The 61,138-nt window shown below is 35.1% G+C and overlaps 5 protein-coding genes across 7 annotated transcripts; 2 read left to right on the top strand and 3 right to left on the bottom strand.

Moving 5' to 3' along the window:
• The first annotated feature begins 9,755 nt into the window (after positions 1–9,755).
• On the top strand, positions 9,756–15,653 carry LOC141690044 (uncharacterized). 3 transcript variants are annotated; one of them, XM_074494626.1, is made up of 11 exons: positions 9,756–9,912; positions 10,706–10,752; positions 11,685–11,794; positions 11,898–11,992; positions 12,101–12,306; positions 13,205–13,387; positions 13,463–13,660; positions 14,580–14,730; positions 14,813–14,876; positions 15,147–15,212; positions 15,308–15,653. In XM_074494626.1, the coding sequence occupies exons 1-11, from the start codon at positions 9,841–9,843 to the stop codon at positions 15,382–15,384; spliced, it is 1,269 nt and encodes a 422-aa protein (XP_074350727.1). In that variant the 5' UTR covers positions 9,756–9,840; the 3' UTR covers positions 15,385–15,653. The 3 variants fall into 3 exon arrangements, with proteins under 3 accessions (XP_074350727.1, XP_074350726.1, XP_074350725.1); XM_074494625.1 differs by having other exon boundaries at positions 9,757–9,912; positions 11,685–11,803; XM_074494624.1 differs by having other exon boundaries at positions 9,757–9,912; positions 11,685–11,809.
• Positions 15,654–16,080: 427 nt separating this feature from the next.
• Positions 16,081–20,163, bottom strand: LOC141690045 (uncharacterized). The gene is made up of 7 exons (XM_074494627.1): positions 19,951–20,163; positions 19,642–19,743; positions 19,425–19,539; positions 19,226–19,341; positions 17,521–17,706; positions 17,217–17,356; positions 16,081–16,477 (listed from the first exon to the last, which is right to left on the bottom strand). Exons 1-7 carry the CDS (start codon positions 20,073–20,075, stop codon positions 16,296–16,298), a joined length of 966 nt encoding a protein of 321 aa, XP_074350728.1. The 5' UTR covers positions 20,076–20,163; the 3' UTR covers positions 16,081–16,295.
• Positions 20,164–22,835: 2,672 nt separating this feature from the next.
• Positions 22,836–23,842, top strand: LOC141691923 (uncharacterized). Its single transcript, XM_074496673.1, has 2 exons — positions 22,836–23,480; positions 23,603–23,842. Exons 1-2 carry the CDS (start codon positions 22,836–22,838, stop codon positions 23,840–23,842), a joined length of 885 nt encoding a protein of 294 aa, XP_074352774.1.
• Positions 23,843–27,073: 3,231 nt separating this feature from the next.
• LOC141689787 (WEB family protein At3g02930, chloroplastic-like) lies at positions 27,074–31,221 on the bottom strand. The gene is made up of 3 exons (XM_074494176.1): positions 30,951–31,221; positions 30,156–30,453; positions 27,074–29,923 (listed from the first exon to the last, which is right to left on the bottom strand). The coding sequence occupies exons 1-3, from the start codon at positions 30,965–30,967 to the stop codon at positions 27,317–27,319; spliced, it is 2,922 nt and encodes a 973-aa protein (XP_074350277.1). The 5' UTR covers positions 30,968–31,221; the 3' UTR covers positions 27,074–27,316.
• Positions 31,222–33,499: 2,278 nt separating this feature from the next.
• LOC141689788 (WEB family protein At3g02930, chloroplastic-like) lies at positions 33,500–37,541 on the bottom strand. Its single transcript, XM_074494177.1, has 3 exons — positions 37,386–37,541; positions 36,470–36,749; positions 33,500–36,236 (listed from the first exon to the last, which is right to left on the bottom strand). Exons 1-3 carry the CDS (start codon positions 37,400–37,402, stop codon positions 33,660–33,662), a joined length of 2,874 nt encoding a protein of 957 aa, XP_074350278.1. The 5' UTR covers positions 37,403–37,541; the 3' UTR covers positions 33,500–33,659.
• Between the last annotated feature and the right edge of the window lie 23,597 nt (positions 37,542–61,138).

Here is a 61,138-nt window from a genome sequence, read left to right as displayed (position 1 = left end):
GGAGTAGTCTTATCACTAGAAAAATGCTTACCATTAAAATAAGCATACATCAAATTAAAAGCACAAGACATATAATTAGCAACACCACATGCTTTATGAGAGGGATTAACAGCAGACAATTTATGCATGGTAGACATGGCATTTTTGTTATCCAACTCATGTGTGTCTGAGTTAGTCTCAGTTGCTTTCATAACTTTGACTGGAACTTTCGACACACTTGACTTGGAAACAACCTTCTCATTAGCATGATCTTCAGCACGTATTTCTTCTTGAATAATAGAGGAGGTCGCATCAAATGGTTCAGCAATTGATGCTTTATAGAGGGTTTATCAACACCCTTAAGCACATGTGGTACTTCCCTACCTTTAGCACAGACGTGAGGAGGGGAGTTTATGCCTAATTCTCCAATAGCAGCATTGTAATCATAACCTATACCAGATGTTTGATTAACATCTTGCTTACTGTAGAACTCTTTAGCCTTCGAACAAGAATTGAAGTAGGCTTTAACCTTAGTCTCAAGACCGGTGATCTTGTCTTTGAGAATAGTTTTGAGTTGTCTATAACAGTTAACTCTATTCTCTAGAAAAGATACTTGTTCTTTTAACTTGTCTTGATTAATGTGCACAAGTCTTAATTCATTGACCTCTTTCTCAAGGTCTTTGATCTGTTGACTTAACAATTCATTATCACGACGAGCACAATCTAAGGAACCTCCTAGATGATAAACTAATTCAGCATCAGTAAATTTTTCCTCTTTTCTTGACGATGAAGCTTTTCCATCAATAGCCATAAGAGCAAGATTCTCATCTTCTTCATCTTCACTATCAGTATCATCCTAACTTCTTCCCTTTGCCAGATAAGCCCTTTCAGAATTACTCTTCTGATTTGAATCATAAGAGTTCTTCCTTACTTGCTTTGGCTTCCTGCATTCTATGGCAAAGTGTCCTAACTCATTGCAGTTATAGCATCTAATGGTGCTCCGATCAATCATCCATGTTTTGTATCCACCACTACTGGTGTTAGAGGATGAAGATCCACCTGTCTGGTATATGTTGTAGTTGGACTTGTACTTGAACTTGGGATTTCTCTTAAATCTGACATTGGAGAATCTCTTGACAATTTGGGTCATTGACTCATCTTCCAATTGCTCCAGCTCTTCCAATGAGTAAAAATCATCACTGGATTGATTTGTAGTAGGAGGATCATATTCTGCTACTAATACATTTTCCTCAGCCTTGGAATACTGTACCATTCTCTCTGACTGTTGAGATTGTTGTTGTTGTTGTTGACCTTCAGCTACTAGAGCAGTAGATGTGTTGACCACTCTATCTTTCCCGTAGACTTCCTTCTGCCGAATCTGCTCCAACTCATAGGTTTTTAACACACCATAGAGTATATCCAAAGAAATCTCACTCAGATCTCTAGCTTCTCTTATGGCAGTGATTTTATGTTCAAGATGAGTTGACAGTGTTAAAAGGAACTTTTTGTTGACCTCCCTGATTGAATAATATTTTCCATTTATGTTCAGGTTGTTGATCAATGCATTGTACTTCAGTAATTCCTTCTCCTGGATTGGATTTAAAATGTTCATACTCAGAGGTTAAGATCTCTAACTTGTTCTCCCTAATTTCCTCTGTGCCTTCATTGATCACCTCAATAGTTTCCCACATGTGTTTGGAATTTTTACAGTTCATCACATGTCTGTTCATCAAGGGATCAAGGGAATCAATTAAAATTAATTGAAGGCTGGCATCCAAGGAGGTTTCTTCTTTTTCAGCAGGAGAAAAATCCTCAGGCTCTTTAGCATAGGTTCTAGCTTTGGTAATCACAACATCATCTACTATCACCTCTGGTTCAATAACCATCGGAGTTTTTGGACCCTTCTTTAACAAGTTCAGATATTTGGGATTTGCAACTTGTAAAAACAAGAGCATCTTCTTCTTCCACATAATATAATTTTCTTTATCAAATAGTGGAATTTTAACGGTTCCAACTTTTTGTGAAGTCATTATGAAATCGGTATGACAATCCAGATTGTCATGCCAGTTCAAGTTTTAATTGTCTTATTGAATTAAACTGATTTTAATTCAATTGCACTTCTGAAAATCAATAATATTAATTCGAAATTAATTAATCAATTAATTCAATTAATCAATAAATTAATCTTTGCAGATATAATTTATTTTCTTAATTAAATTATATGACTTAATTAATAGAGAATTAATACTACTCTTGAACTGCAACCATTCTTCTGAAGATCTTCTGAAAATCACTGAAAATAATGAATCAATTCCACCACTTCAATGTTGACACTCGATGTACTGTCTGGTTCATGAGTGACTAACTTTCGTGACGTTTCTTCATGTCTTGACTTTGATACTTGATTTTCTTCAGATTAAATCCTTGTAATTCTCTGATACCCTAACAAGATCTCTGTCACTTGATTAAATCCACAATCTTGATTTGTATCACTGAGGCTTGATCAATTTCTTGAACTTCTTCCAGTGAATTAATTCCTCAAGTCTGTAGATGAACGTTGTTTCTGAATCCTTTGACAGATGTTATTTGAGAGATCTCTTTGACGGTAGATCCACTATTTACTTGTTACATTCTTATTTGAGTTGAGTTAAATCCTCGAATAAACAAATATGCTATGATATATGCCTTACAGGTTACTTATTCTTATTCATCGTTTTGTTAAACCCCTGATAATCATTACATACACTCATAATTTCATCATTCTTTTCAGCAACATTTCTGGTGTAAACCAAAGGACTATATCTGGTATGCTCACTTTCCTTACTAATATCTTTTACAATTATCGAACTAATTATTTCGTCCCACTGGCCTTCAAAGAAACTCCAGGGCAATTATATATTACTCAACTTCCTTCAGCTTAAGTACTTTATTCTTTGTATCTTTACACAAAGTGGATCTACTTTATCTCCTTAGCTTAATAACTTCTTTCTCCGCACGATTGGAAGGGCTTCTTATCTTGCTCCTTCCTTTAGCAACTCACCCTACTACTGGCTTTCATACACTTTACTATTCGCTTCTCCTGAATTAATCTTTGCCTTATGAAAGGACAACCAATTTGTTACTAAAATCATCTAAAACTCCTCTAGCGCAAAGGGTGTCAAATCAGCTGCACTACGTACGAATTCTAAACACTCGATCTTTTGGTCACTCTGGTAGTTCTGCCTCTAACTATGCTGGATGTTGACCTTTGGGATGTAGTACCTTGAGTAACCGTTCCACAACTCCTTACAATACGCCCAACCTTCCCATATTTGTAACAAGTAACTCTTGGATTTTCTGGATTGCACTCTGACGCATAATGACCTTTATGATCACATGTGACACATCGAACGTTCTTTGTTTCCAGGTCTGAAAATCACGTTAGAAATTAACTTACTATAATTGGAACCGACTTCTATCTAACTAACCATTAGTTGGTACAATTAACCAACTCTCTCTTTTAATTGATCAATTGGAGTATCAACAGAAACATCAGTAACACACAAAAGTATAAGTTGTATCCATAAAGGTAGGGTATTTTCCAAAAAATTGGGCAACATTCCCTCTATGTTATTAACTACCAGTCGGACTTAAGCCGACACCAACAATCAACCAACAACCATATCAACCCATCAACATCAACCAAACCACCAACAAGTATCCTAACCATCTTTCACCACTCAACTCCACGGTTCACAATATTGTGACACATAACATGTTAGTAACCATATGTATCACTAACCAACATAATAAAATGGGGTTGGCTATTTCAGCCATAACTACCAACAAGCAACCTCACAGACTAGGTCAATTTCAGGAACTCCAAACTTTAATGTATTACTATTCCAATTTTCAACCCACCACTCTTCTAAAGGTGGTTTCCTATCATTTGCCATAAACTCGCGTACCACTGAATTAACTTTTTTAAGACAAAAACCTTCTCCAATGGATCGCCAATCCCTTCTGCTTTCGTTATTCCAAAATAACAACTGGATATAGAACTTTTACTTCTCCTGACGGTCAATTCTTTGTTTACTTTCCATAACTAGGACGATCTGACCACAGTGGTTACCGAAGGAAATTCATTGCCATAAAATACCAAGTAAAATTTCAAAGTCAAGATAATTCATTCTAAAAGAAACGTGAAGGAAATGTGGATATGACTGGGAGCAACCATACAAGTATGTAAGATGGCCAGTCTTAGTACTATACAGTTTACAACACATAATTCGGTGGCGTCCCACCAGACCCTTTGTCACATAGACAAATAGTCACATCATATTTATTATTTGCCCCAATCAACCGATAGAGCCTCCGAGGAAAGAATTATAAGGGTTCAAGGTATAAACCTCAGTACTGATCCACATTCACTATGAGACTCGGCTGTCATGGCAGCCGCTGACTATTACCCTTCCACCTGAACTTTCACGGTCAGATTCGCTTGCTCGAGAAAGAAAACTAGAAACCTCTACCAGACATTGCCAGTAATACCTATATACAAGGGAGACTTACTACAAGCTAGGGCAGTTCCATTCAATCATCAATATACATCAGGGTTACGCCTCCGAAACCCTGATTGAACTCATAGACTCGCTCCTCTGACTGAGTTGCTGACTCACATCTATATATAAACCTTCCTGCACTCTTTTGACTCTATTCTTAACCTAAATCAGGGACCCAAACCTGTAGCTCTGATAACAACTGTGACGGCCTCAACCCTGGGGTCAGGAGTTGACGTCATCACTAATAACAATAACAACTTAATATAATCCAACTCAACATTATTATATAAACACAACCCCTTTTTCCAAGATCTTTTCCAGGTTTAAGTATGACTTAGGTTACAACCATCACAAAACCAACTTACTAAAGACAATCCAAACAATACTATCTTTGTTCAGCAACTCAACAGACCCGCTTGGGTCCAACACAACTACCTCAGAGGAGCCTGACACGGAAGGAACTGGAACTCAACCCTGACTATCACGGAAGAATCCCCTAGGCATTTGCAATACATATATAAAACATTTTGCAAGGGTGAACAATCAGTTGCTCAACAATACCACTATATGAATAATAATAAAAAACAGTTTATGATAAATAGTTATAGGAGCATAAATCATAACTTGCTAGAAAACAAGTAAAACATGTATGAACTGGATATTAAAACTAGCATGCTCTGTAAAACCAAATCATTAGTTGTGTGATGTGCATAAATATCAATTTCAATTTTTTTAGCATGCTTCTTTCATTTTCAAATCTTCTGTCCCATCGCAGGACCCATAAAACCATTTGTCCCATTACGAGGACCCAAAATCATTTGTTCCATTACGGGAACCATAAAACTTATCTCATCGCAGGATCTATAAAACTTGTCCCATCACAGGACCTATAAAACTTGTTCCTCTCCGGGAACCTCAAAAACACTTGCTCATATATAAAAGTATTGGATGATCCCTGGTGAGACAGCTGATCAGGCTATCTCCATAGGATAACTCTAGCCTGGCTATCCTATGGAAACTTGTTCCGGAACTCAGAGACTAGCTAGGTCCCTGTCACGCTGGGCTGGTGGTTATAATAGGGTGCGCAACCACTTTGCCTCTAACGCTAACTTTCAGGCCGTTACGGGCCTCCTGCGCACACTCATCCAATTATCTGATTATTTTTATCCAGTTTTCCAAATCACTTACCTATCTCTTGTTAAAACAATTATATCACAACACACTTTCCAAAATATTTTCATTTTATTTAAAATTTAGAGATAGGCATTTTCCGAAGTTACTTTTCCCCTAAAACACAAGTTAACAAAACAATTTGAAACCCAGGGGATACGTAACTTAAATCGTTATGTTCCAGTATGTAATTTAAATCAACAATTATTCATATATACTGAACCGTAAAAGATTTGTTCAGGGGTACTTGCCTTACAGAGCTTTACAAATATTATCGATTGACCTTGAATCGACACGAATGCTCAGGCTTTAACGTCTAACCACTAGATTACCCTGGATTCGACTTAACACTCAGGTCCTTCGATTGGAACCTTACTGAGCTCGTCGACTGTCTACTAGGCTATCCAACGCCAACTCTTGGGCTTTCCGACTAGCACCTACAAAGTTGAAATACCCTAATTTAGACCTTCGATTATGCTTGACATATCCTCGCTAACAATCTACTCGAACGTTAACAAAACCCGACTCGTAATACTTCATATAATAATACACGTATCAATTAGGGTTCACGTCTTCGAAAGTCGGTTCGGTGTTCATTTTCAGAAAATAGGTATATTTATCCTTTTATGAAATTAGGGTTATCGATTTTCGTAAAGTATTTCATCACAACACATAATCAGACTTCGTACAAAATAGTTACATATTATCGATCGACGTTCTGATAGCCATTGGGTACGGCCTTGTATTTCCGTAATTAAATTTTCCGGAAATCGGGCAGCACCTCCTTTGATTATCGGCTAACCCGTCGAACATCCCGACGTCCAAACAAACACAACGACAATCAATTGCAATCCAAAACCCAACCACCGATTTCAGCCATCAATATCAGTCCCAAAAATTTAATTATCAATTAAATACAATTATTAATTATTAGTCGTGTTTTTATGCTTTATATCGTATTTTGTATTTTTTAAACAGTAGGACTCAGAACAACGTCATCACCGTCCACCGTCCGCTCGTAAAACTTCATCGCGGACGGCGACAAAATTCCGCGGGTACCCGAGTAATTTCCCGTGTTTCCAACGCGAATTTCGCCAATTAATCGAAATTTTTTTCCGCATAAAATCCATTTCTTTTTATATCACAGATATTAATCAATCACAACCTGCCAAAAATAATAAAATAATGAAATGAATTGCAACAGTAATCGAACCAACAACAAGACAGTCACCAACACCACACGCGCTAAACGCGCCACCAACACACACTCCACCCGCACACACGCAGTACACTACACACACAGTCATACACACATAATCACACATATGCACAGACACACATACACAGAAATATACATATACATATATGTATTGGAACGAAACCGAATAGGAAGCCGAGATACCGGAAAAATGGAGGGGGGTGGCCGGAATCGCGGAAATAGAAGGCGGGGAGGGAAATAACAAAGAGAGAGAGGAAAGAGGAATATATAGAGAGTTATAGAGAGGGAGAGTGTAAGAGAAGTGTGAGAGAGACGGAGAGATGCAAGACTGAGAGAGAGAGATTGACCCGAGAGATTTCCGAGAGATGAAGTTGAGAGAAAGAAAAATGGCAGGGCTGAGATTTGGGACAAAAGAATTGATTCTCTTTTTGTGCAGGAGTTAAGAACAATTGCAATTATCTGATTTTATCGCTATATTTCTAATTTCTGACACCGTAATTTAAAGAATTAATCGAGCATTTAGCGGGTAAAAGTATTCGAAAACTCATGAAAATAATTTTAAAAATCCTGAAGTAATTAGGAGTTAATAGAATAAAATTTCTGGAAATTTTCAAATCATTTCCACTGCGCACACCGGACCCGCACTTTACAATTAAACAAAACCACGGGCGAGTTAAATAAATCTCAAAAATCTCCGAACAAATTTTAAAATTCTCGAAATATTCCAAACTAAATAAAATATGAATTTTCATAATTTTTAAAGAATTTTGGAATTTAAATACGGATTTAACAAATAATTACAATCAAAAAATCATATATGGCTAAATAATTGATGAAATATTGATTTCTAAATTTTTAAAACTCCTAAAAATATTTAATAAAATTATGAAGCCATAAAAATGATTTTAGGGATAACCCAAGTATTTATGGAAATAAATTCTGAATAAAATCACCTTTAAATACAAAAGTGACACAACACAGCTTCACAACGAATTACACAATTAATACACGAACACCAAAGATCACACATAATTAATTAAAATACTAACAAAAATAATATCCAGCTGACAGAACCCACAAACCTATATTATTTATGAAATTATTTAATAATTACACCTTTAAACAATATAAAAATATACAAGTCGTTATAAAAACGACCCCTTAAAGGGATCTCGTGCGAGTGGACCCGCTAAAATATGTATGAATTCACAAAATTGAATCCAAATTTATTAAACTAACATGCGATATGAGATTTAAATTACATAATTCTATAATTATACGAAAATCAATTTAAATAAATTTAAAAGTTATCGAAATTTAAAATTTAACCAAAAAATATCTGAAATACTAGATCCAAATATAACTTAAAACCGATCAAAACCAAATAATATATTATTCGAATCGAATATTATCTGCAATAAGCCAAATTCATGCCGAAAACAATTTGGGATTTTTTCATAAACGTAAATCTATGTTTATGATAACATAATTATTCATAATATTTTTGTAAAAGTACATTTTATTATATTCAAAATACTATATTTAATAAAAAGATACTTTTTAAGTCTCGCAAATTGTATAAATGAATAAGTTATGATATGAAAATATTCAAACCGAATTTAATTCGAACTGAATTTCGTATGATCTTAATTCAAATTTCATTCGAATTATACTCACACTGAAACACATGTGATCCGATCTGATCTGAATGGTTTCCAAATATATCATAATCCGAAAATGATGATCCGAAATTAATATGATTTCTGGATATTTGAATTGTCATTTCTACTTGTGAGTGACAAACGATATATGCAATATACGATTATTTTAAAACTTAATACTCATAAATATGTACTCACATATTTAGGTATAATATAAAGTATTTTTAATATGAATGTACGATTGACATTTTTGTAATTCCATAATTTATTTAAAAAATTACAATTATGTCATTAAAGTACACTACGTACTCAGTTTACTTCCCTCGCGGCTAGGGCTATAATTCGAATCGGGCAGCTCACGAGCTCGCCCTACTCGAACTTGTTTAAGTGAACTCGACTCGGTTCCTTTAGTTAAACGAGTCAAATTCGGGTAAAGATTTAGATTTGATTAGTTAAATAAGCCGGCTCGCTCGATCCGCTTAATCTCGACTCGAATTATATACGGCTCAAAATTCTCATCGCTCGGCCCAAATTAAAGTCCTACTCACGGCGTTTGGGAATTTTTCTCGTTATTATGACATATCATATCATAAAAAAAAATTCCTATAATTTGATCTGTATACCTTGATTACGAATTTTTTTCGCATATATCCAAATAATGTAAATATCTAAAGATATAAATATCCTGAAATTTTGGCACACAAATCAGGTAAAAGTCGAACTAAAATAATCTAAAGAAGCATCATATGTGCGATATTTTGAGAGATATTTTTTCCCTTGTAATAAATTGTTCATTTCCAACTTTTAGCACAATTATAATAAATTGTTCATTTCCAATTTTTAAAGCAAATATATGGACATTTTTTTATACTATTCTTTTTAAAAATGAATAAAATTTAATGAGATGTGAGTTGGAGACTCAGAGTATTTATATTTCTATAAAAAAATATGATGAATATAAGTAAAAAAATTTATTAAATTAGAATTTATTATTATGCATAATTTTGTAAAAAAAATTATTGTATTGTACGATTGAGGGAGTCGTGAAGACTCTCGCGGCGTTAAAGAAATACCATTGGGCTGTGCCTGTACGTACGTAAATAATTGTTAAACAATTCCCGTTATTTTCCCAGATGGGCCTGAGCTTTTTCTTTTTTTTTGCAAAAGGATGGGCCTTAGCTGTGCGCGAGGCTGCCACTTTATTTTTTACCAGTGTCTATAGTAGAGTCATCTTGTTCATCTTGTTGAATCATCAATCACGTTCCTAGTTATGAAGAGGTTCGCCCGTACCTGCTTCAACAAATTCAACTCCCCAACTCTTTTACACCGTTACTCTGCACGCGTAATCTCTCTCTCTCTCTCTCTCTCTCTCTCTCTCTCTCTCTCTCTCTCTCTCTCTCTCTCTCCCTCTCTCTCTCGCTCCCTCCCTCCATCCCCCTCTCTCCCCATGTTTTAATATGTACATGTAGTTTTAAATTGAAATGCCTTTGTCGTTGGAAACTAAAATAATTTTAAAATATTTGTTGTATCTAAACAAACGCCTAATCTAAAATCCTCTAATGTAACTCATATTGCAATTTGTTTAAGCTGGATCCTCCAGAACCTAGGGATTAGTAGTAATTAACTGGAAACCTAATACTCCCGCCGTTTCAAATTAGTTGTCCAATTTGACTTGGTGCACGTATTTAAAGCTGCATTGAACAAATAATCTCGGAAATTCAATTTTGAACATTTTTTGTAAATTAAATGTTAAGAGTTATGTTCACATTTAGATCAAATTGCTGTAGTTAACTGAAAAACTTTGACATTAATTCAAACCGGCCGGCTGCCCCAACGGAACAAAAATGGGGCTTGTGACACCTAAACATTATTAGGACACTTGGACAAGCAGTGTTTCTATTAAAAGGAGTTTAATGTACTATGTTAATTTGCAAAATTGTAAAATTTCATTATTACGTGACTGACTTGTGAACTTTGATTTAATGAGAAGTCAATCTTTAATGCTAGAGGAGTGATTTTTTAGTTTTCTCTATGTACCTTGTGGCTTACTCTGTTTAACTAGCAGCCATGTTTTCATATTATCAGCTCATTGCTCGTAATTTCATTCACATTCTTCGGATACTTTGACTTTGCAGAATATAATTTCCTCCTCGGAAAAGGATGCAGTTAGGAATGCTACAAGGTGATTTGTTTTATATAGTAAGATTTACTCCTTTACTACTAGAAATACTTATAAGCTTGATATATGTCTGCTTGCTTCTGAATTTTCAATAGACCAGTTATACAAAAGCTGTGCTGGCTTATTTTAATATGATTGTACAAAAAATATGACACGTGTATATTCAGTTTCAACCTGCATGTGATCATTAAGTTTACATGAAAACTATAGGATTGGCCTATATCAGGTTTGTATCCATGCTATAGCAGGTATGGGATGACAGAGAATCACTGCATATAACTAGGACATTTGGACACGAGACTTATTCCGTGTCTGATCCTTTACTCGAATGTGGACACTTTGACCAATTGAGAAATGACATATTGATTAACATAGAAGAAACGATTGAACTGCAAAAATGTGTGTTCTGTTTCCCATTGAGAAGTGCACCATTATGCAGTAGGAGTCCTAGCTAATTGCAGGCAAGTTAGAGGCTAAATACTAACTAATCACATGCTAATAACAAGTTGTACTTTTATATACACCTAATTAGTTCTGTCAATTGTGTCACCGATATATGCATCAATAAAGACACTATATATGCTTCCAAATCTTCAAATAATTCTTTGACACATAGGAGTTGGATGTATGATGGATAAGGAAAATATGAGAAGATAAAAGAAGCAAATATGAGAGATAAGAAAAGAAGAGGAGAAGAAGACACCTAAGTTTTAAAGACCTTTACAAATTCATGTTATTTGGCTTTTATAATTATTTCTCACATGGTTTCTTATTTTACTTGATGATTAATCAATTATACGGTGTCACTAGGATATGTGTCTGTGTTTGACACCTTGTTCCGGAGTTCGAGTAGCACACACTCTGACACACACACACACACATATAAGCTACATTATACATATCACTTCCTTAATTTTCCATTTTATTAATTGTAGGGAAGGTCCTGAATTATCTAATGGACTTAACTGGGGCCTGTCAGGAAAAGGCGTTATTGTGAAGGAGAAAGTATTTCAAAACTTAACAGCTCTGGAACTTCTGCAGAAGGGTGCGACCGGTATAGGAAAGGCATTTGTCATAACATAATATTATAATTTCAAAAAAAAAAAATCTCTGTTCTTGTACTAAATTTCTACATTTTTGGACTGCAGAGCATTTTGTAACTGTTCCATTTCTTGCTAGAGGGCATGTTGGCTCAGGGAACTTAAAAATTACTAGAGCACAATTCACGAAACTTCTAAAGCAGGCATCCCCCCCCTGGCCCTTTATGAGATATTTAGTTCGTAGTTGCGGTAAATATGTGGAGGACTGAAAATAACCACCTTAAAATTATTGATGAATCTTTTATTTCTAGGTGTCGTCGCATATTTCGTCAATCTCAGAGTTATATGTCCATGACGGGGCTATTAGTTCATTGCTAAAATGTAATGCCAAAGTTCGCGTCATAAGTGACAGTCCATCTTCTGTACTGTCACTTTCCAAGTTGCTCTGGAGAACCTCTAGTCGTGCAGTTTCTCATGATACTTGTCCTTTAACTGTTTATGTCGCCTCATCGATAAGGTATCATAATAAATCACATAGTAAACGGTGTAGTGTCTTTTCTCTGAGCACTTGGGAATATTTGTCATTATGTCTGTAATGCTTGCAGATCTAAGTAATGTAGAGTTCGTAGAGGCATATGCAATAAAATATAGAACATCAATTACAATAAATATTGCAATTGTTTTTTTAACAACTATTGAGGTTTGAATTTTTAAAAAGACTTGATCTTGTCATTCTCCTCATAAACATATGCAAGTCCAGTAAAAATACTAGAAAAATGCACACATATTTTGGTTGATATTTGAAAGAATGATTACCATATTTAAGAAACTAAAAACCCTATTTCTGATATGCTTGACAGGAAGGAATATTTTATACATATCATATTTAAACTCCCCTATTGTATGGGAGCTTCTTTTGCTCTTCATGTTGCATGCTTTCCTCTCCAAGGGTCCTCTAACTTTTGTGGTTGGAATTTTTTTGTTTGTATATGTCGTGTCTTTCTTTTATAGTCGAGGGAAATTCTCTATGTTTGCAATTTAGACTTGAGGGAGCGCCACCCCTGCTCGTTATAGGTTCTGACTTCTGTAATACATATTAAATACTACAGGATATATACACTGAATCACTATCCCTTTTTTTTTATTAGTAGATAATTAATTTTCCGTATGCAATTTGAGTAGTATTTTATTATTTGAATATACAAAACTGTTTTTTTCCAGATAATATAGGTTTCTGTTAATTTAGTGCGTACTTTTAAAAGCAGTTTAACATGCATACACCCACAAATATGAAATTTAAAGGGATTAGTCTAAATAATGTAAGGAAGACCAGTACTGGTATATATATATAGTTTTAGCCCATTGCTGCTATGGCTGAATTCTAATGTTATTTATTTGTCATTCTGATTGTTCAGTTCAAGTATTGGAGAGTCTCTTGGTATTAAAGGTGATATTGGATTTATTGCTACTGATACTGAACGTTCATCTCTAATCTTATGTGGCAAGTCTTTTGCTGATGCAAATGGAATAAGGGAAGCAATAACTGCCTTATCTGAACATATTATCATTTCACGGGGAGGTCTTCCTCTTTCTGCTGGGTAAACAATTGTTCCCTTTTATTGACTTGCAGTTATTGAATGTGTATTTATTCATATTATTCTTGTAAAATGCAGTCTTCTAGTTTCCAGCAACTTGGTGATGCTTTTGTTTGCTCCAGAAGACATTCTTCGAAATTTCTCAGATATATTAGTATCACCTGAAGCTGGTGTTGTTATTTCTTCTGAAGGTGTTTCACCACTTTTTCAGATCGGGAACTCAGGACAGTGTGTTTGGAAACTACCATCAGTTGTCATCTTTGCATCTTCTGATAGGTACTAAACTGAGTTGAAGGAACTCTAACTCTAGATATGTAATTGTTTAGAAACTATATCACTCCACACTAATCCTTGTAGCTAAGATTTGCAATCTGTAATTTTTATTGCATCTGTCATTGATTAATGTATTTGACAGCCAATATAAAAAAAACTTATAGGATATGGCTTACTTATTTTGCAAAAATGCAAATTTGTAAAGATAAGGAGTTAAAATTACTGTATCCCATATTTATTTAGGCAAGGAAAATACTTGCTTGCACGTTGCATATGGAATCATAGAGTTGTAAAATACTGCAGATGTAGATTTACATTCACAAGGACTAGCCTGGTTGTCAGAGTTAAGAAAGTACTTGCATTTACTGTCTAGTGATGCTACAACCTTCTTATTACTTGTCTGAGCATATTTAACCTAAAAGAAAATGATTCTTTAGATATCAAGCATTGAATGTGACTTCTGTTGCAAGTTATAGTGAAACCAATTTTTTTTACTCCTTTTTGTAATGCAATATATACTCGCATTACTTTCAAATCAAAATTTTATTGACTGCTTCTTTACATGTCATCATTCAGTCTTTACTTGCTTATGGCTAAAGCTGCAACATGACACTGTTATATCAACCCATAGCACTAATTTACATATAGTTTACGTCAAATGCAATATTGCCATACTTTAGGTAGATAATCTTGGATCAGCCCACATGGCTGTTGTCGATGTTTAGCTCTCCTTCCTCTAATTTATTTTTTTTTGAATTAAATTTGTTGTGCGTGGTAAATTTTTTATATGTATGTCTACTGAGTTTTTTTTGGTGCTTTTTAATTTGCATTTGATGGAATAATCATTTATTGTGACGACTCCATTATAATTTGAATGGCTGTTAACCAGAAAGTGGTTATTTCTTTTTTCATATTGGAGCAGTTCAGGAACGATTCCATCCATTTCAAAGCTTACACCTGGCCAAGCAGCTTACCACTTTCTTGCAGGATATCAGGATGGTAAGTTCACGCCCGCATATAGCAAGAACTCTTCTGTTGATCCTCTAGAGCTGGCGAAAGGTCTTCTGTCTAAGGTATTTGAAGTGTACTATTTTATTGATTTTGTACTGTACTAAGCTTCATACTTGTGTTTGACTGTCTATATTTATTTTGCAGTTACAGGAGAACCAAATTTCATCATTCTTGATTAATGTGAATGGAGGGCAAACGTTAAAAACAGGTGAGCAAAGTTCAGAAAGTTTTTTTTGGTCCTCGGGGAGGATAATATAGGTGCTCTCCTTATGAGCTAGATATTTTTAACAGCAGGCAAGTAAATGAGCTCCTCGTATACAAGTGTATTATGTATATGGTAATACAGTGAAAAGCAAGTAGATTGAATTGTCTACTGTTTGAAGACAAATAATCCTGATATCAGTAATAAACTTCATCATTGTTTTACTTTGTAATGCTCGGTAGAGCCATATTTATGCTTGCTATTGTTTTTTCTCAGGCACGAATCTTGTAAATTTGGTTCAGTCAGCCCTACAAGAGAACAGCCCGCCCTTTAAAGTTAAAGGTAACCTACCTAGTACCTATCATCTGTACTATTTCAATAGAATGTTTCCATTTTAAATCAAGTAACTCACTGCATCAAATGCAAACATCTTGTAGGTGGAGATCTGAAAAGAAAGTATAAGAGCTTCTTATCGCACAAATATAAAGAGCTGCCAAAGGAATTTTTGTTTTAACTTGAGGCATCAATTTCCTTTTGACAGCCAAGGTACAACATGGTCTATATTGCAATCAAGTGTTCAGCCATATTTCCAGAACCTTGGCCCAATTTAACATCTATCTCTCCTCTGAGCCCCCACTCCAACCACTCCTGTAATCTGACTCTTTTTTGTACCCTGCTGTAATCTACTACATGTACGTCATTTAAACTTTTGACTTGGATCAATGATAATTATCTTTTCTCTCTCTTTTTCTATATATATATATATATACAGATCTTTGTGTATTCTGAATTTATTAAGAACAATAACAAAGAGATTCACAATGATATCTTTGCGTCTTTGGGTGGATTAATGTTATATATCTTCGTGGTATAAATATCAATATTTGCTTAACAGCATGATTATGATATTTTCTCTTGTAATATATACGTTACAGGTTCTAACCCAAACATATCCTATCAACAAATAATCAAATAAGGGGACCTATCCAGAACAATAAGAACCCTACTATTGGATATTGGATAGGACTTCAGTTTCTCATCCAGACCTGAGACCTCACCATCTCTGAGCACCTGAAATGTATGCAAGCCATGTTCAATGGTGATTTCCTGGTGTCCAGGGCCACTTCTTACACAACCTTCCATACATACGGCAGTAACATTTTTCAAGCTTTTTACAAGGAAACAAAAAAAAAATAACACCATTCGGGCATACGAGTAACTGTTGATTCGTTTGAATATTATGTTATCACAGAAAACATAATTCTATTTTACCAGACGGGCGGTATCATTACAAGTTTATCTAAAACCACATAGATATACACACAAGATTACAAGGCCGCATGTGCCAGAAAATTTAATAGGAGATGCAGTAATAGACTACTAATTACATTGCGGATGATGAAACAACATAGTTCAGCTACATTTTCAAGCACTCAAGGACATGGAAATTATTGAAGATAGTTTGATTTTTCTAACTTTTGTAGAATTTTGAGGCTGAAATAATGCCTCGGTACTCGATCTGACCGTTGCTTCTTTCCAATCAGAACCTGATGCCCCCTCAGTTCGATAGTCCCGGGGAGAATAGAGAACTTGGAGCGTTGAATGAGCTGCAGTTAGATGAACACATAAGTTTGATACCATTGTACTAAAAGTGAACAGAGGAAGGAAGTACATGCACATACTCCCACACTATGAAACGACTCCAAATAATTACCAACGAAATCAAATTTGGGTGGAACAAGAAATTGTGGACCAGGGAAACCACAGAATCCCTTCATCCAGTTTAAATAGTTTCTAGATTAATAAAAACACCAAATTTAATAAGAGAAATTGACACTAATCACACTATAACAGCAATCAGACACCTATGAACTGATAACCACAACCCTGTCATGTAGCAATGTTAAATGGTGGCACAAGACTGGTCACACTAGGCTTTCCTTAGTCATAAAAGTTAACTAATAACGGAATCATAAGGATTAAGGCCTCGAACAGAGTTCCACTGATGGCCTGGAAGGTTCTGCTGGTTGTAAAACAGCATGAAGTGTTTGGCCCAAACAACATTTGTATTTAATTAATGCTGTAATAAAATGGAACTGGATACAGATTCCTGATACATCTACCTACAATATACTTAGAAAGGTATTTATTCTTTGCTAATATCTATTTAACATTCAAAATAATAATTAAGTACCAAAGAAAAATAAGGAAATTCCTTCGTTCAACTCTAAAAACCTGATAGTTACCACTGATCTGCAGCAATCTCAGAACCAATCTACACAGCTTTCTTACAAAGGTCAAATGACTTAAATCGGTAATTTTGAACTTTAAAGATATAGTACTTACCTAAACCAAACATGCTGGTCTTTTGGATAATCAGACGATTAACTTTAGATCTCTTGATATTTCTCAAGGCCTGGATATCGTCCTGCTTTCCTTTAAAGTCAAGAAATTCTCCTAAGAGATGTTTCCCTTTAAGCTCCAACCTACAGGAAGACAGGATGCCTTGACAATTAGAACTTCCCATCTTTCCACAGAACCAATCTCAGTAAAATAATTAGAGCAATCTAAGAAACAAAGGCTATGCATGCAGATGTTGGACAAGCTATATATATGTCTAACGCAAATGATTATATAAGAAGGAACGGACCTATCCCACATAGGAGCCGTGCTGAGGATAAAATTGAGCTTCTGCTGCAGTTGTTCCTGTATTTCTTTTTTTCCACCACTGAATGCACCCTTCATCCATCCAGAAAACATGCTCTTAGACTCCTTTTTCATAAGTATCCACTGCTCATACGTGATGACCTCTGGGGGGAAGTTCGATAGAAGGGTACTGCATTAATAAGTACTTCCAGGTGACTAACCCTTCTTTTGACAGATTATAGTATAATTTACTGACTGTTAGACTACAAACAACGGAAAAAAGACAACTACAATAGTGATGACTGATGTGTACTAATTATTTGGCCACAGCTAGTTTAATACATGTATAGGTGATGCTTATATGGGTGAAGCAAAAGGTGAGATTTTGTGAGATATTCCAGCCTAAGGTTAGTGAGGTAGAAAGAATCCATCTCTGTAGAGGGCCAACTTTAACACAGCCTGGGATATTAATAAAATATGAACTTAATAATTAAATGACACTCCTAGCCCATAAAAAATCTGGCTGATTTGTATGCTGACAATGACACTAATACATGAGAGTAAGTACAGACTACAAGCATCAGTATGCCATGTAAATCTGCATACCTTCTTCCTGGGAAAAAATCTAATTCCTACAAATTCTGAAATCCATCAAGTAGAACAGAGTAATCATCTCTATCAACGCAAAACCATCACCTTTATCAAGGACATTACTGCTCTCTGTACTTTGAAACTATGGCATAATCTGCATAATGGCCTCACTTCCATTAACATAATATGTCCTGGAATGGGGTTTACAACTCAAGTTAAGAGTACATGATAGGCTTACCATTTACACCCACTTAATTAAATTGGATGAACATGGATTCACCACGCCTATTCTAATTTCTAAATAGTTGTGATACCCCTCTAATTCTATCAGAACAGCTTATGATGGTCACGTCAAAGTAGCAAAATCATACAAATTAATGAGGCCTTTTATAAGAGCGAATGTTTTTTAGACATCCACAAAATCAAAGTTCTAAAAAATGGAAATAGTCCAACTCAGTAAGGTCAAAGCATAACAACCAATCATGAGAATTAATCAGATTATTACTGGATAGTTTTAACTATTTAACTGCTTAAATTATTTGATTAGCGAACTTATGATCGTTTTATTACTTATCATATATAATATCCATCAATTATATCAATTCCGTACATGATTATGTTTAATTTGAAAGTAAAAAAACTTAAAAAATGATATTGTACAATGTTGTACTTTATTATTATCGTCCTAATCAGTCTATGCAGAAATCGAATCAGCTGAGGTCCTAATAACGAATAGTAGTAAGGAGTAATCCATCTTGTGAGGATCCTCAGAGCAATGCGTCAAAATAAATGAGGAAACTGGATAAACAGTAGCATGTGAATTTTAATTATAAGTTTCTATCAGTAAAATATTAAAATTATGACTTTCCAACCAAATAGGATTCAAAAATCATCTAGAAGAGGCCTTGAGCTTATTTAAAAACAGCTCTCCAAACTTTGATGTATAAGAACAATAAGAATTAAACAAAAATTAAAAGCAAATATTGTAAGTAAAGGAATAAGTCTAGTTCTTTGCCATATGTAAAGCTATAAACTATCAAGTATCGACAAGTTGACAAGTGACAACAGCAATGAAAGCAAAGGATTGCTTTTAGCAAAACGAAAGAGCTGTTATCTACCTGAATTTAGGGTTGGGACACACAACCCTGCAAGAAAAGTAACCTTCTGGAACAGAAACTCCCCTTTGTTCAAGATATGATTCAAGAATTGCAATCTGCTGTTTTGTCTCTGCTATCTAGAACATCATAGCAACATCAATTGTCAATGCACATAACCTGCTGCTTAAAATTAATAATAAAAAGAAAATCAGTAACTTACAGGGTCAGGATGGCGTTCCTCTTTGTGCTTACTCCCACCGACACAAACCCAACTCCCGTCCGCATTAATAGAAACAAACCCTCCAAACCTCTTAACCGAAACCACAACCGCCTCCCTACACATCAGACACATACATAAAACAACAAACCATCTACACTTTCCAATCCAATACAACACATTACAACCAATATCTTAAAACAATCAAAAACCGCATTACCTTTTAGTAACAAGAACTATATCAACATTCTTTTGAGTACCCGTATCGGCATCAGGAATTCTAAGACCCACATAAGTCTTTCCCCCATAAAGCTTCTCAAGCCTACATTCAGTAAACAAGTTCCAAACTTTCATTTACACAATATAAAACACAAACTCTCAGAGAAATTTCATCAAACAGTTGGTGCCCATTAAAAAAATCCAGAAAACAAGCACGAAACAAGGAAATAACAATCAAGAACATGAAATAAGTAGCACAATCAGCCGATAAATGCAAAAAGATTAAATCTTTGATCGGAAAAAATGAAACCTTTCAGCGACGGTGAAGAGGGCAGTGGAATCGGAGGATTCAACGGCAATATCATCATCGTCTTCGGAGAAAAAACGAGTAATAATCTTGTAAATTACAAGACCACATAGCAGCTCAACCCACATACTCTCTTTATTTATTTTTCTTGATTTCTCGATTTGCTCGTGGTTTATTCACAAATTTGTACATGTATGATGTGAATACGTTGTGAAATTGTGTAGTAATTTAATTACTAAAGATTATTCTATGTTTAAAATTGTATAGTAGATTTTATGATTTATGGACTGAAATTAAAATATTAATATTAATTGGTGCAGTAGTAGAATATTTAATAAGAAATTAAGTTAAAAAATATATAATAAGTAAAATTAATTAATTACGTAAAATCAGAAAACTAAAATAAGATAAATAAATTTTATATTCTATATTATTGTATGAGAAGTAAATCCGATTAAATCAATTGTTAACAATTATTTAATATGAGAGTGTGATACTATCACAATTTGTTACAAGAGTAAATCTATTATCTATTATATATGATAAGTAATTTAATTGATATCATGATTATACCCCTACATTAATATATATATATATATATATAATATTTAATTTATCTCATCATTTATTTATTAAAAACTATTAATTTTTTTATAATTAATATATGCATAAATACATTAATATATACATGCATACAATAAATCATTCATTTATTAAAAATTATTAATTATTGTACAATTAATATGTGCATACACACAAATATATATATATTTATATATATATATATTAATACACGCATACACACTCATACACACATAAGTTCAACACAAACATAGTACATTTCACCTCATCGTTCATTTATTAAAAATTATTATTTATTATAAAAATATTATTTATTATAAAATTAATATGTGCATTTATACATTAATACAAATATGCATACATACAATAAATCATTCATTTATTAAAAAATATTAATTATTGTACAATTAATATGTGCTTACATACATACATGGATACATAAATACAATAGATACACACACGCATATATACATATAATACATGCATGCATATATACTCATATTTACACATAGGTTCAACAAATACACACATACTCATATATTCTTATTTGTCTTAAATTTTAACATCGTCCACCAACAAAATAAAATAACCAAATATTGTATTAAAGTATATGAAATAAAAAAATAAAATAAATTTTTTATACACATATGTACGATTTATACTTTACTATTAATAATTATGTGACATATATCATATACTTATACCGTCCCATAGATTGTTAAAATCGTTAAGGGGGTTTGTTGATTAAACTAATTCATATGACAATTATAACACTGCATTAATATTTATATAATATTTAATTCATCTCGTCATTCATTTATTAAAAATTATCAATTATTGTAAAATTAATACGTGCATACATACATACATCCATGCAATAAATATATGCATATATATCTCTATATATATATTAATACAGGTGCGCACACACACATACATACATACTCGTATATTTTTATTTGTCATCAATCTAATCTCGTCCCAACATAATGAAATCGTGAAATATTATAATAAATTTAATGAAATAATAAATAAAATAAAATATTTTTACAGATATATACAATTTATATATTTCACTATTAATCATTTGATAACATGTATCATATACACCCATTATCTCATAGGTTGTTAACATCGTTGTTAGATACAGAGGTAAAAAAATAAATTATGTTGAAGAAAAATTAAGAAATAGGAGGTAAATTTTGGAGTAATTATAAAAATAATATACTATTTTAGGAAATGTTAACAATCTATCCCAAAATAGAAAGTTATTCGAACGGAGTAAACTTACAATCGTGACGTCAATTTCATATATAATATGACTCGTCAATCATATTTCTAACACATAATCACATTAAATAATTGAAAAACAAATTAATAATTATTATATATATATTGGTTGATATACACCAGGCACATATAATCACTTGCACGCATTTTATTTTCTAAATATTAACATATTACAAATATCATTTAATTATGACGTAACAAAAAATGTATATTATCATAATTTATTACTTTCTGCGAATGAATTATTGCAAACATACCTCAATCACTCGTGTTTCTATGCATAAATAAATAAATAAATATTCATTCATTGGGTAATAACATAGATATATCGTCATCAATTGACGCGAAAACAATTTCAATTAGCATAATTTAAAGTATATTCGTGCATTACTCGGGCGATGGAGCTAGTTAATTATAATAAGGAGTATAGATAAATAATATTAATTAATTAATTAATGACATGTTTATTATATTTTTATTTATTCCCGTAATTAATTGATAAAATTTGAAATTTTTCAAGAGCATTAGGATTGTAGTTAGTTAGTGGTGGACTAGTGATTTATCCGTGTTACGTATCGAACCACCGACCCAAAATTGTTGGTAGTCTTTAAAATAAAATAATATTAAAATATAAAATTAGAATACCAAATTATCCATTTATAATTTGTATAAATTGCATTAATATTATTAATAATACCTAAATTTAGGTACATAAATTTTAAAGGGGAAATTAATTCATTTGTCCTTTAACTATATATTTTTTTTGGTTTAGGTGTTTATTTTATAAAAATAAATATCTGATTCTTATACTTTTAAATTTTCTGATTATCGTCCCTCCGTTACAAATTTGACTAACGAACGTTAGTATATTCTAATATGAAAAATGAAAAAATAAAAAATAAAAATAAAGAAAAAATGGTGCAGTATCTCTTGTGGAGGATACATACATCTATATATGTAAAACTGGGAGATCACCCCAGTTTATCTTAAATAGATAAATGAGCATTATTAAAACCATGTATTTCCCAAATACTGATTTCTTAAATGCAAAACTGGGAGATAACGCCAGTTATACGTGGAGAAGTATTCTATCAGCTCAAGAGGTGCTAAAAAAAGGATGTCGTCGAAGTATTGGTACTGGGAAGGACACGTTTGTGTGGAAAATTCATTGGCTTCCATGCACGGAAAATGGATATCTAACAACAATTATGCCTCAAGAGTTGGAAGGTATTAGGGTGTGTGATCTAATGGAGGGGCAACAAAGAAGATGGGATGATGATATTCTGGAGGATCTGTTTAATAGTAGGGATGTCCGTTTATTAAAGAATGTTCCTTTATCAATAAGGGACATAAATGATTCCTGGCTATGGCTGTTTGATGAAAAGGATCAGTTCACAGTAAAGAGTTGTTACCGGAAATTGGTTGGGGAATGTGATACATTTAACGCAGTTTTCTGGAGAAAAATATGGGATTTAACACTGCCTGGGAAGGTGGGTTTTTTCCTGTGGCGAACATGTAGAGCTTGCTTACCAGCTGCTAGGGCGTTGGTAAATAAAGGAGTTAATATAGATGATAAGTGTGGCTGGTGTCAGGTGGAAAAGGAAGATGAAATGCATGTATTATTTGAATGTCAATTTGCAAGGAGGTGTGGGCATCAATTGGTATGCTGCTATGGGTGCATACCATAGCAGGGGAATCGATACTGGCTTTCTTCATCAGACTGTTTAGCACTGGAACGAAGGAGCATTGTGTCTTGCTGGCTGCGATAAGTTGGAGCCTGTAGAACCGACGAAATAAATGGTTGTGGAACAGAGTTGCAGTTTCGGTCTTTGGCACAACAAGTGCTGCAACGAATCTATTGGAAGATTGGAAAAAAGCTCAGCTGGAGAAGCCCAGGAGTAAGTCGAGACTATCTGCAACAATTAGAAGATGGCAGATACCACAGCGAGGATGGGTGAAAATAAATATGGATGCTGCTGTGTTCGAGGACATCAACACCATTGGTGTTGGAGGTGTAATTTGAGATGAAAATGGCAAGTTTTTGAAGGCGATAAGCGGGTGGAGGGTACGTGGTCACCAAGAGAGGCTGGGGCGTTGAGTTTCAAGGAAGTATTATCATGGGCAAAGGTATGTGGATTTACTCGATGTGTGTTTGAGACATATTCAAAGTTGTTGGTAGAAGCATGTAATGGGAGTGCAAGTTGCTCTTATTTCCATATCATTGTTAGGGAATGTGTTGATTTAATTATGCACTTTGAGCTAGTGCAATTTGTGCATAGATCTGCGACGCTCACATGTTAGCTCGAGTGTCTCGTTTTATGTTAGGTCCGCAGGAGTGGGAAAATGTCGCTCCTAACTTTTTATTGGATGTACTTTCATATGATTCAATTTAATGCAAGTATGATTATTGTCAAAAAAAAATATATACATTTTATCGTAACTTTCATCTATTTTTGTTAATCATAAACCTATCAAAAATTTATTTTAATGTTAAATGTAACCACATGATTAAATAACCCATATAATTCTCTACAAATAAAGATTAATTTCTTCAAAATCCAGTAACAGAAAATATTGGGATTTTCGGTCGAATTAGCCTTTAATTAAGGTAATTTGATGATAGAATGAGAATCCCAGTTTGATATTAAACTCTAATTCGATTATAAATCTTAATTGTCAAAGAAAATACCCAATCACCTTTTTTTCTTTATTTTTTCAATTTTCAAATCAGCAAAGACTAACCTCCGTAGTCAAATTTAGACGGAGGGAGGCTAATCATAAAATTTAAAAATACAGGGATCAAAATATTTTATTTTTATAGAACAGGAACCTAAACCACAAATAACATATAGTTAAACGACGAATGAATTGATTTTTTGAGTTATAAAAGATGTCAATGTATTATAAAATTCTATATTTTTTTATTAATTAGGTAAATTATCATTATTATCATTTATTAGATAGATTAGTCAATATTAACGTACTTATTATATAAATAATCATTAAATTAAATTAAAAACTAATTTTAAATCTTACACATGTAAATAATATACATATTTTTCTTTTTATCTTCCCGCTGATCCTCATCTTCCTGCCAATCTCGTTGGAAAATAATTAAAATTGTTTCATAATTTTTTCCCAATTTTTAAACTTCTAATCCGTCTTTTCTGTTTTTTTTTTCATTTTTGCGTGTATGCTTTGTTTTAAGTTTTTCTCGAGTTTTTTTTTTAATTTCGACTTGTATATTATTATTTATATATAGTGTTGTTCCTTAAATACTTGTTAGTGGTCATGATGATGGTGGAGACATGGTGATAGGTGGTCGCAAATAGCAATATAGTTTATGTTCTAGTTAGATTATGGTGATTTCAATATGTATAGTTGGTTACTGGAGTTTGTGATAGTTTAATTTTGATAATTTATGTTTGATTTTATTTTATTTTTACTCTAATGATTTACATATGATATCAAGGGGATATAGGTGATTGGTAAAAATGGTAATAAGGGGATATAGGTGATTGGTAAAAATGGTAATAAAGTTGATCAAAAGAAAGATAATAGAGCACTAGCGGATTTAAAAGATAATAAGGTAGTAGAAGTGGAATTATAAGACAGGAAGACGTAAAAGTAATTGTAAATTTATTGGAAATATTGTAGTTAAGATTAAAAATAGTTAAAAAAATTGTGTGAGCTAGATCGGGTTTCAGTTCTTCTTTCAAGTCGAATATCAATTTATTATAAAACTGTATAATTTTATATCCATCAGGAAAATTGTTATTATTATCATTTTTTAGATAGACTGTGCAATATTTGCCTATTTATTAAAAAGACTATTTATAAATATTTAATTGTATTTTTTAAAGTAATCGCAAATACTCATTTTCAATACTTCTCTTAAGTTGGAACACAAATTTTAGAACTTACATATAAAAAATGCATATTTTTATTTTTATCTTTTCCGTCAATTTTCATTTTTCCGTCGAACTCGTAGAATGAATTTTTATTGATACTTATGCTCAGTTAAAATCAGTGAACGAAGTGATTTATGATTGATTTTGGTCAAAATAACAATTTATTATAGAGAATTTTTTATAAAATGGAGGAAGAATATTTGAGAAACATTATGTTTATCAATATTGAAACATTGAGAGAGTGTATGCCTAAGATATTGATCCATATGAACTGATAAATAAATTTTATGCTCAAAAGAATAGCCGAGTACAACTCAAATAATATGAGTAAATCTTCTTTCACTTTATCTTGTAAATTAGTACTCTCTCCATCCCTCCCAAATGTTTACATTTGGGTTAGACACGGAATTTAAGAAAAATGACAAAATAGTGGAGGAAAATTAAAAAAATGAATAAAGTAGTGAGACCGATAAATATTATATGTATAAAGTGGGTGTAGTGGAGAGAATTAGTGAATTTAGTTATTTTAAAAATTATAAAAACTTTATTATTTTTAAAAAAAATTGAAATTTAAATAATTAAAAGGGACATCACAAAAAAAATTGTAAATAAATGGGAATGACAAAGAAAGTATCATTTTTAATTTAGTTTTTGCATATACTGAAATTTGAGAGTTTGCTTTTGCATCTATACACGGGTTGACTCATTTATTTTTATATTAAATTCACGAAATTTTTTTTACTCTAACCCAAGTAAATTTAAAATCCTGGGATAAATTTAGAATCCTAGTCCGCCCCGTATACGGGATACCTTTACTATCAACAAAAGAGAAACTGTATTTCTGTTGTCGGCGGAGCTTGTTACATTCTGATATAGTAACTGTTTTCCAGGAAAGATTCGCATTAGGACACGGATCGTTGCTTTGACCTCCGAGATCAAGAAGTCCAAAGTTATGTTTATTGTTCTCTTCATCAATATATGCAGAGAACGCATAGCATGAATTAGTACAAGAACTTTGAAAGAGGGTCATGTAATTACACACTCTCTTAAGCGGATCATGAGGAGGAAGATCAAGTATGCGTTTGGTTGAGGGATTCCATACCCAATATGTGGCTCTTGGCATGTCATTGGCGGCCAAGGATGATGATCTTTCAACTAGTATAAACCCCATACAACTAGATTCCAAATATCTGGTCCTTTCTTTAATCCCATGTCTATTAATAGTTCGAGTGTTAAAATCTGCAAAACTAACAGGGTAAAAAGTACGACATCCATCATGAGTCGCATGCATGCCTTCTCCACCCTATGAATTATTAGAAACAGAGAGATGCGGAAAAAAAGTATTGAATGTCAAAGACTGATGATTTGATATTCCCAAATTGGATTTGCATGAACAGAAAAAAAAATATAGTAAAAAGAGTAGCCAAAGAAAAAAAATTCTAAAGATGATACAAGCCTTTCAGTAAACTTCTTACCAGTTCTGCAGAACAAGAAATAGATAGCATGAAACTTAAGAAAGAACACAATCAGTGTAGAATGGAGCAATACATCTCTACTAAGACATAAAACAAGACTTATCTGCTCTTTTACTTTGGGTTGCTGGTACTCTTCTTTTTCAATAAGCTTCCGAATTTGTGAAGCAATGGCTTCTTCTTCTTGTGACTTTGTCCCTTTGTTGGTGGTGAGCTTCCACCATTCTCCGGATGTACTGTCGAAGGATCTTCTTTTAAAGACAATCCGTTAATCTGGCCCAGGCTATCATCCTCTGTCTTTGAGGCAACTTCCTCAACGGATTCCTTTTCTGCTGCCTCCAGGAAATCCTTATCTTCAAAGTTGCTGCTTTCCCACATCTTAGATTCAACTTCCATTGAATTATCATTTTCCTTTTCTTTGTTCTCGTCCTCTTTGGGCTTTCCATTTACGTCTTTAGTTTCAGTAACAGTTTCAACAGTCTTGACATCCATTTTATTGTTCTCTGTTAGAGAAATTTCCTTTACAAGTTCCTGAAGATGTGAGATCTGTGCTTTGGGATTTTCTTCCTTTTGATCGCCATTATGCTCGGTGAAGTCTACTACCTTGGGTAGCATATCACAATCTTTTTCGCTCTCGGTAAGTTCCACATTGTCCTCGGCTTGTTTTCTCATTGTAGCTTCCTCAAGCAACTTCGATAATTCTTTGACCTTTATCATAGACGCTGATTCTTTATTCTGAAGCTCCCCATTCTCTTCAATAACACTCTGCAGTTCATTTTCTTTATCCAATAAACTTTCCTTCAGTTTCATGCTTTCAGCTTTTGCTTCCCCAAGAACTTCCTTCAAATAGTCTATCTCAGACTCGGCTTCTGATAGGGTGTTCTTAAGCCGAGCTTCTTCTTCCTTCCCTGCCGAAGCTTCACACTCAGCTTCTTTGAGTGAATTAACCAGTTTGCTAAGTTCTTTTGCCATTGAAGAGCTTTCTTCTTCAGATTTATTAATGCAATCCATTAAATGAAGCTCTCTTTGTTCCCTCTCAGCCTTGGCAATCATCTGATCATGCTCGGTTTGTTGGATCAAATTAGTAAGAACATCAATCTCATGCTTAGCATCATCAAGCATACCCTCATACCTCTCATTTGATTCTCTCAAAACTAGCTTTAAGTTTTCCACTTGGGTTTCTAGATTTTGATGCTCGTCCTCACTAGATAATAGTTTCTGGTTGGCTTCTCTTGCTTCTGAAGAAGCTTCATGTAATGCTGAAGTAAGACTCTCCATAGCTTTCTTACTTTTCTCTTCTTCTATCCTGAAAGTTTCCAACTCATTTATGAGTTTGTTTTTCTCTTCTAGTAGAGACTGAACACTTTCAGCAGCAAACTTTTCATTGTTTAAAGCCTGAATTTTTTCATCCTTTAAAGTACCGAGCTCACACTTCAGATATTCAACCTCCTGTACCATCTCAGAAGCTTGTTCCTTGGCCATATAAAGACTACGCTCTGAAATCTCAAGATCAGCTCTCTGTGATCCTATTGACATTTCCAGTATCCCCACTTTTTCTTTAAGAGAAGCAATTTCAGATTCTGCATCATGCAATGAATCATTACTTTCCTCTAGTTGTTTCATGATCGAGTTCAAAGACTCTGATGCAGATTTTTCCAGATGGCTTGCTTTCTCGGCATGGATCTCTAATTCTTCAACCCTTTTTTGCCACTCCTCTAGTAGATTATGCGAATAAGATTCAGCCATTCTTGCAGCCTCCAGCTCTACACTAAGTTTCTCTAGTTCGGCTTCATTCTCCATTGACTTTTTCTGATGATCGTTTGCTTCCTCTAGTTGTTGTTTCAATGTTTCTACCTCTGATTTAAGCTCTACAACGATATTTTTGTAATTGATAGCCTCCACTTCATATTCTTTTACTTTCCCAAGTGCACAAGCTTCAGCAATTTTTGCAGTCTCCAGCTCAGCATTTAGTTGAGCTACAGAAACCTCTGTTTTTGCCAGCCTCTCTTCATAATTATCTGCTTTCTGAAGCTCTTGTTTCAATGTCTCTATCTCTAAACTGAGCTGCGTCACCATTTTGCTGTAATTTTTAGCCTCTGATTCAAAATCTTTTGCTCTGTCTAGCTCTTGTTTTAATGTCTCTACATCTGATTTCAGCTCCAAGACTAGACTGTCTTTATTGTTAGCCTCAGACGTATGTCTGCATTCAAGCAAAGATTTCAACCGGGACAACTCAGCAGACATAATCTCTACCTTCTCCACATGTATCTCAGCAATCTGAGTTGCTTCATCAGCATGGGAAAGAGCCTGATTTTTTGCATCAGAAGTCCTGGCTAGTTCTAGCTTCACCTTCTGGAGCTCCTGATTGGCAGCGAGAAGAGCAGAAACATCCAATGCATGTTGGTTTCTCACATCTTCAAGTTCCATCTGCCACTCTTCTTCCTTTTTTTGATTTGCATCAATACCCGCCTGTTCCAGTTCAACAGTACGGAACTTCTCAATTTCAGATTCCTCCTCTGCTCGCTTTTGAGCAACCAAAGCCTCTATAAGTTTCCCATTAGCTTCCTCTGCTAACTTCTGAGCTCCTATTAACTCACCAATTGCCTGCTCTTTCTCTTTCTCTACCTCAGCTAACTTCTCTTTTGCCTTCTTTAAGTCTTCCTGGACAAGATTTAGCTGAACTTGTAGGTCCGATCCCTTTGACAGCCGTGTCAGTTGCTTCTACATATTTGAAAATATAAATTCAAAATCAAGACTCCTACCAATTTCACAAGATCCAATGTAGCTACTACACTTGCAAGAAACATTATTTGACATTACTATAATTCCTCAAATAGACTTACGCCCCATATATACTGCGACCGCACTGATTAATCCGAATGCAATTGTCTATTCCTATTGATAATCACCAAAATACACTTAAAAACTTAATAGGAAATTAGTTAGAACTTACATCAGGAGTAGTGCCGAGTTTTGGAGATCGCCGATCCACTGAGGGCTTTGAAGGAACAGATCTTGGAGACCGATCAATGGAGAGGCGCGAACTTTGCAAGGGAGATGGCGAATCAGTCTCGGATTTCGTGATTCCCCTGCTCAACTTAGGAATCCTAGGAGTTGCTGGAGATATTTTGTTGTTGCTTACATTAAATGCTTTAGTAGTTGGAGTTAAATCAGAGGCTTTGTTATTGGGAGTTTCTGTGGATGCTTTACTGTTGGGAGTTTCGACTAAAGTAGATTTGTTCAAGTTCAATCTGTCATGATCACATCAACAATATACAAAATCCATTTAAAACAAATAATGCAAGATCTATACTCATCCATGTAATTACTAAACAAGCACAGACTGCAAAAAAAAAATCAAACTATCCTAAAGGTGGAAACTTTATTAGGAATTTGGAAATTAAAATATGCAACTGCTACAGATACAATGTAATAATGTATAACACTTGAAATTGGGTCAATATAGCTAGATCCACGCTACAAAATCAAAAAAGCACAATTTAAAACACAATTCACTACAAGGGTCATCAAGATTAAGCACAAGAATGATCAACTCAAACCCCATTGCATAAAATCATACACAATAGTATAAAGATCAACAATTTGACATAACATCAAAGAAAAGATCCTACCCACAAAACACAAAATGCACAAAAACTACTTAACAAAACAAACCAAAATGATAAATTAATAAAAAAACATAAACTTTAAAATGCAGATCAGGAGAGAGAGAGAGAGAGAGAGTTACTTGGATTTAGTAGACATAACTGCAGCAGAGAGAGGAGGAAATGCAGAGGATGAAAATAGTAACAGCAGAGAGATATGTATTTATATAATTATATAAAAATGTTGATAGACATTAACATTAAAATTGAAAGACAATGTAAGCCCAAGAAACTTTGTAGGGGGTGGTTTCACTTTAAAATATAAGTGATCTGAGTATAAATGTATAGACAGGAAGAGTGTAGATACAAATGAAGTTTGGTGTTCTTTCTTGTTTAAAGAGTGTAAACAGTAGACCACCACAACACACTTTAAAGTGTGTGTTTGCTATCTCTGTACTATGTCCCTGTCAACTTTAGTTGCAGAAGTAATTATTGTACCATACTACCCTCCAAGATTTGTTTGTTTAGGTTCTTTATATTTTTGGGTTTTAGAGTTTTTGTAGGGGTAGAAATAAGAATAAATTTAGTGTTTAAACAGTCTGGGACCTCAGAAAAAGGGAAGGTGTCATAAGGCTAGTTTGGTCAGAAGGGTAGTGAATAAACTAAAAATAAAGACAGAACTGGAAAAGACAATTATTCGAGCCTGGTTTAGATCTTCAATTTACATTTTTTGTTAAGAAACCGATGTAACTTGTTCTTGATGATATGTTTCATCATAAAATAAACCGGATTAATATTTGAAAATAAACTTTCCAAATAGTTTTCACATTGTCGATCAAATTTATCGATACCTTTATTCAGTAGTCTAATTTTCAATTTTTGACCTCAAATCATTAATGATAATATTTCAAAAGAGAAAATTGAGTCTCCGGATGTCGTCAGACAAATTACGTAAGTTTTAAATACCGGAGTTTTTAAAGGAGAAAATGGTGGGGAAATGACGAGCCAACCATAAGCTTCCCTTACTTTGATATCTAAGAAACTGGAAATGATAATGATCAGGAAAATATTAGGTGATAATGTTTCAAGAAGTAGACATTTTATCTTCTTCTACAAATTGCCTTGAGTCTTACACTAACATAACATTTAACCAAATTATCTCTTTCTAATAATGAAATATAATATTGTGATTTTATAAGAAGTTAAAATCTAGAAATTGTATACATGGTACAACATAAGTAGATATAAACAGTGAAATGACCCCGGCATGCAATTTATTACAGACCACTCATGACTTCTGTCTCACCTTTCTCTCTTTGTTGTCGTCCACAAACTTGAATACTTACTTGATCCTTCCTTGTACATCCCTATGATGTTTCCCTCCCAAAGCAAATCAAAAAAGAAACAATACTACGTGTTTACACCGCATTAGAACAGATTGGCTTAAATTTCCGGAGTTGACCATGTGTTCGTGATTATTTAAATTTCTAATAATTAACTTCATCAGATAAACAATTCCAGCATTAGAACAAATTGGCTTCAGAATTGAGACACTGCCTATATTTAATCTCAATAATCACTTGAGATAGCAAAAAAATTGTGTACCTGTCTGTCAAGAAAGCATGTAATTTTGGATAACACTAATTTAGACACAACTTTATGGTATTAGCATCTATAAAAACAGAGCACACACATGTGCATGAATACATTTACACAAGCACAGATACCTTCGCCTCACTGGCCAGCTCAGATTCATCATAAAGGGTCAACTTAGGAGAAGAAAAAAGAGGATTATAATATGCAGATGTATATGCACTTCAGCATTATAAACTATAGACATGAAATGCACATGGAGGGTGGCCTGTGGGATCATATTGAATGCATATGCAAAAGGTAGGACAGATCAGGCCAGCCTCAGAATCATTGGGTGAATGATTGGGCTGTGCTGTTAGTTAATACTGTAAGTATGCTTATACCTTTACAGTAATATATATACTCTCTCCGCTTGGAAGTTGATTTCAAAAAACTTCCTTCTTGCCAACTCCTCTCAAGGTCCATATTACTCTGACACTCAAATATTTCATCTCGAGATCTCGTGCTAATTGTGAATGCAAGAAGTTTTCAAGCACTATCTATCAATATCATGCAAGAGACAACAGAAGTGGAGTGCTGAATCAAAGCGCAAAAGTTTTAGATACTATATCACTATAAGCACAAAGAAATTAACTTAGTAAATGTAATCTCTACGGACAATAAAATGTTCAAAAAAATTGAAGCAATCCATAATTGACCAGTTAGTTTAGAAACTGTATGTCTATAACAACAAGAAAATTGACATAGTACATGCAAACTATTTTTTTACATAGTACATGCAAACTGTTTTTTTAACTCATGGGAAAGCTCAGCAAGTTAAAATCTCCATGGACAATAATTTTTCAAACTTTGTTTGAAGCAATCACATCCATACACAACTAGTATAACATCAACGAAACCTAAATAACAAATAACTTAAATAAAAAATACAGGTTAAGTTAACAATTCGTTTCATGCCAAGCAGATAAAATCATGTTATCATATGTTTTTTTTTTTTTGCCAGATGTTATCATATGTTTTTAAATTATGACGACAAAAAAAAAATTCTCACTGCAGACTTGTTACTTGTATATTCCTGGACAAGGATGGCACGGATAACTAATTTGAAAAGATAATTTCTAAAAAATGACACAAGCATCTAGTTATGTTCTTTCCAGTTTATAAAATAGGAAACGGAAAGCATGGAAGTATCAAAACACAATTCGGTTAACAGAACCCAATATACATTCCTATCCTTAAACAAATCAGTACTTATCTTATTATTTCTGGCTGCTAGTACCCTTCTTTTTCAATAAACTTCCGAACTTACGGAGCAGAGGATTTTTCTTCTTCTGACTTAACTCCTTTGTCGGTGAGCTTCCGCCACTCTCTAGATTTTCTGACAAGAATGATCCATTTATCTGGTCAAAGCTCTCATTTTCTGCCTTTGAGTCCAGCTCTTCATCAAATTCTTTCTCTGGCTCCAAAAAATCTCTATCTTCAATCTTGCAGCTTTCCCACATCTTAAACTCACCTTCTCCATTATCATCTTCCTTTTCCTTATTCTCATTCCAGTTTGGTTTTCCATTTAAATCCTTCGATTTACTAACAGCATCAACTCCCTTTACATACACAGCATTACTATCCTCTAGAGGAATTTCCTGCACAAGAACCTGGAAATCCAGATGTGGCAGCTCCGATTTGGAGTTCTCATTCTTCCCATTCCCATTTCGTTCAGAAAATTCTACTACTTTAGGAAGCATATCATAATCTTTTTCACTGTCTGTGAGCTCTGTGTTCTCCTCGGCTTGTTCTCTGGTCATAGCTTCTTCTAGCAACTTTGAAAATTCGTCAACCTTCTTAAGAGAAGCAACATCTTTACTTTGAAGCTCCTCATTCTCTTGAATAATGCTTTGCAACTCATTCTCTTTATCCAGCAAACTCTCCTTCAATCTCATGCTCTCAGCTTTCATTTCCCCAAGAATTTTGTTTAAATAATCTACCTCATGCTCAGCTTCTGCTAGGCTATTCTTTACCTGAGCTTCTTCCTTTTTTGTTGCACAAGCTTCATTCTCAGCATCCTTAAGTAAACTAACCAGCCTGCTAACTTCTTCTGTCAGTGATGTTTTCTCTTCTTCAGATTTATTAATAGAATCCATCAAATGAAGCTCATTTTGCTCCCAGTTAGCTTTAGCAGTCTGTTGATCATGCTTAGATTGTTCCAACAATTCATTGAGGACTTCAATTTCATGTTTTGCATCATCAAGCATTTCCTCGTACTTCTTGTTAGATGCCCTCAGTTCTAGCTCTAAGTTTTCTACCTTAGTTTTTAAATTCTCATGCTCATCTTGACTAGATAATAGTTTTTCTTTCACTTGTTTTGCTTCTGAAGAAACTTCATGTAATGCTGAAGCTAAGCTCTCCATTGCTTTCTTACTTTTCTCTTCTTCGTCCCTGGAAGTATCCAACTCAATTATAAGCTTGTTTTTCTCTTCTAGCAGAGTTTCAACACTGGCAGCAGCACGCTTCTCATTATTTAATGCCTGGGTTTTCTCGTCCTTTACAGTATCAAGCATGAGCTTCAAAGATTCAACCTCCTTTGCCAAGTCAGAAGCTTGTTTATTGGCTATATCTACACTACGCGCTGATTCCTCAAGATCAGTTTTCTGCAATCCTATTGACAATTCCAGTGACACCAACTTTTCTTTGAGAGAGGTGACTTCAGATTCTGCATCATGCAGCAGACCATTGCTTTCCTCTAGTTGTTTTGTTATTTTATTTAGAGATTCTGATGCAGATCTCTCTAACTGATTTGCTTGTTCACAATGAAATTCTAATTCGTCAACCCTCTTTTGACGCTCTTCGACTAGATAATGTGCATGAGATTCAGCGATTTTTGCAGCTTCCAGCTCTGCATTAAGATGCTCGAGAGCAAGTTTATTTGCCACTAACTTCTGCTCATAATCTTTAGCTTTTTCAAGTTTTTGTGTCAAAGTATCCACCTCTGATTTGAGTTCCATCTCAATTTCACTATATTTGGCAGCTTCTGTCCCATAATCTCTTGCCTTTGCACTCGCGCAGACTTCGGATATTTTTGCTGCCTCCAACTCAATACTCAGCTGCTCTACAACCGCTTCATTTTCTGCTAACTTCTGTTCATAACCATTTCCTTTCTGAAGTTCATGTTTTAATATCTCTATCTCTGATTCGAGCTCCATTACCATAACTCTAGATTTTCTGGCCTCATTTTCATAATCTTTTGCTTTCTCCAGCTCTTGTACAAGTGTTTGTACCTCTGATTTGAGCTTTGAGGCCAACTTATCACTATTTACCTCCGACTCATTCATGGATTCAAATGCAGCCCTCAAGCGAACCAATTCAACTGACATAATCTCCACCTTCTCTGCGTGAATCTCAGCAATCTTAGTAGCCTCATCAGCATGACAAAGCGCCTGGTTTTTTGCATCAAAAGTCATGGCTAGTTCTTGCTTCACCTTTTCGAGTTCATGAGTGGCAGAGAGAAGAGCCACAGAATGCTGATTCCTCAAATCTTCAATTTCCGTTTCCCGTTCCTCTTTCTTTTTCTGACTTAAATCAATGTCAACCTGTTCCATCTCCAAAGCATGAAACTTCTCGATCTCAGATTCCTCTTCAGCTCTTTTCTGAGCAACCAGGGCAGTGATAAGTTTTCCATTAGCTTCTTCTGCTATCCTCTGTGCTTCTTTTAATTCATCAAGTGCTTGTGTTTTTGCTTTCTCAACCTCAGCTAATTTCTCTTTTGTCTTCTTTAAGTCTTCCTGAACAATGTTAAGTTGAAACTGCAAATCAGATCCCTTTGACAGCCGGGCTGCCGGTTTCTGTAAATCCAAAGACAAAAACTTGTAAAGATGCAATATCAATTAAACCACATAGCTGGTTTGGAATGGTTATACTCACTACAAAGAGTACTTCACATCAAAGTGATCTTTGTAACTTGTATACATCCCATACCCCACAATGCCATTGTGTAACATAACGGATGCCCATTTACAATAGACTAGAGCTTGTAAGCTACAACAAATTAAACAAAAAAGGGTAACTAAAATCTTACATCAGGTGTTGTACTGAGCTTGGGAGACCTGCGATCCACAATAGGCTTTGAAGTAACAGAACCAGGGGAACGATCAACAGAGACGCGTGAACTTTGTAGGGGAGAAGCCAAACCATTCTCCGATTTCACCACTCCCCTGCTCAGTTTAGCAACCTTAGGAGTTGCCGGTGATACTTTAGTAATGGGAGTAACACTAGATACTTTGTCATTAGGAGCTACTTTAGATACTTTACTATTCGGGGTCGGAGTTTCCGATAATGTAGATTTATTCAAGTTCAATCTGTCATGCCCACATCACATATACAGAAAACCATTATAATCAAACAATGCAAGATTTATAACACAAAATATGAAATAAAAATCATGTTTTAAAACTAATAAATATGAATCCTAACCAAAGATGGAAACTTTCGGTGCAAGATTTATAAGTTATAACAAAATAGATATATACAACAAAAACATGTTTTTAAGCTAATAAGTATGATTCCTAACCAAAGATGGAAACTTTAAAAAAAACACAAAGAAACTAAAATACTCAAATATAAACACATTAAAACATAACAATCTAGTATGAATTGAAACAAGATCCACAATAAAAAACATCAAAAGCCCATTTAAAAATACTATTTTTACATTGACCTAAATCAAGAACAGAATATAGTCAAACCAAGAAACCAAAAATACAACACAAAACAGCATACATAATATCAAAATGACCCAGATAACAGAAGAGATAAATACATACAAACAGTTTAAAGATTTAAAAATCTATGAAATAAATCAGTAAAAGATCTGACCCATAAACAGTAATATACTGAAATGTAACCCAAGAATCAAAATCAAGCATTTAATAAACAAAAAAACAAGAACTATCAAAACTGAAACAAGATCGAGAGAGAGAGAGAGAGAGAGTTACTTGGATTTAGAAGACATGGTGGCGGGGGGAGAAAGATAGGGGATGGTAACTGAATAGTTAAGTTGTGTATGAACTTTGATTTCTATTTACTTGTTTTTTTTAAATAACGTAAGTGGTTTGTATATGTTAAAGAAAATCTCAAGGAGAATGTGAATGAAAATAAGTGGGGTCTGTCGGATTTATATCTTTCTGTTTTTTTATGTCTTCACATAAGTTTTTTGGTTCATTACATGTGTTTATATCTGTATATTTGGGTCATCGTTGTTTAAATTAAAACGTATAATCCGTATAAATCGATATGATAGTAAATCAACTTAAACCAAAATGATAATATAATTTCCGATTATAATTCAATTAATTTCAAAATTCACAGATTATATGTCGGTATCCATTTGATATTAACACAACATGCTTTTAATCCAAACTGTATTAACATATATAATTCGGTTTAGTTTTATCAGATTACGAGAATCATATTAATTTGAATATTTTAAAATGACAATAATACAGTTTAATTACGATTTGACATCTAACCAGGTTAAAATCGGGTGAAGGGCAAATTTAGCCTATTTTTACACAAAATTGACAAAAATAACTAATTTCTGAAAAGTTGGCCAACTTTAGCCGATGAGATACCCAACTGTCAGTGGAGTATCCACTTTATACAAGATACCCAACTGGCAGTGGAGTATCCACTTTATACAAGATTCTCATATATGAAATACCCAACTAACAGTGGAGTATCTTATACAAATTGGGATACCCAACTGACAGTGGAGTATTCAATCGGCCAAAATTGATCACTTTTCTCAGAATGGCTATTTTTGTTAATTTTTTTCAAAAATCAGTTATTTTTATCATTTTTTTGTTAAAATCGGAACTCATCGCACCTTTATGTATGTTGCAGATAAATAACAGGGCTAGCCCCGAGTCATCGGACCTGTGACCACAAACCCTGGTCTATGAATATGTTAATGGACAATATTGCCCTTTTATTTTCTTGGACCAAGCATGGGGTCCTGTGGTTGTGTCAGGCAGTCACGGTCAAGGTACTTTTTGGTAATTTAGGCCAAATGTAGTTTTTAATATTTAAACAACATATGGAACTGTCAGTCTCAGACCTCAATGCTCAAACAAGCGAGTCTTCCGTAAATGCTTTCATTTTTTTTTCTTGTCTTAATATTATATTCCCAGTTCTTTTCTTTATATTTTCCTTTTTGGGATGTGTCATTCAATTATTTATATTTCAAAATTTATTAAAAATAATTATTGGGTCCCACCACTTTCCCACTTTTCCTTCCTTTTCACACTACTTTTATTCCGCTATCTCGCTTTTATACATTAAAAATCAACGGTTTCACCACTTCACTCATTTTTCTTTCTTTTTTTCACTACTTTATACATACTTTTTAACTTCCGTACTCAAACCAAACGTAAAGAATTGGCTGGATGGAGAGAGTAGCAATTTTTCCAAAAAGAATAAAATTAAATGTGTTATCACAAAATAGAATAATTTTCAAAGTACCCTGGGTATAGAATGTAACCCCCCACTGAGATAAGAATAAGAGTATTTTGAGCTTAGAAAGGTTTTCACATTTATATGTTAATATTTTTTAATGTATGGGGGGTAATTTTATAGACATGTATAAATTTAGAGGATTCTACTGTATATAAGTTTATTTAAATAATTTAAGTTTATGAGCTTTTCATTAAGAAGAGCAATGTATTGATTAAATTAATTCAGCCATCAATATCGATATAAAAGAAGGTTTTATTCGTGATACAGACAACACTGCACACAAGACTACAATCCACCCCATCATTATCAATTCACTGTACCAATCCCTCTCATTCTCAACATTTCTTTGAAGAAAAAACACCAGGGTCGACTCTTATAAATATCCGACTAGAAAAAGAGATTAAAAAATGACATGTCAGTTTGTAGCGTGATATTTTAATTGATGTTATATATAATACAAAAAACTATTCTAGTTAAAATTTACCCCCACTCCGAAGATACCCCGGCTTAGTGCAATATGTGTGTGTGCGCGCGCGCGAGAATAAAAAGCAATACATGAGCCCATGGTTGTATTCACATGAGACTTACCCATAATGAAAATATCAGTCATCCCAGCTCAAAATTCAGTCTGACTCGCCTGACCCGCGGCGTTTAGACACTGAGTCATCACCAAGTTGCCACTGTTTGGATACGCTGATGCCACCAAAAGGTTGTCCTTCATTTGTAGTTCCTAGAACCGCCATTGCCCGCCTGAAACCATCATCGAAGAACTTGAATCGTCGTCGTTCAGTGGAGACTGTCGAGTGGAGCTTACGATTAATTTTGGGCTTGCTAAGCAGACCTAACTCCACATTAGTATGATATTGACCGCTTTGGGCCGAGCCCACACAGATCTGTTTTCGGGAACATCCCAAAAAACCTCTTACTAATTGGAGTTATCTAGATGTTTATATTTTAGCAATCTGTCCCTCGCACAAATGATGTGAGACAACTCCCAATAATCTCCCCATTTTAACATCTGGCTCGACACATGTCGGATTTCCCCCCTTCATTGTGATCAGGCTCCCACCTTGACACATACTAGAAGTCCATCTGGCTCTGGCTCCCTCTTGGCCCATTCTGGAAGATCCATCTACCGCTTCATAGTAGGAGCCCATTGAGATTGTTATGGACCGTTACAACCTGAAATTTTGATACCACTTGTTGGACTTAGCTTCATAGTAGGAGCCCATTGAGATTGTTTGGACTGTTACAACCATAACTCTGATACCAGTTGTTGGGCCTGCTAAGCAGGTTTCATTCCACATTAATATGATATTTTTCGCTTTGGACCCCACACACGTATTTATTTTTGGGCGCATTCCGAAAAACCTCGTACTAATTCGAGTTTGTTAGATATATTTGATAATGTCATGGCTAATATGATTTATGTTTAGTTTTCAGATCTTACGTAAACAGGATAAATCAGTACTTACTGGAAGTCAGGACTTAAGGATATCAGTACTTATATTATCAGGAGATAATCATCAGAAGATCGATATCAGAACTTAAGTGTTGAATGACGTTCAGATAAGGACAGTAGCTGATTAAAGGAAAGAAGATCGAGATAAACATAAGAAGAGATATGCATGAAGAAGGAGTTCTGTGAAGAATGGAATACTTGGAAGAAAAGATATCTGATTGATATATTTTAGGAAGCAGAATTATATTCCATATCAATTAGCGATTATCTTGTAATTGTGTAGTATATAAACACAGACATAGGGTTTACACTATAAGTGTTATCATATTCGAGAAGATTATTCATTGTAACCCTGGCAGCTCTCGTGATATTTGTTCATCACTGAGAGGTAACAGTTCTATACTGTAACAGAGTTTATTATTTCAATAAAGTTTGTTTTCTGTTACTTGTGATATTAAAGTTCGATTTGATTGTACTTTACACTGTATTCATCCCCTCTACAGTGTATGTGACCTAACAAGTGGTATCAGAGCCTATCTGTTAACACACGTACAGTTAAAGATCCAAACACAATCATGTTTGACACAGAAACTCCAACTAAGCCTACCAAAACTGAAGAACCTCCAAAGACACAAATTCAAAGTCGGTATGAAACCATCAGAGTTCCCATACTGAGACCATCTGAATATGCCATATGGAAGGTGAGGATGACCATGTTTCTGGAAGCTACAAATCCAGAATATATTGATAGAATCAAGGAAGGGCCTCACAAACCAACCAAGCTCGCTGTTGCAGTTGCAGGTGAAGCAGCAAAGACCGTACCAAAGGAGAAGGGTGATTATACTGCTGAAGATATCGCATCAATTGCTAAGGATGCTAAGGTACGACACTTACTGCATAGTACCATTGATAATGTAATGTCAAACAGGGTAATTAACTGCAAGACTGCTAAGGAGATATGGGATGCTCTGGAAACAAGGTGTCGGGGAACTAATACAATTAAGAAGAACAGGAAGACAATACTCACTCAAGAGTATGAACACTTAGACTCAAGGGCTAATGAGTCATTGACTGATTTATATGATAGTGTTAGGTCACACACACACACTGTAGAGGGGGTGAATACAATGTATAGTACACTCAAATCTAGTACACTCAAATCGAACTTAAAGAACTTGAGTAACAGAAAACAAACTTTATTGAAACAATAAACTCTGTTACAATATGGAACTGTTACCTCTCAGTGATGAACAAATATCACGAGAGCTGCTAGGGTTATATAGAATAATAACTCCGATAATGATAACACTTCTAGTGTAAATCCTATGCTTGTGTTTATATACTACACAGTTACAAGATAATCGCTAATTGATATGGAATATAATTCTGCTTCCTAAAATATATCAATCAGATATCTTCTATTCCAAGTATTCCATTCTTCACGGAATTCCTTCTTCATGCATATCTCTTCTTATGTTTTATCTCTATCTTCTTTCCTTTAATCAGCTACTGTCCTTATCTGATCGTCCTTCAGCACTTAAGTTCTGATATCTATCTTCTGATGATTATCTCCTGATAATATAAGTACTGATATCCTTAAGTCCTGACTTCCAGTATAAGTACTGATCAACAGTTAAGTACTGATCTATCCAGTTCACACAAGATCTGAAAGCTAAACATAAGACATATTAGCCATGACATTATCAAATATATCTAACAATCTCCCCCAACTTGTAAATTAACAAAATATACAAGTTAAACAGATATTTGATGATGTCAAAAACATTAAGTACAAATGCATGAGAAATAGACTAGATAACTACAACTTACAGTCCTTAAAGTTTTACCAATTTCAACTTCTGATAACAACTTCAATCTGCATAAATATCAAAATTTAAGCAGTTGTAGATCTTCGACTTGGCTTCATCAACTTCTGATCTCTCTGATGTCAGGAGTTGTTCTGAGATAGTTCTTCAACAAACATTTCTCAGCATATCTTAGTTCATCAATCTTCACCAGTTTGAAAGATTGCAGCTCTGAGATCATTAATCTTTGCTTTCCTTAACTCCTGGTCTAGTCTTATGACATAAGCTTTGTCAGATTCAAGATTGAATTCAAGTCCCTTAATACCAAGATACGTTCTGATCTGTGCAGTATTAGGCTTCATATCAACAATATCCCCATTGTGATCTCTGTACTTTGGAACATATCTGCTGTCAGACTTAACAGAATAAAGCCTTTTATGTCTCTGAATCTGTTCTTTTAAGTAGTTTGCAGCAGTCTCTGTTATTCTGTCATCCACTTGAAGTAAGAAAAGTACATGCTCCAATTCTTCAAAATACTTCAAAGGAATGGCATTTTGTCTTATATGATAAATCCTACCATCTGTCATGAAATACAACATGATGTATTCTTTCAAGTAGGTATGATAAACCATCTGTACAGATTCTAGTTGATTCAATCTCTCAGGAGTTGCTCCAATACCTGGTTCACTCATGGAAGTTGGATCATCGGTAGTGTTGTGTACTCTTCTTTCATCAGCACTTCCCAATCCAGTTTTATCTCTAGCTTCCTTTCCAGTAACTACTCTTGCTTCAAAACCACTTGGAGTAGTCTTCAAAGATTGAGTCTGTTTTGCTTTAGTGAATCCTGGTAGGAGTGTTTTAGATCTATTTTCTGATATCAAGTTAACTTGAGCACTGTCAGAGGTTACTTGCTTCTTCTGAATATCAGAACTTACAATTTCTTGACTCTGAACAACTTGAGCCATGTCAGAGGTTGTTTTAAGAACTTTTCTAGAAGTCAGAGCAAGATCATCTTTTCCATCAGTAATTTCTTTTTCCTCAGGAGGTACATAAGGCTTGATAGGTTCACCAACCTTTTCTTTACCCTTGGATCTTGGATCTATCTGTGGTTGTGATCTAGCCAAAGTTTCTTCAGTATGTATCATTTCTTTGATCACAATGCCTTTAGGTTTTGGAAGTAACTTTTTACCAGAAGCTTCAGATTTAGATGTGACTTTCTCTGATTTAAGTCTGGCTTCTTCTTCCTTTAAACTTTCCAAGTCCATCCCTGGATTTTCTTGAAGAAATAACTGTCTTGACATTTCCTCATCAAGATCTAGAAGTTCATCAGAACTTATCCTTTTACCAGCAGCAGAACTTATTCTTTTCCCAGTATCAGAACTTGTTCTGTGACTATCTTGTCTTGATGTAAACCTTCTACCTTGACTATGACCACTACCCATTCCAGAGTTTCCTTGGTCATCTTTTCCATCATCCTTTCCTTGCAGTGTCTTGTTGGTTTTGTATTTGGACTTAATTACCTTCTCCCCCTTTTTGGCATCAGCAGGTAATAAAAGAAAGATAAGTAGTTCCACTGAGGTCTGGATTTCAGTAAGTTGCGATTGCTGAGAAGCTTGATTTGTCAAATTTTATCAATCTGAGCTTGTTGCTTCTCTTGAGTTTTCTCAATATAAGCAACCCTGTCAATGGTAGGTTGGAAGAACTTTTTCTTATCAATTTTCCAAACTTGTTCCTGTTTGATAAAGTTCTCCTGAATCTTGTGTAGCTCTGCATGAGTGTTAGAATGAAGACCTTGTAGATGTTTAGTACTCAATGTAGTGACTCTAAGCTGGGTTTTAAAATCATCAGAATGTAACATTTCATCAGCTTTAGTCAAGTGCTCAGCAAGATGTAAAGCATTTGGAACACAGGAAACTGAGTTCCATTTCTTAGTCCACTCCTGACCTGCAGGAGTTTCACTCCAAGGTACTGGTGCATCCCTGATAACAAACTCCTTTACCAGTTCAGACTTAGGAAGAGTCAGTGGAGGAGTATGTCCTGAAGGACCTGCTTCATCAGCATCTACAGTTGTAGCAGCCTCACCAGTATCTCCAACATTTGCAGCATCAGAACTTAGAGAATCAGTATCTTCTGATAAGACAACAGTGTGAGTAGCAATGGAGGCTTCAGCATCCTCTAATTGCTGTTCTGATATTAAATTCTGATCAACAGCCATATCCTGATACTCACCTAAAATCTGATCATCAGCATCTTGATGCAGAGAAGGTGTTAGTGATAACTCAGGAGTTTGAACAGCATCAGTAGCAGGTGTTGTGGAAGGATTATTTGCTGTTGGAGCTTCTAAGAAAAGTATTTCAGGCACAACCAGGTTCTGAATATCAATTTCAGCACTTGTGCCTGGATCAACAAGAGACACAGAAGGTGAATTAGCCTTGTCAGATACAGGTTCCTGAGATGGAGTTGATGGAGAAGAAGTGACTGGAGCAAATTCCTTGTCTTGTGAGATCAGAGATTCCTGATCCCCTTCCTTAGCTGCTTCCTCCTCATCATCTGAAACTGGCATTTGTGCCCTATGTTTCTTGTACTTCCTTGTTGATTTGGATTCCTTGGGAGTTTCAGGAACCGTCATACGTCTAAGCCTCTTGAGAAGCCTAGAACCCCCAATTGTAGAATCCTTCTGAGAAGTTGCCTTCTCAGCTTCATTTACCACAGGTTCTGAAGAAGGAATCTGATCCTCAGAGTCTGATTCATCTCTCAAAGTAATTATCCTCCTCTTTTGAGGTGTGTGAGGAACAGTCTTTGTTCTCTTTGGCTTAGAGGATGTAGGCTTCACAGTAGGTGTTGAAGAAGAAGGTTGAGCAGTCTGTGAAGTGGAGAGATAGGATTGGAGATAAGTTCTGAGGGTAGGTTGAGTAGAATGAGAGGTAGGTTCTGAGGTTGATGGATTTTGGGTGGTTGGAGGTGGTTGAACATCAGAGTAAACAGATCTATAGGTATCAGGATCAGCATTTACCAGAATCTGTTTCACAGACTGAGGAATCTGTAATGATCTAACCATTTTCTTCTTAGTATCAGCATTTACTAGATCATTAAAGTACCTTTTTGCAACCTTAAAAGGTGGGGTTTGGGTGCTGACTAACTGAGGTTCATCAGTACAATAAGTGTAAATAAGTTGACAGAATCTAGCAAAATAAACAACATCTCGATCCTCTGTCATCCTATCCCCAATAAAACCAATTAAAGCAGTTGCAAAATCAAAATGAGTTTGATTGATAATTGCATACCCGATGTGCTGACTCATAATGGGAATAGCATCAAAATTTGAACACTTGTTGCCAAAAGCCTTGGTGATGCAATCGAAGAAGAAACTCCATTCTCTTATGATATTAGCCCGTTTCAACTGTCCAAGTTTCGTCAGACTCTTTTCATATCCCAAATCAGTCATTAACCCCCGAAGTTCTGATTGCTCTGGTATAGAGAAGGTACAATCTTCTGGAAGATGTAATGCTCTTCGTACTGTACCAGGAGTGACTACATAGGATGAATCACCCACTTGGAAGATAATACTGGGAGTGCCTCGTTTACCACCATCATCAAAAACTCCAGTCCTCCAGAACCGCAGAACTTGTTGACTTGAAAATAATTCAGGCTGAGTTAAGGCGTACCCAACCTCACTATGTGCAAGAAGATCTTGCACAAAGTGCAATTCAGATGGAGCTTCAGCATGATCAAGAATTGCAGAATAGTTGTTTGGAACAAACTTTGCTCCATCAATGATTAAATCCTTTGGTGCCATGTGAAAAAATATTGAGATTCAAGTATGCCTGTTATGTGTTTGAGATAATGTCTGTATGAAAAACCAACATGAGAAAGAATGAGAAAGAGAGTAAAAGTAAGAAGAGAGATAAAGTATAAAGAAAATAAAAGATTAAAGAAATCTTCTCTCTGTTGTTCTTATACTCTGAAAAAAAATGTTACCGTTGGACACCTGTCAGACATGCAGTAATAACGGGTAGTTACTGGGCTCGAGAAAACAGGAATGATTACTTACCCAGTTGCCTTGTTTCAAGGAAAAACCGTTCCATTTATCAAGAGACACAGTTTTAATTCAAAATTTAAACCGTTAGCACTGATTGAATTATTTTTCACTGCAACATTAATATTCTGAAAATGAATCATGTTAAAAATGACCAAGATAATTTCGATGAATAAGTGCTGACAAAGAATCAGAACTTAAATAAAGACAAAATTTAAATGGTCATCAGAATATTAAGCAGGATTTAACAACACAAGATAAAATAACTCAGAGACAAATTCTTGAAGTAAAAATAGTTTTCATTAATATATCAAGTCAATACATATATGAAATAGAAAGTACATCAATACAAGATTTTCCCTAAGCTTCTAATCCTAACGTCAACAGCTTTAGTCCTAGCTAAGAAGCCTGACAAAGCTGAGGATAAAGAAGAACAGAAAGAAGACGAGATTAAGTCATCTTCCTCTTCCTATCTTCGACGAACAAGATGGCGAGTCGTATGATTCGCTCTTGCTGACGGATAGCTTCCCGCCTTTCCTCCTCCAGGCGCTCCAGATGGCGATGATAATCCATCTCGAAGAATAGAAGGTGAGCCAGCACCTCCTGTGGGACAGAGTCCCAGATCTCCTCAGGAATGGCTGTTACATGCCACTCCTGCTGCCAGTCGGCACAACTGAGCTAAAGTCTCATACCATGCTCTAGGAGCTTGCTTAAGTCCATAAAGTGCTTTATCAAGCCTGTAGACATAATCTGAATGTTTGGTATCTACAAAACCTGGAGGTTGTTCAACATATACCTCTTCCTCCAATTCTCCATTGAGAAAAGCACTTTTCACATCCATTTCAAAGACAGTAAACTTTTTGTGAGCAGCATAAGCCAAAAATATCCTTATGGCTTCTAACCTAGCAACTGGTGCAAATGTTTCATCATAGTCAATTCCCTCCTGTTGAGAATATCCTTTTGCAACCAGACTTGCCTTATTTCTTATAATTATGCCATCACTATCAGTTTTGTTTCTGAATACCCACTTTGTACCAACAACAGATCTATTCTTTGGTCTTGGCACTAGGGTCCAGACTTTGTTTCATTCAAATTCATTCAACTCTTCCTGCATTGCTTGCACCCAATCAGCATCTTGAAGAGCTTCTTCTACTTTCTTTGGCTCAGTCTGAGAGAGAAAAGAATTGTATAGACACTCATTTGAAGTACCTGTTCTAGTTATGACACCTGCATCAGGATTTCCAATTATTAAATCAGGTGTATGTGATTTTGTCCACTTCCTTGCAGATGGAATGTTTTCTCTAGAACTGGATGCTCCTCCATGATCCATGCTATCTTCATTTTCATTTTCTAATGCTCCCCCTGAAACTATGCTCTCTGAGTTGGATTCTTCAGTATTTAGATTTTCAGCACTATCAGAACTTAGCTTATCAGAACTTGACGAATCAGAACTTGAAGAGCCAGATGCATGTTCGGATGTTTCTTGAGATGTGGTAGAATCTTGAGTATGATCCCCCTGCATAGGTGCATCTTCCTTTAACATAATCACCACAGTTTCAATAACATCAGAGTTTAATCCGTCAGAGTTTGTAGTATCAGGACTTAGACTGTCAGGTTTTTTAGTATCAGAATATGAGTCTTCATTTTCAAATCTCAGCTGATCATGATCAATGAAATCTTTAAGACCAGTGATCTTCTTGTCATCAAAAGAGACATTGATAGATTCCATGACCACTTTTGTTCTCAAATTATAGACTCTGAAGGCTTTTGTGGAAAGTGGATATCCAACAAAGATTCCTTCATCAGCTTTTAGATCAAACTTTGATAGCTGTTCAGGATGAGTCTTGAGAACAAAACACTTGCATCCAAATACATGAAAATATTTCAGATTTGGCTTCTTTTTCTTCACCATCTCATATGGTGTTTTTCCATGCTTGTTAATGAGTGTTGCATTTTGAGTAAAACAAGCAGTCTGCACAGCTTCAGCCCAGAAATAGGTTGGAAGCTTTGCTTCTTCAAGCATTGTACGTGCAGCTTCAATGAGAGTTCTATTCTTCCTTTCAACAACTCCATTTTGCTGTGGAGTTCCAGGAGCAGAAAATTCCTGCTTTATTCCATGGCTTTTGCAGAACTCTTCCATTATCAGATTCTTGAACTCAGTGCCATTATCACTCCTTAAAATTTTCACAGAATCTTTGACCATTTTATCCAGCTGTTTGACATGATCAATCAAGATAGATGCAGTTTCACTTTTTGTGTGCAAGAAATACACCCATGTGTATCTGGTGAACTCATCCACTATGACCAACGCATACTTCTTCTTTGCAATAGACATGACATTTACTGGACCAAATAGATCAACATGTATAAGATGATAAGGCTCAAGAATTGATGATTCAGTCTTGCTCTTGAATGAAGATTTTCTTTGTTTAGCTTTCTGACATGAATCACAAAGACCATCAGGAGCAAATACTGTGTTTAGCAATCCTCTCACAAGATCTTTCTTGACCAGTTCATTTATATTGTTAAAATTTAAATGAGAGAGTTTCTTATGCCAATTCCAGCTTTCTTCAATTGATGCTCTACTTAACAGACAGATTGCAGAGCCATCAGCACTTGTTGAAACTTAGCTTCATAAATGTTACCACGTCTATATCCTTTCAGAACAACTTTGCCTTTAGATTTACTCACAATTTCACAGTGTTCTTCAAAGAAATCAACATGATAACCTCTGTCACAGATTTGACTTATACTCAGAAGGTTGTGTTTAAGTCCTGAGACCAGAGCTACTTCTTTAATGATGACATTCCCAAGATTGATATTGCCATATCCCAATGTTTTTCCAATGTTGCCATCTCCATAAGAAACACTTGGGTCAGCTTTCTCCACAAAGTCTGATAGCAGGGCCTTATTTCCAGTCATATGACCTGAACATCCACTGTCCAGAACTAGAATATTTTTCCTGTTGCCCTGCAATCATAAGGACCACTAATTATTAGTTTTAAGGACCCAGACTTGCTTGGATCCTTTGGTCTTATTAAGTTTGTTAACATTTGCAGCGGATTTAGCATCAGAGTTTATGTTAACATTTTTCTTATCAGAATTTACATTATCAGACTTTGAATCAGAATTTATACTAGAAGGAACAATGGAAACTTTCTTCAAAGAAGGTTTTATTTGATAATAATCATAGTACAGACTATGATATTCCTTACAAGTATAAATGGAATGCCATAAACTACCACAATGAAAGCAAGGATTTTGTGGTTTGTATCTAACTGACTGACTCTTAACTCCTGATTTCGAAGGTAAGGAGTTAATATTCTTATTTTTCCTGCAAAAAGAAGCCAGATGGTTAGAACTTCCACAGTTATGACATGTTTTCCTAGGTGCATCAGGAACAGGTTTATAATCATTGCTTTTATTCACACCTTCCTTTCCATTCCTATTTTTCCTAGGTGATTTTACCTTGTTTGTATTCTTGACATCTTTCAGCTTATGCTTAAGCTGCTTCTTTGTCATTAAGCCTATGTTTACTTCAGCTATCTTTTCCTGTTTTAGTTTGTCAGAAGTTAATTCCTCTTTAACTTCTGATTTCTCATTATCAGACTTTACAGTTACAAACTTAACAGGTTTTAACTTTGGCTTTTGCTTAACAACAGGCTTAATTTCTTCAGTTCCTTTATCATTCTTATTTTCTCCATAACCTAAGCCCTCTTTCCAATTTTCACTACTTAGCAAATTTTGAGTTCTTCTGCCAGAGTTAGTCCAAGTCCTGATTATTTCTCTTTCCTTTTCTAACTCAGTTTTTAGAGATTCATTCATTTTTAGCACTTCATCCCTAACATAAAAAGCATCATCTCTATCCTTCTGAGTTTGATGGAATATGACTAACTCTTTTTCTAAGAAATCATTTCTTTTCTTATATGCAAGATTTTCAGAAGTTAATCTTTCACATGTTAAAGTTTGATCTCTATAGCTAACAAACATGGTTTTAAGATATCTTCTCAACTCATTAATATCATCAGTATGAAAAGCATAAGTAGTCTGAGGTACCTTTGTTTCAGCAGCTTCAGAACTGCTCTCAGCACTTTCTTTATCAGCATTTGCCATTAATGCATAGTTCTCCTCACTTTCAGAGTCTGAGGTTTCTGTCCAGCTTTTCTGCTTTGTGACAAGAGCCTTGCCTTTGTCACCCTTTACCTTCTTGCAGTCAGGAGATATGTGGCCTTTCTCACCACAGTTATAGCATTTAACATTGGTGTAATCTCCTCTGTCAGATTTTCCTCCTCTTCCTTCAGATCTTCTGAAATTCTTCTTATCAGAACTTATGCGTTTCCTGGGAAACTTCTTTCCCTTCCTGAACTTTCTGTATGCAATCTTTGTGATTCCTTTCACCATAAGAGCACACAGTTTCATCATCTCCTCATCAGCATCAGTCTCAGGCAAGCTTTCAGAATCTGAGTCATCATCACTCTCAGAACTTGATGACTCAGTATCAGACTTTATGAAAAGAGCTTTACCCTTGTCTTTCTTCGAGGAAGCTGCTTTGGGGAATTCTTCTTCAGCCTTAAGAGCAACTGTCCTTGACTTTCCTCCTTTCCTCTTGCTTCTTTGTTCCATCTCCAGCTCGTGTGTCTTGAGCATTCCATAGATTTCGTCAAGAGTTGTTTCATCAAGATTGTAGTTGTCTCTTATTGTCGTTGCCTTCAAATCCCAACATTCAGGAAGAGCTAACAGGAACTTAAGGTTTGAGTCTTCAAGATCATAATCTTTATCAACCAATGACAAATCATTCAAAAGTTTGACAAATCTATCATATAAATCATTCAATGACTCATTAGTCTTTGAGTCAAAGTGTTCATACTCTTGAGTGAGTATTGTCTTCATGTTCTTCTTAATTGTGTCAGTTCCCTGACATCTTGTTTCCAGAGCATCCCATATCTCCTTAGCAGTCTTGCAGTTGATTACCATGTTTGACATTACATTGTTAATGGCACTATGCAGTAAGTGTCGTACCTTAGCATCCTTAGCAATTGATGCTATGTCCTCAGCAGTATAATCACTCTTCTCCTTTGGTACGGTCGTTGCTGCTTCACCTGCAACTGCAACAACGAGTTTGGTTGGTTTGTGAGGACCTTCCTTGATTCTATCCAGGTATTCTGGATCTGTTGCTTCCAGGAACATGGTCATCCTTACCTTCCATATGGGATATTCAGATGGTCTCAGTATGGGGACTCTGATGGTCTCATACCGACTCTGAATTTGTGTCTTTGGTGGTTCCTCAGTTGTGGTAGGCTTAGTTGGAGTTTCTGTGTCCGACATGATTGTGTTTGGATCTTTAACTGTATGTAGGTTAACAGATAGGCTCTGATACCAATTGTTAGGTCACACACACACACTGTAGAGGGGGTGAATACAGTGTATAGTACACTCAAATCGAACTTAAAGAACTTGAGTAACAGAAAACAAACTTTATTGAAACAATACACTCTGTTACAATATGGAACTGTTACCTCTCAGTGATGAACAAATATCACGAGAGCTGCTAGGGTTATATAGAATAATAACTTCGATAATGATAACACTTCTAGTGTAAACCCTATGTCTGTGTTTATATACTACACAGTTACAAGATAATCGCTAATTGATATGGAATATAATTCTGCTTCCTAAAATATATCAATCAGATATCTTCTATTCCAAGTATTCCATTCTTCACGGAATACCTTCTTCATGCATATCTCTTCTTATGTTTTATCTCTATCTTCTTTCCTTTAATCAGCTACTGTCCTTATCTGATCGTCCTTCAGCACTTAAGTTCTGATATCTATCTTCTGATGATTATCTCCTGATAATATAAGTACTGATATCCTTAAGTCCTGACTTCCATTATAAGTACTGATCAACAGTTAAGTACTGATCTATCCTGTTCACACAAGATCTGAAAGCTAAACATAAGACATATTAGCCATGACATTATCAAATATATCTAACAGATAGATTTGTCAAACTCTTGAATGATCTGTCACTGGTTAATAAGGAGTATGATCTTGAAGATTTAAACCTTAAATTCCTGTTAGCTCTTCCTGAATGTTGGAATTTGAAGGCAACAACAATAAGAGACAACTACAGTCTTGATGAAACAACTCTTGATGAAATTTATGAAATGCTCAAGATTCATGAACTTGAGATGGAACAAAGAAGCAAGAGGAAAGGAGGAAAGTCAAGGACAATTGCTCTTAAGGCTGAAGAAGAATCCCCCAAGGCAGCTACCTCAAGAAAAGACAAGGGTAAAGCTCTTTTCACAAAGTCTGATACTGAGTCATCAAGTTCTGAAAGTGATGATGACTCAGATTCTGAAAGCTTGCCTGAGACTGATGTTGATGAGGAGATGATGAAGCTGTGTGCTCTTATGGTGAAAGGGATCACAAAGATTGCATACAGGAAGTTCAGGAAGGGAAAGAAGTTTTCCAGGAAAGGCACAAGTTCTGATAAGAAGAATTTCAGAAGATCTGAAGGCAGAGGAGGAAAGTCTGATAGAGGAGATTATACCAATGTCAAATGCTATAACTGTGGTGAGAAAGGCCACATATCTCTTGATTGCAAGAAAGTAAAGGGTGACAAATGCAAGGCTCTTGTCACAAAGCAGAAAAGCTGGACAGACACCTCAGACTCTGAAAGTGGGGAGAATTATGCCTTGATGGCAAATGCTGATATAGCAAATGCTGAAAGCAGTTCTAAAGTTGCTGAGTTAAAGGTACCTCAAACTACTTATGCCTTTCATACTGATGATATTAATGAGTTGAGAATATATCTTAAAACCATGTTCATTAGCTATAGAGATCAAATTTTAACATGTGAAAGATTAACTTCTGAAAATCTTGCTTTTAAGAAAAAAAATGATTTCTTAGAAAAAGAGTTAGTTATGTTCCATCAAACTCAGAAGGATAAAGATGATGTTTTTTATGTTAGGGATGAAGTGCTAAAAATGAATGAATCTCTAAAAACTGAGTTAGAAAAGGAAAGAGAGATAATCAGGACTTGGACTAACTCTGGCAGAACAACTCAAAATTTGCTAAGTAGTGAAAATTGGAAAGAGGGCTTAGGTTATGGAGAGGATAAGAATGATAAAGGAGCTGTAGAAATTAAGCGTGTTGTTAAGCAAAAACCAAAGTTAAAACCTGTTAAGTTTGTAACTGTAAAGTCTGATAATGATAAATCAGAAGTTAGAGAGGGATTAACTTCTGACAAACTAAAACAGGAAAAGACAGCTGAAGTAAACATAGGCTTAATGACTAAGAAGCAGCTTAAGCATAAGCTGAAAGATGTTAAGAATGCAAACAAGGTAAAATCACCTAGGAAAAATAGGAATGGAAAGGAAGGTGTAAATAAAAGCAATGATTATAAATCTGTTCCTGATGCTCCTAGGAATTCATGTCATAACTGTGGAAGTTCTAACCATCTGGCCTCTTTTTACAGGAAGAATAAGAACATAAACTCCTTACCTTCAAAATCATGAGGTAAGAGTCAGTCTGTTAGATATAAACCACAAAATCCTTGTTTTCATTGTGGTAGTTTATGGCATTCCATTTATACTTGTAAGGAATATCATAGTTTGTACTATGATTATTATCAATTAAAACCTTCTTTGAAGAAAGTTTCCATTGTTCCTTCTAGTGTAAATTCTGATTCAAAGTCTGATAGTGTAAATTCTGTTAAGAAAAATGTTAACATAAACTCTGATGTTAAATCCGCTGCAAATGTTAACAAACTTGATAAGGCCAAAGGATCCTAGCCAGTCTGGATCCTTAAAACTAATCATTAGTGGTCTTTGTGATTGCAGGGCTACAAGAAAAATATTCTAGTTCTGGACAGTGGATGTTCAGGACATATGACTGGAAATAAAGCCCTGCTATCAGACTTTGTGGAGAAAGCTGGCCCAAGTGTTTCTTATGGAGATGGCAACATTGGAAAAACATTGGGATATTGCAATATCAATCTTGGGAATGTCATCATTAAAGACGTAGCTCTGGTCTCAGGACTTAAACACAATATGATGAGTATAAGTCAAATCTGTGACAGAGGTTATCATGTTGATTTCTTTGAAGAACACTGTGAAGTTGTGAGTAAATCCAAAGGCAAAGTTGTTCTAAAAGGATACAGGCGTGGTAACATTTATGAAGCTAAGCTTTCAACAAGTACTGATGGTTCTGCAATCTGTCTGATGAGTAGAGAATCAATTGAAGAAAGCTGGAATTGGCACAAGAAACTCTCTCATTTAAATTTCAACAATATAAATGAACTAGTCAAGAAAGATCTTGTGAGAGGACTGCCAAAGTCAGTATTTGCTCCTAATGGTCTTTGTGATTCTTGTCAGAAGGCCAAACAAAGAAAATCTTCATTCAAGAGCAAGAATGAATCATCAATTTTTGAGCCTTATCATCTACTACATGTTGATCTATTTGGTCCAGTGAATATCATGTCTATTGCAAAGAAGAAATATGTGTTGGTCATAGTGGATGAGTTCATCAGATACACATGGGTGTATTTCTTGCACACAAAAAGTGAAACTGCATCTATCTTGATTGATCATGTCAAACATCTGGATAAATTGGTCAAAGATTCTGTGAAAACCATAAAGAGTGATAATGGCACTGAGTTCAAGAATTTGATAATGGAAGAGTTCTGCAAAAACCATGGAATTAAGCAGGTTTTTTCAGCTCATGGAACTCCACAGCAAAATGGAGTTGTTGAAAGGAAGAATAGAACTCTCATTGAAGCTGCACGTACAATGCTTGAAGAAGCAAAGCTTCCAACCTATTTCTGGGCTGAAGCTGTGCAGACTGCTTGTTTTACTCAAAATGCAACACTCATTAACAAGCTAGGAAAAATACCATATGAGATGGTGAAGAAAAAGAAGCCAAATCTGAAGTACTTTCATGTATTTGGATGCAAGTGTTTTGTTCTCAAGACTCATCCTGAACCGCTATCCAAATTGGATCTAAAAACTGATGAAGGAATCTTTGTTGGATATCCACTTTCCACAAAAGCCTTCAGAGTCTATAACTTGAGAACAAGAGTGGTCATGGAGTCTATCAATGTCTCTTTTGATGACAAGAAGATTACTGGATTTGAAGATTTTATTGATCATGATCAGCTGAGATTTGAAAATGAAGACTCAAATTCTGATACTGATAATCCTGACAATCTAAGTCCCGATACTGCAAACTCTGATGGATTAAACTCTGACGTTATTGAAACTGTGGTGACTACGCCAAAGGAAGATGCACCTATGCAGGGGGAGCATACTCAAGATCTTACCACATCTCAAGAAGCATCAGAACACACATCTGGCTCTTCAAGTTCTGATTCGTCAAGTTCTGATAAGCCAAGTTCTGATAGTGCTGAAAATCTAAATTCTGAAGAATCCAACTTAGAGAGCATAGTTTCAGGGGGAGCATCAGAAAATGAAAATGAAGACAACATGGATCATGGGGGAGCATCCAGTTCTAGAGAAAACCTTCCATCTGCAAGGAAGTGGACTAAATCACATACACCTGATTTGATAATTAGAAATCCTGATGCATGTGTCAGAACTAGAACAGGTACTTCAAACGAATGTCTTTACAATTCTTTTCTCTCTCAGACTGAGCCAAAGAAAGTGGAAGAAGCTCTTCAAGATGTTGATTGGGTGCAAGCAATGCAGGAAGAGTTAAATGAATTTGAAAGAAACAAAGTCTGGACCCTAGTGCCAAGACCAAAGAATAGGTCTGTTGTTGGTACAAAGTGGGTGTTCAGAAACAAAACTGACAGTGATGGCATAATTACAAGGAATAAGGCAAGGCTGGTTACAAAAGGATATTCTCAACAAGAGGGAATTGATTATGATGAAATATTTGCACCAGTTGCTAGGTTAGAAGCCATAAGGATATTTTTGGCTTATGCTGCTCACAAAAAGTTTACTGTCTTTCAAATGGATGTGAAAAGTACTTTTTTCAATGGAGAATTGGAGGAGGAAGTATATGTTGAACAACCTTCAGGCTTTGTAGATTCCAAACATCCAGATTATGTCTACAAGTTTGATAAGGCACTTTACGGACTTAAGTAAGATCCTAGAGCATGGTATGAGACTTTAGCTCAGTTTCTTTTGGAAAGTGGATTCAACAGAGGAACAATAAACAAAACACTGTTCTACCTCAACCATGGAAATTACTTACTTCTGGTCCAGATTTATGTTGATGATATCATTTTTGGGTCTCAAATGACAGACTTTGCAAGAAGTTTGCCAAACTGATGCAGTCAAGGTATCAGATGAGTATGATGGGGGAACTTAGCTATTTTCTGGGCCTTCAAGTCAAGCAAAATGAAGAAGGCACTTGTATTTGACAAACTAAGTACACCAGAAACTTGCTGAAGAAATTTGGAATGCAAGATTGTTCAAGTGCATCCACTCCCATGGCCACTACAACAAAACTAGATAAGGATACTGGTAAATCAGTAGATATTACTGATTACAGAGGTATGATTGGTTCTCTACTCTATCTAACTGCTAGTAGACCTGATATCATGTATGCTACCTGTCTTTGTGCAAGATTTCAAGCAGATCCAAGAGAACCTCACTTAACAGCTGTGAAAAGAATTTTTAAATATCTTAAGGGAACAGCTGATCCGGGATTATGGTATCCCAGAGAATCATATTTTAAACTAATAGGTTACTCAGATACAGATTTTGCAGGTTGCAAAATTGACAGGAAAAGCACAAGTGGAAGCTGCCAATTTCTTGGAGGCGGATTGGTTTCTTGGTTTAGCAAGAAACAAAAGTCAATTTCCACATCAACTGCAGAAGCAGAATATATTGCTGCAGGAAGTTGTTGTGCACAGATTCTTTGGATGAAGAATCAGTTACTGGATTATGGGTTAACATATTTCAAAATCCCTATTTAATGTGATAATCAAAGTGCTATTGCTATGACAGGTAATCCAGTTCAACACTCTATGACAAAGCACATCAGCATCAGGTACCACTTCATCAGGGAACATGTAGATGAAGGTACAGTGGAATTGCACTTTGTTCCAATAGATCAACAACTAGCAGATATCTTCACAAAACCATTGTGTGAAACTACTTTTACAAGATTGGTAAATGAACTTGGAATGGTTTCAGGTTCTTTCTCTAAATCTGCTTAGTTTTGTTCTGTTACATCATATTTTATGATCAGTATTTACAGAATTCAATCTCTTTGTGTATTCTGTGCTTAAATGAAAAATATGTTTAAGTATTGACTGTTGTCTGATCAATGTTTCTAAACTCTGATAGTGATATGTCTGTTTAGGTAACTATTCAATCCTATGAGGATAACTGTGTTAGATGCTGACCTAGTAGTCTTCAATAAACAAAGGATCCCATGTAAGAAGTAATTATTTATGTGGAAATCTATTGACACAAGCAAATTCTGATAATTGAGCTTAGTTGAGTTTACTTTGTATATCTTATTACTAAGTCACAAACTAGAATAATGCTGCTCATCTGTTAAGTTCTGATGTTAGTAAACCTGTTGAATGAACTAAGTGCTGATAAACCTCACTTATTAAAAAAAAAATGAAACAAGGATTAAAAATCAGGTACTCCTTTGAGATCTAAAGTAAAAATGTGGAAGGGAAGACCCAAGTGCATTGCTGGTATTAAGTAATATGCATCAGAAAAGCAAATAAATTTTTTTCTTGGTGACTTTTCACACTCTATGAATACTGGAGAAATACTCTGATAATAGCATAAATTCTGATAAGCAGTCGTGACTCACTTACACTGAGAAGCCACTGTAAAAAGGAATTTAAAAAAAATGCACAATATTAGCACACAATAGTTGAGGTGGACTCAAGCATGAACTCATTCACCAGTAGGTTTCAGGATAATGACAGCTCTTTAGCAAAGTTTTAGTTATGCCTTATTTCTAAGATGTACTGAAGTGAATCTGACTTTACTCTTTGTCTGATATTTAGCTTAATGCACACACTAACCACTCCATATGAATGATGAAAATCACCGTGGTGATCTATGTTGTTTTAGATGAACAGTCATTGTGTCACATTGCACAAATTCTGAGGACAAGTTTTGGTTACATGTTCTGATGATTATGTTCTGAAGAATATAAATCAAAATTTGTGTGAGTATTTACTAAGATAGGCATTCATTTTTAGAGTTAAGAGATTATGTTCTGATGACTGTTAAGTTCTGATATAAGTCTAAGTTCTGGTATTCGCGTCTGATTCTTTACTTGACTTATTTGTGGATAAAATTTGACCTAACAGTCTCAGTTTAAACCTGAATATGTTGAAGTGGAAGATTAGTAGTCACTATGGTTAGGGATAGTGGTACTCGTACTTGAACAGTCAACTTTTACTTGCTTCTTATGTGCATTAAACCATGTTTTCTCTTTCCAATGAATGTTTTTCTTTTTCCAAGTCTGGGGAGACGAGGTAGAATTAATTCCACCTGTAAGCATTAAATTTCTTAACGTCTCTTGGCATTCTCTTGCCTATATAAGCAACCACTTCACATCAGCCTTTCCATCAAATCTCTTCTCACAAACTCACCTTCATACTTTTTATATCAAAAACACCATGGTCAGATACAATATGTTTTTGAACTACGAAACTTTCAACATGGAGCTGAGCTGTGCTGATTGGCAGCAGGAATGGTACGTCACTGTCATTCCTAATTGAGATATGGGATTCTGTTCCCCAGGAGGTACTCACCCACCTCCTGTTTTTCTACATGGACTACCATCGCTATCTGGAGCGATTGGAGGAGGAAAGGCTGGAAGCTCTCCGCCAGCAAGAGCGAATCATTCGACTCGCCATTCTGTTTGTCGAGAGTAGGAAGAAAAAATGATTTATTTCCTTCTTCCTGTTTTTCTTCATCATCAGCCTTGCCCTGCTTCTTGAGCTAGGACAAAGGCTGTTGACGTTAGGTTTAGCAGTTTAGGGAAATCTTGTACAAGTTCTGATGTAATTTAAATTTCATGAATGTATTCTCTTGATATATTAATGAAATTTGTTTTTGTTTCAAGATTTTATCTCTGAGATATTTTAATGCATTGTTGAATCCTGATACATATTCATATTCTGATGACCATATAATTTCTGTTTTAATTTAAGTTCTGATTTTCCTTTATTAATACTTACTCATCTGATTTATCTTGGTCATTTTCACTCGATTTATTTTCAGAATATTGATGTTGCAGTGAACAATAATTAAATAAGTGGGAACGGTTTCAATTCTGACTTAAAACTGTTTCACCTTGATTAATTGAATAAATGGGTAAGTGGAACGGTTTCTCCTTGAAAAACTACAAGTGGGTAAGTAATGATTACTGTTTTCTCGCGTCCAGTAACTATCCATTATTACTGCATGTCTGACAGGTGTCCAACGGTAACATTTTTTTAAGAGTATAAGTAAGACAGAGAGAGGATTTTTTTTTAATCTTTTATTTCCTTTCATACTTTTTCTCTCTACTTGATTTTACTCTCTTTCTTCTTCTCACGTTGGTTTTTCGTACAGACATTTTATCAAACACCTAACAGGCACTCTTAAATATCAATTTTTCTCATGGCACCAAAGGATTTAATCATTGATGGAGCTAAATTTGTTCCAAACAACTATGCTGCAATTCTTGATCATGCTGAAGCTCCATCTGAATTGCATTTTGTGCAAGATCTTCTTGCACACTGTGAGATTGGGTATGCATTGACTCAGCCTTCAGTCTTTTCGAGCCAACAAGTTCTAACATTTGCGGACTGGGCACTTTGATAATGGTGGTACACATGGCACTCCCAGTATTGTTTTCGAAGTGGGTGATTCTTCATATGCAATCACTCCTGGTACAATACGCAAGGCTCTACATCTCCCAGAAGGATGTACCTTTTCAATTCCAGAGGAATCCGTCTTCAGTAGTTAATGGCCAGTTTGGGATATGAACAGAGTTTGGCAAAGCTTGGGCAGTTGAAACGGGCTCATATCAGGAGGGAATGGAGCTTCTTCTTCGACTGCATCACTACAGCTTTTGGGAATAATTGTTCGAATTTTGATGCTATTCATATAATGAGTCAGCACATCGGGTATGCTATTATAAACCAAACTCATTTTGATTTTGCAACTGCAATAATTGGTTTTATTGGGGATAGGATGACAGAGGATAGGAATGTTGCTTACTTTGCTAGATTCTGTCAACTTATATATACTTTTTGTACTGATGAACCTCAATTAGTCAGTTCCTCAACTCCACATTTTAAGGTTGCAAAACGCTACTTTAATGACTTGATAAATGCTGACACTAAGAAATCAGTGGTTAGACCTTTACAGATTCCTCAGTCTGTAAAACTGATCTTAGTAAATACTGATCCTGATACTTATAGATCTGTTTATTTTGATGTCCAACCAACATCAACCTCTCAAACACCACAACAACCATCAGCACCTACCACTCTATCTACTCAACCAACCCTCAGGCAATATATCAAATCCTATCTCTCCACTTCACAGACAGTTCAACCCTCATCCTCAGCACCTACTGCGAAGCCTTCATCTTCCAAACCTAATAGGACAAAGACTGTTCCTCAAACACCTCAAAAGAGAAGGAGGATTGCTTTAAGAGATGAATCTGATACTGAGGAACAGGTTCCTTCTTCAGAACCTGTGGTAAATGAAGCTGAGAAAGTGACTTTTCAGAAGGATTCTGGAATCGGGGGATCTAGGCTTCTCAAGAGGCTTAGAAGAATGACTGTTCTTGAAACTCCCAAGGAATCCATATCTACAAAGAGATACAAGAAACAGAGGGCAAAAAGGCCAGTTTTAGATGATGAAGAAGCAGCAACTAAGGAAGGGGATCAGGAATCTCTGATCTCACAAGAAAAGGAATTTGCTAAAGT

Source organism: Apium graveolens, chromosome 10 (genome assembly GCF_009905375.1).
Source record: "Apium graveolens cultivar Ventura chromosome 10, ASM990537v1, whole genome shotgun sequence".
Lineage (NCBI taxonomy): Eukaryota > Viridiplantae > Streptophyta > Magnoliopsida > Apiales > Apiaceae > Apium > Apium graveolens.
This window is presented reverse-complemented; position numbering and strand designations above follow the sequence as displayed.

Coding starts and splice junctions, on each gene's coding strand:
- LOC141690044 (XM_074494624.1), top strand. CDS start 9,841: ATGAAGAGGTTCGCCCGTACCTGCTTCAACAAATTCAACTCCCCAACT. Junction 13,388..13,462: donor GGTCTTCCTCTTTCTGCTGG/GTAAACAATTGT, acceptor TGTAAAATGCAG/TCTTCTAGTTTCCAGCAACT. Junction 15,213..15,307: donor CCCGCCCTTTAAAGTTAAAG/GTAACCTACCTA, acceptor AACATCTTGTAG/GTGGAGATCTGAAAAGAAAG.
- LOC141689787 (XM_074494176.1), bottom strand. Junction 29,924..30,155: donor AACTCGGCACTACTCCTGAT/GTAAGTTCTAAC, acceptor TCAAATATGTAG/AAGCAACTGACACGGCTGTC.
- LOC141689788 (XM_074494177.1), bottom strand. Junction 36,237..36,469: donor AGCTCAGTACAACACCTGAT/GTAAGATTTTAG, acceptor TTGGATTTACAG/AAACCGGCAGCCCGGCTGTC.
- LOC141690045 (XM_074494627.1), bottom strand. CDS start 20,075: ATGTGGGTTGAGCTGCTATGTGGTCTTGTAATTTACAAGATTATTACT. Junction 19,342..19,424: donor AGGAACGCCATCCTGACCCT/GTAAGTTACTGA, acceptor ATGATGTTCTAG/ATAGCAGAGACAAAACAGCA. Junction 17,707..19,225: donor TGTCCCAACCCTAAATTCAG/GTAGATAACAGC, acceptor TTATTAATGCAG/TACCCTTCTATCGAACTTCC.
- LOC141691923 (XM_074496673.1), top strand. CDS start 22,836: ATGTATTTCCCAAATACTGATTTCTTAAATGCAAAACTGGGAGATAAC. Junction 23,481..23,602: donor GGAGGTGTGGGCATCAATTG/GTATGCTGCTAT, acceptor TGGAGCCTGTAG/AACCGACGAAATAAATGGTT.